The following is a 72,089-nucleotide window of genomic DNA, read 5'->3' as shown; positions in this document are numbered from 1 at the left end:
TCTACATTGCATCAAAACCCACGCAGAAATATCTAAGAATGCCACCCTAATCGTAAAGTTATAATGTGTGTGTGCCAACAAACTGACTGAATTTATTCAAACACATATTCCCTTTTTGAGGATAAAATTCTGGAAACCATGTTTTGTAAATCATGATTAAGAATGAAACCTTACATTTGCCTTTCCTGGTTGTTTGCCTTAGTAGAACTTAGGTGGGCACAAACATTTAAGAACCAGTCACTGACCAAACCTTGTGAAAACGCTCAGTCAGGGTGAAGCGGGGGTGTCCGTCCCAGAATCATGGGATTGGGCCACCATCAATATTTTTTTAAAGAAGGGAAAGCTCCCAACTGAACCTGGGTCATACAGATCCATAACACTTATGAATAGTGATGCAAAGATATTTTCAACAGCTAAGCCTTATTATTGGCAAAGTGATATCCCCTATGCAGCATGGTTTTATACCAGGCAGAGGCACTACAGATCATATACGAAGGGAGGTAACACTGTTTCATGCAGAAGAAACCTCTGGAGACCCTATGGCACTGATATTGCTTGATGCGGAGAAGGCGTTCCATAGGGTCTCCTGGGATAACCTTTGGCCCATTCTTAAGTGGTTCGGCATTGGAAAGGGTTATGCATTTTGGGTCATGTATATGGCCCTTGCCGCTCAGCTCTGCTTAAATGGCGGACATAAGGAACCACTCATGATTACGAGGGGGACAAGACTAGGCTGTCCTTGGTCCCCTCTTTTCTTTGTATACTATATAGATCCCCTGATACGGAAGATCGACACTAACAAGAATATTAAAAGAATGTGCTTTCATGGTCGTGAAAATAAAATCCTGAGTTATGCAGATGACCTGGCTGTAGCAACAACTGATCCCCAATCAGTGCTTGCGGAAAATGAGGAGGAGGCCCAGCTCTTTGGGATGATTTCAGGTTACTCACTCAATCAGCAGAAAATGCAGATAGTTATGAATAGTTTGGTAGACCTGGAAGACCCCCGGGTGGCGCAGAGAGCTACCTATTTTTACATAAATAATACATCACCGTTGGAGCAAATTGTGGAACTAAACCTAACTCCAGTCATTTATAAAGACAAGAAAGATTTTGATAGGATTACGAACCTCCAGCTATCTATTGTCGGCCAGTGTAATATAATCAAAATGATCTTTCACCCTAAAATCTGTACCTCTTTTGGGCTATGCCCTTGGAATTTGAAAAGCGTTGCTTCAGGGGGTTGGAAGACATATTTAACTGGTTTATAAGGGTTTCTGGAAAGACAAGGAGAGCACTGAGGTTTATGACACTCACAAGAGAGAGAGGGGGATGGGCTGTGCCAGATCTCAGATTGTATCACTCTACAGCAAATGCGGGGTCTTCTGGGTGGGAACTCAGTACACCGCTGGAGCGGGATGGGATCACCAGATGTCTATGAGTTATTATCAGTAGATGAGGCTCAAAACTGGTTCCTGAAATATAATTAACCTAGCTATTATAAGATTCAAAACTTTATCAGCCGCAATTCAGGTATGGAATGGCTTTTAAGAGGAAAATAGGGCTTGTTAGGATGAATTTTTACACTCCGCATTTAGGAACCCTGCACTTCCAAAGATTTTTCATGATACAACTATGTCTCGCTGGAAGGATCTGGGAATCTGGAGGATTGAGGACCAAATGGAGGTAGATGGAACTCAGTGATATAATGATGTTCAGGCTAACTATGAGGTTCATATGAAAGAATTTTTCAAGTACTTGCAAATACGTAGCTTTCTAGCGAAGTAGAAAGGGGGACCAAAGGGATTTAGCAAAGAAGCTATCATGGAGGTGGTTAGGGATGACGAGGGGTGCACCATCAGTCATATATATGAGAAGCTGACTGAAATGAAGCAGGATAATCTCAAGAAACATACAGAGAAATGAAAACAAAATCTAGACACAGATCATGGCTGCTTCTTACCTTCTTTGGAGTTAGGGAATACTATCTTGTGCTCTGCCGGATTACAAGCACAGCGCCACAAAATAACGTTTCGCTATGCTATACACCGGCTAAGATAGCTCAATGGGGGGTCAAACAGTGGTCAACTGTACCCGATGTAGTGGTACAGAAGTAGATCAAATGCATGTGTTCTTTACATCAATCTCAGAAAATAAATGCAATTTTAACTCCAGAATAAATGGTGCTAGGGGTCAGAAGGGGTGTTCTGCCTAGGGCACATCAATACTTTTTGTTTCTAGCTATGGCAGTAGTTAGAATCTGTATATCCTTGGTGTGGTTGGATCCATTTGCCCCACTTTCTGCAATGGCATGGGAGGTTGTTGTCCATTTTTTATCTTGAAAAGGGGGTGTGTGAAAGGTAGGGCCAGAGGGCTTGGAAAGTATGCAAATGTATTTGGGCCCAGGTGTACATTTGGGAAAAAAATTATCTGGCAGGTTACAGCTGATCAATTCATATGAAGTATGCTGTATGATATCAATTGTTGCTTTTTAGACTGATGGCATATGAGCTCCCAAGGTTTCACTATATATTATTGTATTGTATTTATTATTTGTATATGCTGTATAGCCTCATGAATTACATTTGTATATTCTAATTATATGATGGTGATAAATAAAAATTATTTAAAAAAAGTAAGAAACAGTAACTAAATGTCTAGTTTTTATACATTTCTGTGGATACGTCTTTGAAATTCACAAGGCATCAGCTGTTATGGTACTTTCAAGAATTTCTGGGTTCTCTGGTGACAAACTGTTCTTAAATATTTCTGAATTCTCAAGGGGTAGCGCCCTGATTTATTTTCTATATATTTGACGACCACAGCTTTTGAGGATTCTAAAACTTTCTGGGAAGGATTGCGGAAACAGATTGGGCGTGGAAGAGGTATTTATTTGCATGCATTGCTTGGGTCCTACAGAAATGTATTATTGTGGGTGCAAACTTAACAATTACACGTTACAGAGTGGTCTTTTCCAAAATTTGCATTAGAATGTGATCACATGCAAAAGAAGGATTGCATTTTCAGGTGTGCTTGCACCATATTACAGGGCAGGTGCATAGGCATAATGGTTGAAGAGGAATCACTTCGAATTATGGTATACTGTACACTGATGAAGCCATATTAAAAAATGGGCACTTTTTTGTCTGTTTTGTTCCACCAATATTCACCACTGCTTCTCATAAGAGGGCGACTTTATCAACCTCTGCTTTTTGAGATCGTGTGATACAAAAGACTGCCACATACATGCTGATGACAGTGACAGTGCGAAAGGTATATCCATATGCGGCCCCCATGTTCACTGTGCTATTATTTCTTACTGATAAGGCTTACATATAGAGGCAAGACCTCGGCTGATTTTCAAAACGCTGGTGAAACTCAAGAGTGGGATAATGGGCAAAAAAAGATGGACTGGAAGATTGCTAAGTAATTACCAGTGGCTGAGATAAGCCTCAAAATTAAACTCCTCAGCTTTTGTTTTCTTACTTCCAAAAGAGGTCACAATATATGCGCCATAATGTTACAGTGTGGCAGTAGCTGCGCTCACTATGTATATGGATGGGCACTGTATACCCTTTCCGGGAGGGTGCACATAGAAGTTAATAACAGAGGCAATGCAGACAGCACGGACACACAACCGATAGTGCCCTTTGACCGTCCGCTGAAGAGAGAGGGAGCAAGGTTTCTCACACGGTCAGTTCCGCTACTGCTGTTTGTCTTTTAACTTTCAAAAGTATTGCGTGCGTTGTAACTGCTTATCTGCATATTGCATACTTTGTGAGGGACGTGCAAACCAGGTCATGCACGTCAAATGAATAAATGGTTCTACTTACTTTCTCAGTGCAAATATCCGGACCCTTTTTCTGCAAACTGAAATACCGTTAATAGTCTTTTTAAAATCAGCAGTTAAGGGCCCTTGATTTTAGCAATTAATTTTTCTTCGGTTCTTTTTCAAAAATGTCACTGCATTTAATCATAAAAATTCAATGACGTTTTAAATGCTGCCAAACTCATTTAACTCGCGTGGAAAAACTGGTAGCTAAGCGACTGAACACCATTTTCTAAACATAAATGATCTTTAGTGACATTACATTCAAGTGTTCAAGAGGAATATTTACGTCAGCACATAGAACAAGCTCTGAAATGAGGATTAATATACCTTCAACTGCAGAGGAAAACGCTTACAAGTCACCGGCCAAATGGCCATAGGCTGCGGGGAGGTGCCTCTCTAAATTTCACTCGACTTCTTCAAATATATTTCCCTGAAAACGCACATTTGGGGGTATTTGTTCCGTATAGAACTCTGCATGTGCACGTTTCAACGTTTACCATGCTGAGAAGACAGTGGCACAACGGGAGGGGCTTTTAAATTGGCAAATGAATTGGAATAAACCATTCTTCCGATAACGAAAGGAAAAACTTTTTGCTGTCGTGCACTTGTTTTTTCACACTACATCCCCATGCTCAATCGAGAAGGAGAAACTCCAGGGCACCTCTGTTTCTTCTTTTTACTTCATTTATTATCAGGAGTCGGGCCGGGAGGGAGTGATTTTGCTCTGTACCTTGCTGAACCTTACCTGTCAAATGTATGTAATTTATGCCTAGTTTAAACCTATTTTGCATACATATCTCTGAAAGTGGCAATTTTGCTGTTCATGGCTGAAGAAAGCCACAGTGGCCATATGTATGAATTGCATAAAAGTATGCTGATTTGAAGGACGTGGAATCTCATTACATTCATAGTTCCTCAATGGTGTCTCTTCCGTTGTTATAGAAACCAATGCAGTAATATTCCCCTTCTACTCTGATAGCAAACCAAAGGCATGGCGAAAAAATGATGCCGCCATGAAGCCCTGTATGGGAAGATACTGTGTTATGTTAGTGAACGGGGACTGGGTAAAGCAATGAATCATCGCTTAAAAATATTAATTCAAATCAAAACTCTAAATGCAAAGCTCACATATATTGGTATATTCGGGATTTTTGTTCCGAAATGAAAATGTAGATGTCTCAACCAAATATTGCACAGTGCTGCAATCATAAATAGGTTTGTTAGGTGGATGTAAAATGGGAGATGTATGTACCCGGCCATCTGTTCTGGGAAGGAAATATATAGCAAGAACTATGCGTATATTAAATGTAATTATTTTTCAACCATGCAAGAGTGCGCTGCCATCACAAAGTTCAATTCTGCCGAAGGGCTTCCAGGTAGACATGTGGAACCATTTACTCATTTCAGCACTACATGGCTAAGGCAAATGCCAATCAGTGACATACCTATTGCTAGATTCTCTTAGAAGAGGCTGCTAAAGGGATTCTGTAAGTAACTTCAGGATAGTAAGTTCTAAAACCACTTTCCTGCAATAGTTGGCAAGTTGTTTTGTTCAATGAAACTAAAAATGTTATACTTTGAATGATATGACTGATCAGCTAGCTCTAATCCAAAGTTAGACTTTATTAAATGTATTCAAGTTCTCCCATGTTAGCCTATGATGCTAGAAGCACTACCATAGGAACATACCACTGTGGCGTTTTTTTCCTACCAGGGCATATAAAACAGTTTTTATCCTGTCCCTGCTTATTATACCTATGCACCCTGCCCGTGAGGCACCTACGACAAAATCGAGGGGTGGCTTATTAAAAGGTAGTTTTGGAATTTGGAAGGGCTTTTAACTACAAAGTCAAGATTGAACATATTATTATTTTAAACGCAGCCTGCAAGGCAGGCCTGGCTTCACACAGATATCAGAAACCTCAGCAGGGCACAATTAAGTGCATTAAGGCCATTGGGGTCTCCAAACGGACATCCATTGTCAAACGCTAGGGACTAACAGGTAGGTTGTCCTTATCAATTAGAATGATACAAATCAGAATATGCCTTTAAAGGATAGAGCACTGGCCATGGGCCTGGTTAGCAGAGACCAGGGCACTTTTTGAGTGAGAAATCACCAGCATCAGTTCAAAAACAGGAGGTGATCAGGGCAAAAAGGATGACTTTCCTTCAGACAGACATACAGTTTTACTGATAAAACTAAATAGCAGGAGGACGAAACATGTTTTGGCTGCAGTGTTTTGGATTTCTTTACCTGTGACTTTGATTGTGAAGTAAAAGAAGAATGTAAAGTTCAGTGGATTGGATTTATTTCTTGACAACAGCCTGAATACTCAATACAAGTTGGACTCTACAAAACTAGGACTAGAGTGTGATTGAATGATTATTTTCTCCACAGAAATCAGGTTTCACTGAATATTTAAAATTTTTCCATCAGTAAGAAAAAGTGCTGTAAGTTGCTTTGGTAGCGAAAACACGAGAAGCCATGAAGATTAGGAGATGTTAATTCTCTACATGAAAAATTCCCATCCACTCACTCCAACTGCTGTCCAGTCTGTCTCCATCACCCGCCTGCCAGCCACCAACATTCCATTACATCATGACCCACTGACATTTCCACACTGTGAGCCCATTACCATATATATTACACACCTCCCTTATTTCACCGAAGCAAAACATGAGATTAAATTAAGAAAAATCATGCTCAATGTGAACATAAAAGAAATAACCCAGTGATAGTGTTTCTTTTCTCAGATTGTAAACAACTACCTAGCAATATGTATGTTTCCCTCGAACAGTACAAAATATATATACATCTTCTTATCACATTCCAAAAACAAAAGGATAATCTTATAGAGACAGGTCACCTTGTATAATCTTTCCACTAGACTGGATCATTGGTGTCCCTGCAAGACCATACCCTACTTCCACCCTCACTCTTCAGTTATTAAACACTCAAGACTCCCTCCCAAGACACTCTTTCTTTGTACAGTACTACCAAGTTCAAATTCCATATGCAATGATTTTCTGTTTTTACTGCAATTGTGAACCTTTTTTTATGCCCTTTACAGGTTAAGAGAGTTTAACAACCCCCTCTTTACTCATTGGTTTCCTTATCATAACCTAATCGCCAACTCTCACTTCAGTTTTCGTTACAGATTTCCTCTTATTATAATTTTGCTTGTGCACTTGCACTTTCTTCTCCTCTCTTAACTTCCATTCTTCACTCTCATCCATCTTGTATGACTTTGCCTCTAAGTCATTGACCCACCTTGTTTCCATAAGTGTACTTGTCTCCCTTGAAACACTTCCAATGGAGTCTTCCTGGTTAGAGTGCAGAGTAACTCTGTATGCCTCAACTCTCTTGCTCTCTTGCACGCCTTCTCCTTCTGCACCTAACCATTATCTTTGGCCATATGCATAGTCTCCTTCAGCACTCAGTTACAGTACTCTACCATTCCATTAGTTTCAAGGTGGTGTAAAGCACGTCTCTTATGTTTTATACCATACTTCCCCAATAATATTTCCATTTCTTTAGACACCAATTGCACACCATTGTCAGTATTTAATACCTTGGGCATGCCTTTCATGCCAAACACATCTTTCACTACATGCTTGGTCTCCACACCTCTTGTGAAGACATTTTCAGGTCATCTTGAGCACATGTATATCAAAACCACTAAGAGGGTTTCACAACCTTCGCAATGTACTGGACCAAGAATATTCAATGCAACTTTTTCCCATGGGCCAATAGGAAGTGGGTTGTGCTCATGGCTTCATGGCCTTTTCACTTAAAGCACACTGCATGCATTCTCTAACCATTCTTTCCAAGTGAAGAGCCATTCCTAGCCAATTCTTTTCAGCCTCTTCATCATCAACCTCAAAGACTCTACCTTCCAACTTCTTCACTTTGCATACAGCATCAAAATGCCCTTTTTCTTTCACAGAAGTTGCAAGTTGCCGTGAAAGCCAGCCATTTTGAAGATGCCCATATAAACCACGTTCCCATATCTAAAGCAGTTCCCTAGAAACTTGTTTCTTTTCTCAACTTTCTAATGGTTTCCCTTCAACTATTTTATAACCGGAATTCCACTGTCCTTGGCTCCCTCCATCTTTATCATTTCCACACACTTATTAGAGTGCTCAATTTTTTGCCACTAATAAAACTTCATCAAGATTAGGATAATCCTTTTGCCACAGTTCCTCATGGGCTCTTTCAATGTTACATCCAAGCATAAATTGATCCCTAATTCTCTCTTCTAAAAGAGCTGCAGATGTGCAAAAGGAAGCTAATCTTCCTAAATCCGTCACATCATTTTCTACTGATCCCCTTTCCTTTTCATTCTTTTTACCAAAATTGTACCTTTCTAAAATTGTGCTCACTTTCAGTTGAATTTGCTTATCTAGCTTTGGTATACACATTTCATATTCATTTAGATCTATTGCATAATCATCTGCAACCTGCAGCAATAAAGCCATTTTCTCTCTGAACTTAAAGATGTGCCACACACCCTATCATACCATTTGAAAACTTTCCTCCATGTTTGCTATTTTATCGGTGGTTTTCCAGGTTTTATGAGAGAAGAAATGTGTTTGGAATGAGAGAAACGTAGAAATTATGGAATCATTGAAGAACTTCAAGGAACGGTTTGTTGGCATCTGTGGTAACAGTTAGGATGGCCAATGGGTGTTTGCGTTTAGGTGCTCGTGACAAGTATGGGATCGAGTGGAAAAGTCTCAACAATTTGAAATTGCACAAAGTATTTTTATACTGACAAGCTCATTGGAAAAGTTGAGTTAAATGAAACTGGACATCAGGTCCCATGAGTATAGGGGAAATGCAGTCATGTTCTCAGTCAGACAGCTACCTAATCCACACTGGGTCTCTCTCTGAACTCTTGACAAAATAATAATTAGAGCAGCAACCTTAAAAAATAAAACAGCATACTTCAAAAGAAACAGCCATTGACTTCAAAATGCTAAATGAAGCACCGCCGCACACAGGTATCATTCCAAAGCAACTTCAGTATCAACATACAGTATAAACATGCAGGGAAATAGTTCATCCAGCACCACCAGCTTCACAGCTTAATCTATTAACAACACCGTGATCTGTCTCTTTCTTTTGCAATCAGTCTAAATAAAGTTTGACAGCCAGCTGGATTACCTGCACAAAAAGTAGAAAAACAAAAATCTCCTATCATGTGTTATAATGAAGAGGACCTGGTGAGCATCCTTGGCTTAAATTGTTTCATGAAATTTCAAATTGCTGAGACGTTTCCACCTGATCCCATCCTTGTTGCCAGTGTAACAAGGTGCTTTGGCAGAGAAAAAAACAAGAAGTTGTGAAGATTAGGAGATGTTTATTCTTTACATGAAAAGGCCCCATCCAGCCATTCCAACTGCTGTCCAGCCTCTCTCCTTCAACAGGCTCCCAGCCACCAACATTCCATTACATCATGGCCCACTGACATTTCCACACTGTGAGCCCAAGTTATCATATATATTACAAGTGTCTTGATCCTATCAAAATATTTGCTTCCATGACATTCCAGAATTTGATCCTATTAAAATCTTTGTTTCCATCACATTCCAGAATTACAATAAATGTGCTTCATTTTTGATTTCCAAACTGCTGAATGAGTACATTTACAGGCACTTACATTTTATTTGGTGTTCAAAAAATGACATCCTGTTCATTCACACTCTCTGTAACCCAGCATGATTGTCACATAATTCACTTTACTATTCTTTATCTCACTGCAAAGTGAGAGAAGTTTGTAAACACTAACCCCATGTAAAAAAGGAAGTAGCAATTTGTCAGCATACTAAACCAGACATTTGACCTCTATCATTGAAGCACAGCAAATGTAACAATATAAATACAAAATGTAAAGGCATCTTTATTTATTGCTACGATTATCATGGCCCACCAAAAATCAGTGTGTGACCCAACAATGGGTCACAAATACACAGTATGGGAACCACTGCTATAGATCATTTCACAGAAAGGAGGTACATTTGGTGCACATTTGGCAAAACAGATAGCAAATCAGCACGTTTCTTTGATGGACTGTAAATCTACTGATAGAAGGGGGGTCTCTAGATGGCAGTGAAATGCACCCTGTCCAAGTAGGGAACCTTCCTGCAAGTCAAGGTAAGGGAGAAAAACCCTGCTCACCTCCTTTGTACCTTGACATGAGCAGTCAGGCCGTTCTCAGAGGCAATGTTTAAAGCATTTGTACATACAAACACAGTAACACAGTGAAAACACTACAAATGGACACCAAACCAGTTAAGAAAAATAGCCAATCTTCTTCAAAACCAAACAAGACCAAAACAAAAAAAAATAACATACATAAGACAAGATATTACTTTTTAAACGTTTAACCAAGTTTGTCCATAGAACTCCAAGGATGCATTGATTTTAGCACAAAGTACCTTTGATGCATCAAAATCCGAGATGAAAAACAGCCACAGAGGAGGTAAGTCCCAAGGAAATGGAGGCATCAGTTCTGCTTCAGGCAGGAGAAGTGATGAGTTGATTCCTTACTGCGAAGAGAAGCGATCCTTCGAAGTCTGAAAGCTGCTCCTTACTGTGGGGTGATGCAGTGGAAACTTGGCACCATGGTGCGATGTGTGAAAAATCCAGATGTGCTGGGATCGATGCAGCTGTTGCAAAACAGGTGCTGAATCGATTCCTCCAAGCGCAAGCAGGTGATGGGCTGATTGATTCAGCCGCACAGCAGGGCCTGCTTTGGATTTGGAGCAGGGGTCTCTGACGTCTGAGACACAGTGCTCTGGACTCAGGCTGTGGCGGTTCTTCCAGCCACGAACAGGTGCTGCATGAGTTTTTCAGCTGCAACATGGCGATGCATTCGTTTTTTAACTACACATCAAGCTTGAGGCGAGAAAAATGGCTCTGAGGTGTGATATGTCGATTTTCAGTTCATGAAGCAGCAAAATCACCTCCAAAGGCCTAGAACTAGAGTTGGCACTACTTGGCAGGTCAGACATCCCAGCTGAAGAATCCAGGGGAGCTGCAGATTAAGTCTTTTATGGCCATGACTCTTCCAACAGGAGGGAAGCACACACAAGCCCTTGGAGAACCTTGATAAGCAGGATAAGAGAGTACAATCCAGTCCTTCCTCTGCCTGAGACAGAAGCAACAAGCAACAGGCAAACCCAACACAGCAACAGCAGAGTAGCAGTTCTCCTTCTAAAAGTTTTTCCAGTTCTTTTACTTGGCGAAATCTCCTCTTGTTCTCTTGATCCTGAAGTGTTCTAAAATGTGGGGTCACAGGTCCAATACTTATACCCCTTTCTGTCTTTGAAGTAGGCATACCTTTATAAGATAGCCTTTCCAGTGCACAGATGCTGAACTGGCTCCAGACACACTATGGGGGGGGGGGGGGGGGGGGGTTGGAGACAGGATTGTGAGTGGACAAACACACCCTTATTCAGGTGTCAGTAGCAACTCCTCTCATCATTCTAGCTCAGAATAGCACATCAGCCTGGTGATGGGCGATCAGAATATGCAAAGCACACCTCATCTCCCTTTGATCAGCTGTCTATAGTGAATGTACAAATAGCCCAACTGTCTGTCTAAACCAGACGTGGATTCCATAGCAGGCAGAGGCACAGGATGGCAGAACAAGATCATGTCCACTTTCTAAATGTGGCATTTCCAAACACACAATTTCATAACCACCTTCACAAAAGATGTGTTTTTAAAACCTGAGTTCAAGAACCCAAATTCCAAATCTCTATCTTTTCTTAATTTAAAGGTACACTTGTAAGGTGTTACAAGGCAGCTCCGTTGATAACCTATGGGAGAGATAATCCTTATAACAGTGAAAAACAAAATTGGTAGTATTTCTCTATAAGGAAATGTAAAACATACCAGCACATATCCTACCTTTCACATATACTGCACCTTGCCCACCCATTTGATATTTGATATTTGTGAGTATTTGTAGAGCGCGAACTTTCGCTCCGGAAGGAGCATCTTGGCGCTGAGCATGCCCGTGTGAGATGAGTGATACATGGCGAAAATCTGGGTCTAAATAGCTGCCAGTACAGAAATGTCTGGTTGTTGGTACACCCAGGTCTTGAGGAGTTGTCTAAAAAGACTCTCCTTTTCAGTTAATCTAAGATTAACAGGTAGATTATTCCATGCCCTTGCTGCCAAAACGGTGAAGGATTTCCCGCCCCTGGTTTTGTACTTAAATCTTGGGATCGTGGTGAGATTGGTCCCAGAGGATCTCAGACATCGTGTGGGATTATAGTGAGTGAAGCGTTTAGCAAGATAGTGAGGACCTATATTTTTCATGGATTTAAAAACGGTAAGCAAAAGTTTAAAAAGGATTCTTTTGTGGAGTGGTAGCCAATGGAGGGAATTTAAAGCTGCTGAAGCTGATGACCTACTAGGGAGTTTCAGGACCAGTCTAGCGGCTGCATGTTGTATACTCTGTAACTTCCTGAGGGTGGACTTTTTCACTCCAGCCATTAGGCCGTTACAATAATCGAGTCGGGAGAGTATTAAGGCTACCGCGACTGATTTCCTAGCGGCGATGGGGAGGAAGTCAAAGAACTTCTTTAGGGATTTAATAAGTCCAAAACAGCGTCCGGCAGTGATCCTGACGTGGTCATCGAAAGAGAGGGATGAGTCAAATTGCACGCCCAGGTTCCGTGCGGAAGAAACAGCACTGGGTGGGGCCTCTGATCCTGTGGGCCACCAGTCTTTCGGGCAAAAGGATAGATCTTTGCCCAGTGGTATAATTTCTGTCTTCGCACTGTTGCATTTCAGATGGTTATTATTCAGCCACTGAAAGACGTCAGAGAGGCAATTGCGAAATCGCAAGTCAGCGTCCATACACTTTTTATCAATGGCGACGACAAGTTGTGTGTCGTCGGCATATGACGTGACGAGGATCCCATGGGATTCTATCACAGCGAGGAGGGGGGCCATATAGATGTTGAAAAAAAGGGGGCTTAATATGGACCCCTGGGGCACCCCTGATGTAATGGGTTTTTCGCTGGATAGATAGGGACCCAAAGACACAGTCTGGGACCTGTTTGACAGGAAAGATTTTACCCATGCCAGAACAGTGTCTGTCACGCCAATCTCCCGCATTCTATTAATCAGAATGACATGAGAGATAGTGTCGAACGCTGCTGTGAGGTCAAGCAGGATGAGGACGGCTTGCTTTCCTTCATCCTGCAAGAACTTGATGGAATCAGACAGTTCTATCAAAGCTGTTTCGGTGGAATGGCCGGAGCGAAACCCCGACTGTTGGGGGTGCAAGATGTTGTGGGTCTCTACAAATGCTTTTAGCTCCCCATGTACTAACTGTTCCGTGATCTTACCTAGGACAGGTAGTAATGAAATGGGGCGCATGTTGGTGAGATCTGTAGGAGATTTGTTCAGCTTTTTCATCAGAGGCTTCACAATAGCCTTCTTCCAGTCGTTGGGCACTATCCCCGACTCTAAAGATTTATTGATGATAATGTTGATGCAGGGGTTAACTGCCTCAATAAGGTGGTGGAGAATGGCGGGGGGGCAAGAGTCGGTAGGGGCTCCTGATTTACAGGCCAAAATTGCCTTGCTTGTTTGCTGGAGAGAAACAGGATTAAAGTGACTGAAGGAGGGATAGCTGACAGTCGCTTCATGGAGAGTAATTGAGGGGGGGGGAAAGTCTCTCTGAATGTTAGCGATTTTATCCACAAAGAAATCTGCGATCTGATTGCACAGATTTTCAGACGGGGGAATTTCGGGCGTGAGGGCTTTAGGGTGGGTAAAGGACTTGACTATAGAAAATATAGTTTTTTGTTTTTGGTGGGCTTCATTTATAGCCTTAGTAAAGTATTCCCTTTTAGCCGCTTTTATATAAGAGAGATATACTTTCCTCTGTTGGACATAAAGTGTTCTTGCGGCCTCATCATAGGTTTTTCTCCACTTCCTTTCAGATTTACGGCAAAGGAGATGGCTATCAATTAGGGCCTGGGTGAACCAGGGTGCATTTGGCTTTTTTTTGTGACATGTCGCTTGGTGGCCTTTAAGGTTGGAATTATCTGAGACAATTTGGTCCATCCAGGCATGAAAGTTGTAGGAATCCACTACAACGTCTCCGGTTAGCTTAGGGGCCTTGGCTAGGGGTTGGGAGTTTAGCTTGATGCGTTCCGTCACCTTCCTCCAATTAACTGTGAAGGAAGGGTGGGAGCGCCTGTTGTTGGGTGCGGTAGGGGCTTGTATCTCAATATCGAATGGAATGAAACAGTGATCAGTCCAGATTTGAGGAATTGGAGGGGATGTAGTCAAAGTTGTGAGGTTGGAGCATATGCCATCGAGGGTATGTCCCGCATGGTGAGTGGGAGCAGAAACAATTTGGGATAATCCGAAAATATTTAATGATTGTTGAAGTGAAATGGTGAACGGGTCGACACATGATTCAAGATGTATGTTCATATCACCTAGTAAAGTAAAATTGGGGTAATGTAGCATGAGTGCCCCGAGAACATCATCTAGAGATTCTAGGAAAGGAGTCGCGTTGCCAGGAGGGCGATATATCAGGCCCCCCGAGAAGGAAGTGGAAGCATTGATTTTAATGGAGAAGCCTATACCCTCGCTTCCTTTAAGGTGGTCAAGGTCAAATGTATGACAGAGAAAGGTTTTCTTGATGACTAGTGCTACACCACCTCCTCGCCCAAGAGGTCTGTCTCGCCTAAAGATGGTAAAGTCTAAAGGGAGAGCAGTTGTCAAATCAGGATTAGAGGATTCATTGAGCCAGGTTTCGGTGATGAAAAGAGCATCTAGATCATGTACTAGTATAAGGTCATGTATATCTTGACAGTGACAGGATAGTGATCTGGCATTGATAAGACCTCCCTTAAAGTAAATGGGACTATGCTTAAATGGGGAAAGCGGTACATATGCCTCAGCGATTATCGCAGGGGGCTTCCACTCACAATGTAGACATATAAATGTACTCGAGAGGAGGTTAGTGGGGGGCAGCCCTTGCAATGGTCGCTCATTGTGGGGCGTAGTGCATATAGATCGTTACTACCATACCTGATGGTGTGGGGTTTTAGGCCAGCATGCCCTGCGCCCGGTGCGTTCCGGTCGCGGACGGGCGCAGACGGGCTTGCCTTAGGCGCGCCTTCGGCGCGCAAACGTCGCGCCCGCTGCGCTCGTCCGCTGCGCGTCCGGTGAAAGCACATGATTTATGGGAAGTCGTAGAGAGGAAGGGGGCGTGGCCTCAGTGAGGGGGCGTGGCCTCGGCGCTCGCCAAAGTGGCGGAAAGGGTGAAAGGTGCTCGGATTACCTGCCACCACAGCGTTGACTCGGCTGTGCGGGGACCCGGGATTAAGTGTAAGTAAGTATTTTCCAATCCAAACACAATTTTAAAAGCACTAGAGTCAGTGATACAATTTTAAAAGAACAAAGTGTCCACCCCGGCTTCCGCCTCAGGGGGACTCAAATGAGCATTAAGGAGACGCTTGTATTCAGCGTCTATATAGCGCGCTGGAAGGGGGCGTGGCCTCAGTGAGGGGGCGTGGCCTCGGCGCTCGCCAAAGTGGCGGAAAGGGTGAAAGGTGCTCGGATTACCTGCCACCACAGCGTTGACTAGGCTGTGCGGGGACCCGGGATTAAGTGTAAGTAAGTATTTTCCAATCCAAACACAATTTTAAAAGCACTAGAGTCAGTGATACAATTTTAAAAGAACAAAGTGTCCACCCCGGCTTCCGCCTCAGGGGGACTCAAATGAGCATTAAGGAGACGCTTGTATTCAGCGTCTATATAGCGCGCTGGAAGGGGGCGTGGCCTCAGCGAGGGGGCGTGGCCTCGGCGCTCGCCAAAGTGGCGGAAAGGGTGAAAGGTGCTCTGATTACCTGCCACCACAGAGTTGACTCGGCTGTGCGGGGACCCGGGATTAAGTGTAAGTAAGTATTTTCCAATCCAAACACAATTTTAAAAGCACTAGAGTCAGTGATATAATTTTAAAAGAACAAAGTGTCCACCCCGGCTTCCGCCTCAGGGGGACTCAAATGAGCATGGGGTGACCTTGAGCCTACCTTACAGGTGCCTTACATGTAATACAAGTTAAGGTTTGGGTTTGCAAGTGCGTGTACTTGCCAGGTCGATATGGCAGTTTGAAACTTCCCTTGCAGACACTGCAGTGGCAGGCATGAGACAGGTTTGCAGTGCTACTGATGTTGGTGGTGCAATCAGGGCGACAGGAACTCTAGTAGCATTTGATTTACGGGCCCTGGGCACACACAATGCACATTACTAGGGACTTACTAGTAAATCAAATATGACAATCATTGATAACCAAACATAATCACAATTTACACAGGGAGCATTTGCACTTTAACACTGATCAGCAGTGTCAGAGTTAAAAAACGAAGTCCAGCATACAGTCAAAAATACAGGAGGTAGAGGCAAAAGGACAGGGCAAACCACCCCAAGCATGCCAGGTCTAATGTTCTGGTTTTCACTTCGAAAAATACTATTGATTTGTTGAATCCCGTAAGGGCAGATTTTTCAGATGATTGTATTCTCAGAACTAATCTTTTTGCAATATTATATATTAAACATGAAAGATAATACCATAGCATTATTCCATTACTATAGAAGTGGATTTAACAATAACTGCTATGGTTCAACTAGGTTGAAATACTGATAGAAATGTTGCCCTTCTTTTTCTTACTTATGCACTGATTTCTGTCACGCCGTTAAAAGGATGCAGTAAGGCATATTCTTTCCTAAAATGAACCATTTGACAACAATCCTTATGGGGCTCTGCTTTTAATGAACCTAATGCTATAAACCTATTTTAACAACAAAGAGAACACTATCAAATTGCACCAATAAAAATGAATACAAACTAGTGAAAGCAACAAATGAAGCTTTTGCATTTATATATATCCTGAGGGGCATATTAAAATATCTCATTAATCCAAACTACAGGATCAACTACCTTTCTTTCAAAAATATGGTGAAATATTGTAGAGTCATGAACGCCATCTAAAAGAAATATCGGATGGATCAGTGCTTGACATTACTTGACTACCCGGAGCAATGTGCGTTTTACATTTATAGGTCTTAGAACAATAATGGCCACAGGCTATTCTTTACTAAACAGTATTGCACATGATTTTCTTTGACCAAAGAATATTAATACATTGGAGGTGGATGTTATCAAGATTTAACTTTGACACTGTGATGCGTTTATTACAATCGGTTGTCTATCTATTCCTATGGAGCAGAATTAAAATACAACTTTCTGACGTAGAATTGTAGAATGCTTTCCACAGGAAAAATAAACATTGATGTTGGAAAATGTCTAGGACACTGATGTAAATAAATTGTCAAAGCCATTAGGCTTGGCGTTTCTAGGATGAAAGGCAGCAGAAACTCACTTGTCATAAATCCTTTTAATAGAGGTAAATCCCAGGAGTGACGAATGTTAGCAATACAGTTGTTTATGCAATATCCAATATTCTTAAGAGTAAGGACCGTAGGGAATTCCACTAAATAATTTGTAATAATAAGAAGATAGGTGCAAAATACAGTCGCCAGTTGTACCCCAAAAGTAGGAGATCCACAATAGAGTAAATGGAGTGGCATCCACTGTAATGTCTTTATGACAGGGAACCCAAAAAAGGGGCATTGTTTAATTCAGCTCCCCCTTTTCCAGTTAGCAGCCATTAAAAATAGCGGCAGGCATCAAGCAATAGTTCCTGCTGAGTAACTAATGGTCAGAGATTCGGCAGCCAGATCCTAATTCACTTGCACAAACTCCAAAGGACAGCAGTATGTTCAGTGAAGGGTCGGAGAGTTTAAAATAGTATAATTAAACAGAAATCCATTATGATGGTTCGGTATGGTGTAACTTATTGAATACAAGTGTAATTAAATTATTAAAACGATATTAACAAATAACATCATTAATAATGATATGAAACATAGTTGACATTTGGAAACTTTTTTCCACATTAAAATAATGTGCTGCATTGCTGGTAGGATGTTATGAGCAGAAGGTAGTGTAGTTGTTCTCACGTGTTTTCCTATTACTCTGTAAAAAAGCTAGCACTGTATTGTATTGTACAGTGTGGATTATATATGGCACTTTTTTGGTACACCGAAGTGCTGAAGTGCTTTGCGGACGGGTAGCCTGCTATTTATTCCTTGAGAGACCTACAAAACTAGAGATATTTGTTAGCATATTGAGAAATACTTGGTCATGATGTTTAACTTTCAGGTGTTACATCGTTTAAAATCAGTTTTCATGCAACTTCTCATCTGATGTGTAATTTAGAGAACCACAAACTCTCAAGTAGTCTGTCATGGAATGTGTTGACAAGTAGTTATGTAATTGGTCATGCATGGCGTATTAAGCTGATTCCGCCTGCGATTGTGAAACTATCTCTCGTGAAGGGGCCAAGCAAATGTCTATCATCTGGAAGATATGGTATCATTAATGTAATATATGTACTTAACCAAGGAGGGCTGGAAACCCAGCCTAATCCGATGTCCTAGGCTATCAGGAAATACTCTGTGGAGTTAACCCAGAAGTGACTGGGGAGTTGCTTATGATGGCATTGTTAAAACACCCAGGGGTCAGAAGCAACACCATTCCATTTTACGGGTCGCAAATTGTGACTCTCAAAATGGAAAATACTAATGTGTCTCAGGCACATTTAGTGATTACAAAATGGGGTCGCAATTGACCTGCCTCATCAAAATTCAATTGGCAGGTCGCAATTTGCGACCCATTCAGAATAGACTACAATCATAAGGATGGTGGCCTGTCGGGGTCTACAGCTCACCATGTCTAGGTTTGATTTTAAATAAAACAACTTTTTATTTCAAATACCGCCTATTTTTGTTAAAGAAAAACAGGATGCGTTTTAAAGAAAAAAAATGAAAAGACTATGGGATCACTTCCTGCTTTTAGAAAATATTTTTGCACACATTCACAAAGAGGAAGGGGACCCCTTCCCTTTTGTGACTGGCTTACCACCTACTTTCAGTAGGTGGTAAACTGTGATTGTTTTGCAACCACCCTTGCCATTGCAAAATAATTATACATCCCCCTGCCACTGGCTATTAGGAAGAGATGCTCTAGTATGACACTTCCTAATAGCAACTCACAAACCCTATTTTGTGAGTCAGTAATAGGTTACTGACTCGCAAAATAGAGTTTGTACATACTACAATCGTTTTTAGCAGTTGCAAACAGCCCAATTTTTCGTTTGTGACTGCTAAAAACTGTCGCACATCTGGAACCCAGGAGCCTTATGTCGAGATTTGTGAGGAGCAACAGAAGAGCCACCCATTGATTTAGAAACTCAGGTGTATTATATAGAGTCTCCAAGGAAAGTGCAATGAAGCAACAGAGGAACAATCAATTGATGGTTCTTTTAAGCTACCAAAGTGCATTATTCGGTATCTACCTATGAGAGACATATGAGAAAAACAGAAGTAATCAATTGATGGAACTGTTAAATAACCAAAGTGTATTGTATGACATCTTACAATCAGATAGAGGCCCAGACCTTGGTGGAATGGCTAAACTATTAGGGACAATCTGCGTGGAGATGGAGTAGTGAAGTGTTAAGAAAAACAAAGGATGGGGGTTGTATACAATGATGATTTAAAGGATCTCATTTATATTAGATAGATGGTGGAGGGGGTAAGGGATAAAATGTCAGACAAAATATACAAGGATGAAGTGACACACAATAAAAATGGTTAGATTGTTTGGACATAACCGTATTCTCTTTTTAAGAAATGGGTAAAACATGGGTTATTGGTTGAGGTAGGTGGAAATCCCACTAAGGCAACAACCATAGGTCCTTGTCAGGATGAAACACAAAAGTGAGATCACTAAATTAACATGTTGTTAACTCTCTGGTAGGATGGCACAAAAGCATTCAAAGTTAAATTAGAGACAATGTGTACTTTAGTAAACTTTAGGCTTGATCCAAACAATCATAATTAAAGCTTACTGAAATACAGGCCTGTAATTAGTTATAGTTAGGACCTAGTTCGAATATTTCCCTAGGAAAAGCCTTTTTTGTAATGCCAATAACTTTAGCACTGTTTGACAAGTCATTTCAAAACTAGTTTGCCACTAACTTCAGCTGCTGTCTTAAAAGTTTGGGGGTGTTCCGTCAAGTGGGGGCTGAGAATAAGAAGGGGCCCCAGAACACATTTTCCTCATGCAAGTTCCCATGGAGATTTTGAACACGACTACCGCCTCAACCATTGGACGGAATTACACCAAAGGTGTCAGAAAGCTAGCTCTTGCTCCAGAAAGTGTCCTTTTTTTAATTTGGTGTTAATCTGTTAAGTAGTTTTACAAATATAACTGAAACTAAATTTGTATCTCTAGGGATGAGGACTCTCTGCTGCTCCGACAGTACCCGGGCCACAATCTTATTGGCTGCCAACACTTCAACCAGGATGTATTGGCAGCCATTTTGGAAGTTAGCCCCAGCCAAGTTCCCAATAAAACATAAAAATAAAAAAAAGGGAGCAGGGTAGGAATACCATGAACCCCTTTCCTTAGTGCCAGGGCAAATAAAGCATCTTTTTTTGCTGCAAAAACGCAAACTCTGCAAGCCTCCATAGGCCTTTTATGGCCTGGGGACTGCCACCTCCCCAGAGCTTGATTGAAAAAATAAGAGTGGGGTCACGTGGACCCCCCCTCTTTAGTTTTAAATTACCCCAGGGACTACCACTTCACGGTGTAAAGGAAATTGAAGAGACGGGTTGGACCACCACCTCCTAGGGGCAAGGCCAAATTTAGAGGGTGAAGGAGGCCTCACAGCCCCCTTCCTTAACCATTCTCGGCCCGGGGCAGGCCCTACAAGAACCAAGGAAGGGGGCCGTCCTGGCCCCCAGCCTCGAGCCATTAATGCCACTGGGGACTGCCACCCCCCAAGGGCTGGCTCCCTAATTCCTGGTGTGGCCACCCCCAGGACATAACTGTTTGTTCTCTCTTGGTGGCATTTTTACAGCTCCCGCCAAGCAAGAACAAACAGTAAGTCGGCTTCCAGCAGGCAGTAGCAGAAAAACTACTCTGTCCACTAGGAGCAGACTTCTGTTTTTCTGCCCATTGTCAAGCAGGCAGGAAAACAGATGGAAGGATTACTCCTGCATGCATGGAGCAGCATTTTGGCTGCTCCTTACATGCAGGAGGAATGCCAGCTCAAGATGGGAGGCAGGGAGCGGGCAAGGTCCATGGGGGCATTGAAGCTCCCCTGCAGATCCAAATGTAGCTGCCCTTGTGGGCTCTAGGGGACCCAGGAGCAAGAGGCCAGGCTCTAGGGAGGGAGGTCACATGATAACTCTCCCATTCAACTAAATGGACAGGCCTTGGGGGATGGGGTCCCCGGGGTCAAGGTCAGCCCAGGGAGGGAGGCTGCATGGCCCCCCTATCAGATTAATTATTTGCCCAGCCCCAGGGGATGTGGTCTCCAGGGCCAAAATCGACCCGGGGAGGGGAGCTGCACTACTCCCTTCCCTATCTACAAAGGACTTCCTGGTTTGGAGAAGACAAAGCAAGTGTATTTTCTTTGCAATTCCACATTGAAAGATTATCTGAAATGCTTTGTGGAAGTGAATGAAGCATTAATCTATTGGAGCACAATCTGTTGAGACTGTGACAAGGGGGTTCTTTCTTGTCCATACCTGGTGCGAGCAGAGTCCATAGTTCTCCTTTTAAATTACTGTGGTCAAATATCCAAATCAGTTGGAAGCGTCACCTGTTTGGCCCTGCCCACCTTAGTAGTATGCAAAGGCCTTCATGCCTTTTGCCAGGACATCTTATAAGAGGCTATCCAGCGTGTTTCCCGCCGATTTTAGTAATGATTTCTTGATTCTGAGGAATCACAAGGTCATTGGTGACATTTCCTCATCCTCCATTACGTAGCTGTAGCGTACAATACATACTGTACATTCACACAAGGAGGTAGCACTTAGTAATTAACCAGTAGGAAATACTTCACTTGGGTAGATATTTTGTGCAAAACTGTGGACTCTTGTTGGATAAAGGGGCAGGTGGCCCAGTCACTGGCCCAGCTACTGACACACCCACGCAGATACTTTGACACACACTCACATATTCAGACACTCACACACCCACTGACGGACCCACTCAGACACTGATACACCCACTCATAGATCCATTAAGACACTCATGTACCTACTTACAGAACCACTCATACTCTCTTACACCCACGCACAGACCTAATCATAGACTCCCACACCAATTCACAGACCCAATCAGAGAATCACACGCCAACTCACAGACCCACTCAGAGACTCATGTATCCACTCACATACCCACTCAGACACTCAAGCACTTACTCACAGACTTACTGACACAATCATGAAGGTACTCACAAGCCCACCCAGACACTCTCACACCCACTCACAGACCCACTTAGACACACACTCAGGTACCCACTCAGACACTCACGCACCCACTCGTAGACCCACTCAGACACTCACTCATACAACCAGTGAGAAACTTATGGACCCATTCCCAGACCCACTAAGACACTCACTCACCCATTGAACAGCAGCAGTTCATACAGCAGTTCATACAGGTAAGAGCGGTGGGGCAGGGTGGGAGGGAATTCAACAGATTATGTGGAGTGAAAATGAATTATTTATTTATTTTCCCTTATGATCGTCTGTCGAATCCCCCAAACCAGGCCCCACTGCTCATACCTGCACATGCCGCTGCTGCCATTGAGACACTCATACACTCACAGACCCACTGAGACACTCGTATTCGTATTCAAAAACTTTATTCGATACATAAAATGAATCATAAAAGTATTGAACATACAATCATATCGCATTTCAAATAGGAACACATTTATACTAATAGTATTAAAAACTAATTTGAGGACACATTTAAACAGAAAAATTTTAAAAGAGACATAATAATAACAATGACAGAGATTCAAAAAAGATTTACAGTATAAGATTTTTACAAAAATTCTATACCTGTAGTGCTACCCATAATTCTTTCTAATCTTTAGGGAGATTCTGATAAAATTTAACATTGCACAACAGATTTCCACAGAAGATAAGGATAGCAAATATTCATAACCTTCCTTGTAAGTGCAAGGTTGCCTACCCTTCAAAATAGTTTTAATAAACCGGAGTCTTGGCTCTTTGTACAGGGAGCAAAAGAGAACCAAATGCAAGGTACTCTGCCTGTCCTTGTTATTACAGGGACAAGGGGACAGTTTCTCACCCCAGCCCCCTTGTTTAGGGAAAGCAAGTAAAAAGTGAAGGGTCTCCAGCCTGAACCGTGTTAAAAGAAATCGCCATTGCACATTAAGGGTGAATGTTAAATAAAACTGCGGCTGCGGTTTACAAGCATAAGTAGTGCCAGTATCAATTATATCCATAGGAGGCTGATTCGCTGACTTCAAATACTTTGTCTTTATCTCTATCTTATAGTTCCCCTTGATTTTCTCGGGGCTGTGGAAATAAAAACCAAGTTCGATTTTGTTCAACATATTGCAGACATAAGATAACCAGGGGATCTGTTTAGAATTTTCTAAAGCCATGCAATCAGTAATGATTTCTTTTGTTAATTGCAGGTCTTCAGATTGCCAGATTTTACCCCATAACAATAAAGGGGACATACGGATTATATCGGATACGCTGACCATACCAATTTCGTCATGACAGAAGGTGTTTGAGGTGCTTTTAGGAACTGACAAGACCCTTTTTATGAAGATATTTTCCACCACCTGTATTGCGGCAGGCATTTCAGTCCCCCACACCCCTGCCCCATAGGTGGCAACAGATAGGCACTTTGAGGTGTAAAGGGTTCTGAGATGCATGATATGCTTTTGCCCCAATTTACTACAGAAGCGGAAGATACCCTCTATCGCCCTTGTCATGTTCTGGGCTCGGACCTTCATTACCGGTGTCCAGCTTAGTTTACTGTCAAACAGATTACCAAGATAATTAAAATTATCCACTTTCCCAATTATGCGGTTGTTTACCTCGAACTTCCTAATAGACGACCCCTTTGGGCCACAGGACATTACAAAAGATTTTTCAAAATTTACCTTTAGGTCTAAGTCAAGCATAAATTTGGAGTGAAAATGAATTATTTATTTATTTTCCCTTATGATCGTCTGTCGAATCCCCCAAACCAGGCCCCACTGCTCATACCTGCACATGCCGCTGCTGCCATTGAGACACTCATACACTCACAGACCCACTGAGACACTCATATACTCACTCACAAACTCAGTCGCAAAAGTTGCGGATTATAGTTAGGAAATTCGCTAAAGCACCAAAGGTTACAGAGACATTATAATTAGGAAATAACATTGAAAAAAACTTTGAAATTCACCAAACAAAACAAAATGTCCTGCGGACGTTAAAGTTAGTGAATAACATTCAAAATAACCTTAGAAATAAGCTGAAACATACTAAAGGTTACAGGGACATTATAGTTTGGAAATTTGAATTTTAAAAACCTTTGAAATTCACAGAAAAAACAAAGGTTATGGGGATGTAATAGTTAGGCTCAGATGTCACTCATACAAAACCAGTGAAATTCAGCAGTTATAGTTACCTGAGCTAACTATGAATAACTCCCCTGCAAAGCACTGCTTATGACCTCACAGGGTACATCACTCATGACATGGTCAGTGACATCACTGATGACATCCCTGAGGAAATCTCAAATGACATGTTGCGCAATGGGATACTGTTTATGAAGGTTTTTTATATCCTGCACTAGTTCCTGCACCCGCTTCTTCACGGGGTCGATGGCATTACCCACATGAAATTTTTTGCCTGGGCAAATTAGGGCATACACACACAAATCTGAATGGCAGTTTTGGGGAATTTGTCAATAGATTTTGTGGTGATAATGGGACAAAGGACAATTCTGGCTGTACTTATGACCCTTTGCGATTTTCCGCAAGAACAACAATATGATAGATTTGATAGATATACTATTTCTCTTGCCATTTATGCAACAGTAGGGCAAGCGTAGGACTTCGGAGGGGTAAGATTTACCATTCCTACTCCAGTCTGTGCAACAGTACGGAAAGCATTGGACTTCGGAATGGTAAGATTTACAATTCTCACTCCAATCTGTGCAACTCTAGGGAAAGCGTTGTTCTTCGTAGGGGTAAGATTAATTATTTTCACTGTAATCCGTGCAACAGTAGGGGAAGCATAGGACTTCGGAGGAGTTACATTTATTATTCCCACACAAGTCTAAGCAACAGTAGAGAAAGCACTTCAAACACATTACATATTTGAATAACTCTATTAATTTAAAACACATATAAAACTATTAATATAAACATTATTAACACAAAAAATATAAAAAATAAAAACTGTAAAAAATGTACATGTATATTAAGCAACTTAATACAAATCTTATTTATTTATTACTTAATTAACTTCCCACAAAATATCTCTAAAAACCTTACAACACACACCTAAAATATAACAGCAATAATTAAGTATAACACAGTTTATGCAAATGACAATCAATAAACTAATTAGGTACCAATTAATATGTATTTATTAATTAATTCACGTCCCACTATATACCCCTAAAAACTAGTAAACAAACTCAGTATTACATAATGTACAAAAAAATTTAAATAAAATAATGAATAATACTAAATAAATGATAGTTATTACTTTATTAGCTTCCCACCCTATATCCCTACAGAACCAATAGCCCACTCCTAAAATATAACCCATATTACTTAACTATCAATTAAATGATTAACAATAAGTTAAGAATTAATTGTTGAATAATTACTACCTAATTAACTTCCAACCTATTACTCATACAAACCCAGCAGTCCACACATACAATGTAACAAAAAATATAATCTTTACACAATTTACATAATTATTTATCAATTACATTATTAATATTACATTAATTATTAAGTAATTATTACTTAATCAACTTCCTTCCACTGTGAGAGTGGAGGCGGGCCTTACCTCTGGGCCCCAACCGCTCCAGCTGGGTTCTCGTCCTGGGTGAATCTGAGCCTGAGTAGTGCTGGCTCTACCTCCTCTGCTCTGCACCTGTGTTATCATCAGAGGCAGGGGCAGCCGAGAGTGAGGATGGCAGCTTTACTGACGGAGGGGCCTGAGGGGGGAATCCCCGACGGCCGTCACTTGAGGTCTTCACACCGGGTTATGGCACTTTTCTCCCCCATGCACGTCAGAGTCCTCTGGTAGGTGGGACCACCCAGAGGGATTACACTGGCTGGTGGCAATGCGAGGGGTGTGCTCCAGGGATCCAAAAGTTGGTGCTCACCATGCACCAGTCTTGCACCGAGAGAGGCAGGAGGGAGCTCTTATTCCCACTTGTACAGCAGACTGAGCCCACTACTCTTGCTCAAGTAACCCCCACACAGCACTCCACAAGTGCTTACACTTGATGCAAGGAAAATTGCCACATATAGTGCTTGGTAGGCACACTTACTGGATACCAACATGAACAGAATTGTACTGGTTGGCCAGAATAAATGAAGGGGAAGCTCTCCCCCACTGGCTGTACTGAAAGATACAGTGTTCCTCTCAAATGTTTCTTTAAAATTAAAGGATGTAGAACAGTCCAGTCCTTCTCTTGCTCCAGACAGGAACGGCAGCAGCAGACGGTCCCAACCTACACTCATCAGGGGCAGTGCTCCTCACACAGGTTTTCCACTCTATTTCCAGGCCGGTTCCTTTTACAACCAGCTAGGATCTTTGCTGAAGTCTTTGATTTCTCTGAGACTGCCACTAGGAGGCAAGCACACACAAGCCCTTTGAGATTCTTCGCAAGTAGGATAATACCACAGCATGGCAAAAAGAGGCAGTCCTTTTTTTTCACTACAGACAGAAGTAGTAAATGCAGGCCAACCCACCCCTCATGCGGAAAAGCACTCCTCACAATGTCATTCCACTCATCTCCTGGCAGGGTCTTCTTGTTTCTTGAAGTAATCTGAAGCCCTGGGGTTTAAGGTTCAATACTCATACCCCATTTTGTCATTGTTCTCTTTGTGGCAAGGATCTCTGAGCTCAGTCCAAACCAATTCTGTCCTCCCTGGTCCAGCATGCCCACGGTGGGGGAGACAGCATTGTGAAAATGTGATACAACCTATTCAGATGCTAGCAAAACTCCTCCCACAGCTCTAAATGCAGACCAGGTCTAGACAGCCCAGGGATGAGTCACCCAGGCAAGGCAGGACACACCTCAACCCCCTTTGTGACTGTATAGAGCGAATGCACATCCCAAGCTCCTGTGACTCCAAAATCAGAGGCTGAATACACAAACAGTCAGAGGCACACAGGATGATAAAGCAAGAAAATGCCTACTTTCTAAAAGTGGCATATTCAAACATACAGTTTAAAAACCACCTTTGCTAAAAGGTGTGTTAATAAATTCTGAGTTCAGAGAGCCTAAAATGTATTTTTCAATCTTGTCCCAATTGAAAGTTACACATGTAAAATGTTACAGTGCAGCTCCAGTGATAGCCTATGGGACAGACAGCCCTTCAACAGTAAAACACGAAATACACAGCATTTCACAATCAGGACATGTTACACACACCAGTACATGTCCTACCTTCCACATACACTGCACACTGCCCATGGAGTACCTTGGGCCTACTTTAGGAGTGCCTTACACGTAAGGAAAGGGAAGGTTAGGGCCTAGTAAGTGGTTGTACTTGCTAGATCAATATGGCAGGTTAAAATTGTGTGCACAGACACTACAGTGGTAGGTCTGAGACACATTTACAGGGCTACTCATGTGGGTAGCACAACCAGTGCTGCAAGCTCACTAGTAGCATTTGATTTACCAGCCCTGGCACACACTGTGCGCTTTACAATGGACAAAAACAGGGTGAGAAAAATAGGAGGCAAAAGGTTTGGGGATAAACCTGCAGAAAGGGCCAGGTCCAACCTATGGTAAAGTCAGATTTTAATTTGCAATTTTCAAACTTCAATTTTGAAACAGTTAGCATTTTCCTGCCTTAGCCATTTGGTGCCCTTTGGTCTCTAAGTCACATTTTTTATTGTATTTTATTTTACAGAGTTCTATATAGCACAAACCTAACCTGAATTGGGTATCAGAGCACTTTACAAAGCACCAGTTGCATTACATGAGGACACATTCATTTATTTTTTGTTAGGCACAGGGAGAGTAAGTGATTTGCCCAGAATCCCAGGATGTTCAACGTCATTGCCGTGACTCGAACCCAGTTTCCCAGATTCGAGGTCGATCGCCGTAGCCCTTAGGCCAACTCCTCTCCCACGTGACTGGGTGTAGTTGACAGTTGACCTTTGCATATTCCTCCTAGACAGCCACATCACAAACAAGAGCTTAGGTTTGACTGGATGGGCCAACACTGACAGGATGGGAGGGAGGAACTGGGACAGCCCACGTACACTTGTATAGGCTGTGCTCTGCTTGCACACAAAGGGTTGCATATCTCCTGTAGTTAGTATGGAGCCAGGGCAAGGAAGTTAGGGCCACTGTGCTCTTCGAAGGCATGCCTCTAGAATCTTCTCCCCACTTCAAAGGCACAACTGTGTATAAAAATTGGACCTCAGACACCAACTCTTCAGTAAATTCCTGGACCTGTGGATACTCTGCCAGGAAGAAAGAGTGATGTGCTGCTGAAAGGTCTGCCACTCTGCTAGACTGCTGCTCTGAAGGACTGTTGCACTGCTGTACTGACCTGCTACCTGCTGCCCTCTTGCCAGGGGGAGAAGGACTGGATCTGCATCTGTTGAACCCAGAAGCCCAAACTGACTTCAAGGGTTAGTTGGCTGGCCTCTTGACATGAGCCTCAGGGACATAACCTTGAACACAGCACCTGAACTCTGCCATTAGTGAGTATACCTTGCCAAGTCGTACCTCCCCATTCCTGGACCCTTTGAAGAGGGCCAAAGGTGCTTTCCGAACTTCTGTGTATCCAGCGGAGCTGATGCATCTCCTAAGCTGTGTGATGCATCCTCGAGTAGGACTGACACATTGCTGCTGCTGTGAGGGCCGGACTTTTCACAAAGACCAGCAACCCCTCCTCAGCTTCTTACGAACTGCCATTACAAAATGCATCCTCTGCACTGGCCCTTGGATCTCTCATTGATGGCAGCCTCAATGACTATGCTTGAGTCTGTATCACAACCTTGCAGATCTTCAGAACTGACACATTGTCCAGACTGTGCATCATATCCTTTTATTATTAATTATTATTATCATCATTTGTTAGGCACTACGAATCATCCCCAAGGGGATCCTTGACACTAGACTTCACATTGTGAGCTCTCACCGACGGGATCCTCGAGGCCAATGCAGGACCTCGCTTTGTAGGATCGCAGCACCTTGGAACTGACTCCTCACTTTTGTTGTGTGACACATCTTCAACATGGATCCTTGCATCAATCCAATCCACAAACCAGGAATGAAGGGATTTTTTTCAGTGGATCTACCTGGGTCTCGGTAGCCAACCCATGCTCCATCGCAGTCAAACTGAACTTGTGAGTTTATCCCGGTGCAGCACGACCAGATATCCTCAGTTGGAGCTTTGTGCTTTTTTGGTGCTATTTTCACTATAATGTTTAAAATTGCACATCTTCAGTTCTTCTGATTGGAATTTTGTCATTCTGGTCTTGTTTTATTTAGTACAAAATAACTCTATTTTTCTAACTTGGTGTGAGGTTCTTTTTGTGTTATATTTTCACTTTATTACTGTTTTGAAGTGTTGCAAAAATACTTTATACATTCCCGCTAGGTTAATCCAGACTGCTCTAGGCCAAGCTACCAGATGGTTGAGAACAAGTTAATTTAGGGTTGGCTTGTTGTTCACTCTGACAAAAATTGAATTTATGTTAAAAGAGTTCATATCATCAGAACACTTGCCTCTTAGAAATTATGCACATTAAATACATGTAGGTAAAGACAGTCCTGGAAAAGAATCCTGGACATCATTTTAAAACAGGTTGTTTTAGAAAAAATCAAAAAAGTAGTAGGTCAGATACAAAATACATAGGGCCAGATGTAGGTAATCTCAATTTACCTATTCTTAAATACCGAATTTTACCGATTCGGTATTTAAGAATAGGTAAATGAGATGTAGGTAAATTTTCGTTAAAAATTACCGAATCGGTATTTACCGATTCGGTAATTGCCATTCATTCCTATGGGCCTGGAGAGAACAGCCGGGAGGCTGCAACTTGAGAAGGAACAGCCAGGATACTGCAACGTCGGTTTTGGTTTAGTGTCTGGTGGGAAAAATAGGGCGAAATCAAAGGAGCGCCCCCCCCCCCATAGAGAATTAAATTTAAAAATTAAAAAAATACATATATCAAAAATTCAGCAAAGTGGGCATTTGGCCGGGTAAAGGCAAAAAGGAAGTGCTCAGTCACTGGTACCGCTGAAGGGGGAAAGGAAAGAGCCAGCATGAAGGGGGCTGGAGGTTTATGAGCCGAGAACAGAGACAAGTATGACAAAGTAAGGAATAATTCCTGAAAAATTGGTATCCCGGCATGCCTGGCTGACTCATTACAGCAGAGGTAAGTGATTTTGGACTCAAATGAAAACCTTACTAACTTGATTCTATGAATACAGAGCAAATTACCGATGAACAGTTCTGGATTATGATATCGTGGAGGGTTTGATTTGCCCTCATAATTATTGGAGGAACTAAGGATTTACAGTGGGCAAAGTGGTGGAGTACTAGTAGCGCAGACCTAATTTCAGTTATACTTATACTTATATATTTACCGCGCTCGCTATCATCGTTGGATCCACTTATTTACACCGGTTCCTCCTCCCTTGACCTGTATATCATTGAATTAGTAAAAGGAATCACTAGATGGCTCCAAAGAAATCAAAACCAAGTAAATTAAGAAAAGACATCCACATTCCGAATAACGAATTAATGGAGCAAAACATGTCGCTTGTAAGAAGTATGGACTGTCGGGATGAGAATGTTAAGAAAGTGCAAAGTAAGACCACTAAGAAAAAATCAACACTCGACAAGTCGCAAGGTAGTGGAAAAGGGGGAGGTTTTGTGACAAAATCAATCAAAGACTTTGTAGGTAAACATTTTAAGAAGATACCAACACCCCAAAAAATCCAAGCCCAGGATAAGGATCAACCTATGACGCAAGAAGTTAGTATTCACTATGTTTCAAGTTTAGAAAATTCTCGGGTTGAACAAAGCATTAGTAGCCAAATTGACATTAATCTGGAACCAAGGCTTTCCTTGTCACCAAGGATATTTTCTAGTACCGGTACAATCGAAGAAGAGTATGAGGACAATGTCTCAAGAGTCCGGCAAATTCAAGAAGATATAATGGACTTGGAAATAAGGTCTAGACTAGAGGAAACCTTAGTCCAAGGTCCTAAGGGTATAGAATAATTCGAGCGTAACAGTACGCTGGCCTGGACATTTCACCGACTTCTTCAGCTTCAATGATGGATATAATGTTATTGATGCAAAAAACCCTGCAAGGTCTGCTCGAAGTGACATTGTTTAATAATAAAACACTAAATTTCCATGAAATGTACTTAAAACAAACTGTAAGAGAATTACAAGACAGCAGAGGTTTAATACAATCGGTGGTTAGACCTGTACTTGACAGTCCTTCTCAAGAGGGAGATGTGGGCAAATGAATAACTGTCACGATGTCTATATCTCCAGATGTCCAATGTTAATCAGGAAATGGGGGAATACCTTTGGTATAGGGGAAGTAGCTCAAGGATTCATCCAAAAAGACAAATCTACCAAAAGGGGAAACAAAATGGCCTAAAGAAAGGTGAGGAGAAGGCAACGAATCCCTGTGAATTAGATCATTAATGAGGGACTCCCAGTCAGAATAAGAGGTCAATTAGGGTGACAGAGAGTCCCCAAACCAATAGACAAGTGGCAACCCGGGGGAAAAGAGCCCATCAAAAATTCCCTCCTAAAGTGGAATGCAAAGTGAAAAAGGTGGCAAATTGGGTAAAATTGTAGGAGGAGAAGAAATGCCCGAGAGTTCATGGTGAGATAGAAAAAACCTAGAACACCCTTTAAATCCTACCTTAAAGAAAGGTATAAGAGGAAAGGGAAATGTGGGTCCAAGAGTATTAGATTCAGGTGATAAGAAATGGATATACTTTGAACCCTCTGAAGTAGAGAAGGGGAGGAAAAAGTTAAGAAAGATTATCCCACTTAATCGTTCAAAACTCCTTTTAGCTTTCTCAAAATGCACTAGCCTGAAGGAAATTGAGACAAAAGACTTGAGACAGGTAGGATTCAGCTTGAACAATAAAGGCACGGAAGTTACAAAAGTTGAAGTTTACTCAGGGTTGGTAAAAACAGCGATTCTTAAAGCCGAAAAAGAAATGTTGAAGGAAGGAATAAGATTAATAACAGAAATTGAAGTGGATTTAGCAAACCAACCAGATAGTGCCTTTCTGAATTGTCATGCGGGCCTGGGGAGAAGGCAGGCAAGAATGATAGCAGGGGCACGTGGGGAAAGAGCTAATATTAATATAGTTGTAGAGAACCCCGAGCCAAGAAAATAACTGGGGAAATCGGAGTTTAGTAGAAAACCTCACAAGTACACCCGTATGGGTTACGAACGAGTCTGGTAGCCTTAGTGGGAATGGTTAGGGAGGCGGGTTGTCGCATAGCACAAAAGTCATTTCATGGAATATAAATGGGCTGATAGGGCAAGTAAAGATTGAGAGCATAAAATCAGCCTTCTAGCAAGCAGATATTATCTGTCTGCAGGAAACCTGGCTATGCGACAACACCCAGACAATTGAAGGATTTGTGCAACATCATAAACCCGCTAGTAAAAAAAGATGTGGTCGTCCTTCCTGGGGGATTGTGACACTTATGTCTACTAAAATGGTAAAAAAGGTGAAGTCTATATCTACAACTTGTAAATGGGTGTTGGTCAGTGATCTAACTCTGCATGTCTCCGAAAGGCCAAATGAACGACTGATTTTGGTGAATACATACATACAATGGGGCTCTCAAGAGGAGTATGAAAAGGAAATGGCTCTGTTTAAGGAGGAAATGAACTCGGTATGTGATAAATAAGGGTGAGCGCAAAATCCGTTCCGCTCGCGGATTTTCGGTAAATCCGCGAACTCCCACGAATTTACCGAAAATCCACGAGATCCGTGAGCGGCGGATTTGGGGGGCACAAGATCAAGCCTGTTGAACTAGTAACTATTTTAGAATGGCGTTGGCAAGCTGCCAGCGCCATCCTAAAATAGTTACTAAGTTAGCTTCAACAGGAAGCACTAATAGATAAAATAAAGCAGGTGCTTTATTTTATCTATTAGTGCTTCCTGATGAAGCTAATTTAGTAACTATTTTAGGATGGCGTTGGCAGCTTGCCGGCGCCATCCTAAAATAGTTACAGGATGATGGGCACTGGCAGGCAGCTCACTCAAGGGACCCCTGCGCTCTTCGGTGTGATGTCAAAGTTAATCAGCCCCCCCAAAAATGTGAGTTTTGTCGAGGCTGGGCAGGTGTGCGTTCTCCCCATATTTATCGTCGAAAATTAGCTTTGATGCTTGATGGAGGCCTTTGCATTATTGACTTTCACAAGCTCAATCCCTGTGCAGTTCCTGTGACCACGAGCTTCTCTGATCCGTGCCTGTCCTTTTATGCACACAAGAGACATGTGAACTCGCATATAAGCCCCGTCTGTTTGGCCCCTCCCCACACACTAGTGGTGTGCACCGTCTTTGCACCCTTTACCCACTTGATGGACAGCTCACTCGAGGAACCCCAGCGCTCCTTGGTGTGATGCCAAAGTTAATCAGCCCCCCCCCAAAAATGTGTGTTTTATCGAGGCTGGGTAGGTGTGCGTTCTCCCCATATCTATCGTCGAAAATTAGCTTTGATGCTTGATGGAGGTCTTTGCATTATTGACTTTCACAAGCTCAATCCCTGTGCAGTTCCTGTGACCACAAGCTTCTCTGATCCGTGCCTGTCTTTTTATGCACACAAGAGGCATGTGAACTCGCATATAAGCCCCGTCCGTTTGGCCCCTCCCCACACACTAGTGGTGTGCACCGTCTTCGCGCCCTTTTCCCACTTGATGGACAGCTCACTCGAGGGACCCCGGCGCTCTTTGGTGTGATGCCTAAGTTAATCAGCCCCCCAAAAAATGTGTGCTTTGTCGAGGCTGGATAGGTGTCCGTTCTCCCCATATCTATCGTCGAAAATTAGCTTTGATGCTTGATGGAGGCCTTTACATTATGGACTTTCACGAGCTCAATCCCTGTGCAGTTCCTGTGACCACGAGCTTCTCTGATCCGTGCCTGTCCTTTTATGCACACAAGAGGCATGCGAACTCGCATATAAGGCTTGCCCGTTTGGCCCTGCCCCTCACACTAGCGATGTGCACCGTTTTCCCACCCTTTACCCACTGTGAAGGACAGCTCACTCGAGGGACCCCGGTGCTCTTCGGTGTGATGGCAAAGTTAATCAGCCCCCCAAAAATGTGAGTTTTGTCGAGGCTGGGCAGGTGTGCGTTCTCCCCATATCAATCCCTGTGCAGTTCCTGTGACCATGAGCTTTTCTGATCCGTGCCTGTCCTTTTATGCACACAAGAGGCATGTGAACTCGCATATAAGCCTCGCCCGTTTGGCCCTGCCCCATACACTAGTGATGTGCACCGTTTTCCCACCCTTTACCCACTATGATCCGCAAAATCCGCAAATCCGCAAATTCGCGGATTTTGCGGATCCGCGAATCTGCAAATCCGCAAATTCGCGGATCGTGGATCCGCGAAATCCGCCCATGCTTAGTGATAAAAATGGGAATGATCTGCTAATTATTACAGGGGATTTCAACCATAAATTAAACCCTAAAAAACTAGATCCATGGTTAAAAGAATTTGTGAAAGCATTTGAGTTAATGCCAGCACTATTCCCCACTTGTACTATGACTAAACAAGATGAAGCCTTAGGGAAATTATTGGGTTCAAAGGGGTTAATTAGTTTAAATGGCAGAGCAGACTCTGATCGGCCGGCAAAGCAGACATTTAGAAAAGGTAACCAACACTGCCCCATAGACTATGTGTTTGTGAATGCATGGAACTTTGATAGGGTACAAAAATTTGTAGTAACCCAGCGAGAGGAAAGTGACCATAATGCCCTATATTACAAATTGAGGAGGGGGCCCTTAAAATGCAGCGAAAGAGTACTTCCACAGAGTATGTCATACACAAAACGTCTGACTACAAAATTAACAGATGAATGTCTTGCTACATTAGCAAGCTTCCAACAGAATGTAACATTGAAGGAAGTTACTGATCGGAAGGTCTCATGGTTTGAGGATAAAATTAAGCAGATTGTACAATGTCTTAGAGTTGACCTGAAAAAGAAGGAAACTGAAGTTAAAAACAAAAGATCACCTCTTAGAAAGCAAGTTAGTGGGTTCGATCCTGTGTGCAGGAAAAAAAAAGGATAATTGGGAGATTAGAAAGGCACCTTCGGTTAAGGTATGATCAGGAGAGTCTAACTAAACTAAATAAATTAAGGAAAGAATATAAAATGTTGGTAAGGACTAAAAAGAGAATTATTAAAGAAAAATGCTGGGAGAACTTACTGGAACCAATAGAAACAAAAAATGTGAAAGGGTTCTGGAAGTTGATACTGGATGCCTCAGGTCGGACTCCAGTAACCATGAGCTGTGTAGTTGATGAGGATGCATGGGAGGAGCATTTAGGTCAATTATGTGTGGCGAGTAAAGTGCCAGCAAAAAGCAAGGGTAGGGTCCGTAAAGGAACGTAGGTAAAAGAGTTAATTCCATCCTTCTCTTTAGAAAAAGTGAAGGAAATAATTAGGAAGCTAAATCTAACTCGAGCAGCTGGGCCAGATAATTTGCCGTCTGTGATCATTAAAACTCAGCTAGACTGGTGGGCACAATTTCTTTCCACGATGTTCTTAGCTGTTTTGGATTCAGGGATTATCCCAAAATCCTGGAGAGGGGCTGTTATTAGGCCTCTGCACACGAAAGGTGATAGGAATGATCCATTAAATTATAGATTAATTAATCTGCTAGATATTGGAGTGAAAGTATTTTTGAAAATAATTTTGGGCAGATTAAAAGACTGGGTGGATGCACATTCGATTGTATTGGTCAAACAAGGAGGCTTCAAAGAGGGGCACTCAACTATACATCGTTGCTTTGCCCTATGGGCATTAGCACATAAATCTATGGAACAGCAGGCCAGTTTATACTGCTGCTTTGTTTATTTCCGTGCAGCATTTGACCTTGTGGATAGGGAGTGCCTTTGGGAAAAATTAAGAAGGTATAATATTCCGAAGGAGCTCCTAGCAATAATTCAAGTGTTGCATGAACAGAATTGGGCACAGGTCATTAAAGATTTAAGAGGGGTTTGACCCCGGAAATATCTATAAAAAATGGCCTTAGCCAGGGTTGCGTTCTAGCCCCACTTTTATTTTCGATATTTCTCGCAGACCTACCATCTTCCTTGATGACCGATAGAAGTGCAAGCCCAAAGGTTAGTGGGAAGCATATATCCTGTTTGCTGTACGCAGACGACTTAGTAATTTTAGACCAAACGGAGCTGGGTCGGCAAAGAAAGTTAAATGCGTTCAATATATGTTGTGCTTCTAAGCGCCTTACAGTGAATATGGATAAAACAAAAATCGTGTGCTTCGGTAAGAGAAATCAAAAATGTAATTGGACTTTGGAGCAAACGAAATTAGAAATTGTTAACCATTATAAAAATCTTGGAATATGGTTTGACAAGTCTCTAAAATGGACTAAGCACCTGGAGGCCCAGAAAGTTAAAGCCCTAGCTTTAGTTTGCGGGCTGAAAAACTTCAACAGTAGCTATGGTGATATGTCCCACAGACCACTGTTGAAGGCATTCAATGCAATGACCCCCCCCCACAAATGCAATATGATGCAGAAATATTATGCTTAGGAGGGAAAAGTACCTGGAACAGAGAAGAGTGGAAATGTTTAAAAGCACTATTATTACCTAGCTCATCAATGTTACAGTCAATCAGATTAGAGCTAGATGTGACTTCATGGGATGTTCAGGTACAAGTAGGTTTGCTAAGGTTCTGGAAACAGCTGGGAACAGGAGAAGGGATGAGAGTGTCATGATGGTGTATGGAGGAGATTCAGAAGAGTGAACCTAGGTTGGCGAATGAAACAAGAAAGAAACTGTACTCCATCTGCGATAATTTAAAAGTGGAAATGGATTTGCTGTCCCTGTATATTGCAAAGTAAAAGAGTGAGCTTAAACTCCTATGGAAGGAACTGTCCAAATCAAACAATATAGAGTATCTGTTAAAAAAAAGAGTCCGTGCAACCCCTGAGAAATAGCTGGAGGAAAGAAAATTGGTATCCCTATTCAGACACCGTTCCAAATCAGGAGTTTAGGATGGAACTTTTAAGGGTGAGAATTGGGATTAACCCAGCTCGGTTAAATGACAAAATAAAAACGGAATTGTTGGGTCCAGATGGTAGATGCACATGCAGGATTGGTACGAAATGTAATTGCTTGCATATATTAATATACTGTAAAAAATTAGTAGTCCAGCAAAAACAGTTTTTACGACCGATATTTATAAAATATAGCATTAGGTCCCGTCTGCAAGCAATTGAGCTCCTCACAGATATGTCTTACCTTGATATTGCCATTGCGGCGGTGAAGTTTATCCAGGCTGTTAAAAAGTTGTTCATGGAATAGGAAATGGAAAATTAGATCAAGTAATGAAGAATGGAGAATTAAGTTTTATTTTTTTGATATTTTAAAACAGGTTTTAATGAAGTCGATCTACCCTTAGGATCTTGGAATTTATTTTATTGCTGTATGAAATTGGTTTTAACTATGATGGAGGATATGGAACATCATAAGTACATATGGAAATGAAATGTGGTTTTAGTAATTATTTTAAGAATTTTAAAATAAATGTGTATTCCTTGTGGTTTAGAGATCAATGAACTAAATAAACTTAACATTTTGTCTTGACTATGGGCTTGGAGCCCCATAGGAATGAATGGCAATTACGAATCAGTAAATACCAATTCGGGAAAAGGGGGACAACATTGAACACTTTGACACCCTGTTGCACCCCTCAATTGTGTATGGGAATGTATGTCTGCCACATGGAACCTTTGAAAATGCACAGATTTGCATTAAAAAGTATTTGTTATTTACCACCAACTTATAGTTGGTGGTAAATAACGAATCCTAAAATGGGAAAAGCACTAATTTGAGTGCTCCCTACATTTCAGATTCGGTAATTTACAGATTCAGTATTTTTAAAAATCAGGAATTTACCGAATTCTTAAATACCGATTCGGTAAATTACCGAAACTGAAATGTAGCCACCTACATATGAAAAGTCTAATTCTTGTCGGTAACGGCCAAAATTCGGTAATTTCGTCCGTTACCGACCGGAATTAAGCTTCCTACATCTGGCCCGTAGTCTATTTTTGAATGAAAGCACAAGAACATCCATACCTTGATATTTCCTTCATCTCCTTCAATGTGGATGAAGTTTGGATTCACAAAATAGGTGTTCTGCATTTAGACACCCCTAGAGATTTGCTTTTTGGGAATCTATTGAGGAAACTGACAAGGAGTAAGGTGGACCAGGCTCATCATAGAGTTAATGTGTGTACACATGTTAGTTAATTGTAATTGTGCATGTTAGAAGTTATATGGTGCACCAATCACTAAAGCTAGGGTAGGAAGTAGTGCTCAAAGTTAAACTAGTTAAAGGCTGAGCACACCTGGTATGGGATGTACAGTTATGCTTGAAAGTGGGTTGTGTCTCAAAGATTGCTTCAAAAAATAGTGAAAAAGGATAGAGCTGCTGTATTTAGCCACATGCCCATATTAAATAGATACAATACACAAAACCTCCATGTATTGAGAACATTTATATGGCATGAATGTTTATTTCCATACATTTGTTGAAGATTTTGATGCATTGCAGATTGCAGTCTGGTGTTTTAAGCATGGCTCTAAGGTTGTCATTGCGCCCATCTCAGGAATGTGTAATGTGTATTTTACAAAATTATAGAGGGTTGCCTATAGAGCCTTGCAAAAAGGTCCCTATTAAGGGGCAAATGTATTCTTTTTAGCCTAAAATTGCAGGTTAAGTGTAGTCTTTAAGTGGGCAATCCCACTAAGGTGGATAGAAAATGTCCATCGATGTAGAATGTTAAATTATCTCAAGGCCACAAACCCTACAGGACAGTGGTACAATGATTGTATGATGTCATTGGTGATGCCATCAATAATATTATTTGAAATGAAATCAGTGATATCTTCAATGATATCATTTAGCATTTCATTATAGATGTAGTATGTGAGGACATAAGCAGCGTGTGACAGGGAGCGTTTTAGTATATTTTTGTTTTCTAAACATTAGTTTTGTTAGTGGTATTTCAACACCTAACTATAACTTCACATTAACATGAGGTTTTCTAACATAGAATAAAGGGGCATATTACCAAGCAATAGCGATAATTATCACTATTGCTTGGTTAGAGACAAAAATTTACCGCTGAGCTGCGGGGATTTTTATCGCAGATAATCCTTGGTATTACCAAGGTTTATCGAAAATGCGATAAAAATCGGCCGCAATGCATGAATATCACTGAAAAGTCAGCGATATTCATGCATTACCGAGCTAATGCTCTTAGCCATGTTATCCACCTCCCATTGGATAACATGGCTAAGAACTGCTCAGGGCACGCGTTAGCTTTTGGAGATATTTGCGCTTAGCGCGAATATCTCCATAAGTTGGTAATAGGAGATAGCGATGTTAGCGACTGTTTCCAGTCGCTAACATCTTGGCACGCCCACTTTGCATGTCATTAGTGATAAATATCACTGACATGCAAAGTGGGGCCCAAGATGGTCGCTATCTCCTACTAGCTGTCACTAACTGGTGTTAGCGACAGCTAGGTAATAGGGAGATCATTTTATCTCCGCTTTCTTGGCTTTTAAAGCCAAAAAAGCGGAGATAAACCCCATTGATAATATGCCCCAAGATCTTTCTACCATACCTAACTATAAAGTCACTTTACATTTTTGGTTTTTCCAGTGTATTTCATGAGATTCAATTAACTTTCCAGGTGAGCACAGCTTCTAGCCTAGTCCTGCTCCAAACCCCCTGAAGACGGCAATCCTCCTAATGACCCCCACAACACATACATATTTTGAGTTTTTGAAATTTGTTTTGTGAAACTGTCAGCATTTTTTACCAGTAGAAGGGCTAATGCGATGGATCAGCCGCATGAGTCACTAAGGTTGGGCCCTTGGAATTGAATTACAAGAAATCCCATAGTACCTACATAGGATAATCCACACAAGAGAATCCACATAAGACAAGATTGAAGGACAAACCATGAAGGTTTATTTAATAATTCAATTGATTACAGAAGGCAAAAGGAAAATGATTATTCAATTTGTTTCAAAATACTCAAAATGCAAACAAATCAGTAAAAGCTTAGGCAATGGAAGTTGAACACTATCTTAGTTAATATAGAAATAAAATGACACATCAATGGCTTTTCTGTGCTGAGCCAATCCAAAACTACATTTTAAATAATTTTCTCGCTAATTGTAAAAAGAGTTAACCACAAACAGACTTGCGCTTAAGTCAAAAATAAAAGAGACATTTTGTTTTAGATTTCCAGTTAAATTATAAGGCCTATACAGGCCATAAGATTCATTCCTAAAACTTTTAACCTAAAAGGCCATTAAGTTGCTACGTCTATACCTTTTGATTCAAGGTATTCAAGTTAAAATGACCATGAGGTTAAAGGCTCTTCATGTCATATTTTAATCCAATAGATCCATGTAGCAATGTACCCTGTGTTGTTAGCTCGTCCACTTATTACCTCAATTAGTTTAGCTTATTTTAAATGTATTGTTCATCAACTTATTCCTATTGCAATAATTGTAAAATTATTCCGCAGATAAAAATAATACCGTAGGCAAGTGATTCAGCCCTACAGAAACAGAATCTAAAAGAAAAATTAATCACGAGCTCAGTGCAATCATTATGAACAGTGGCGCAAATTCCTAAAGCTAAATTAAACTATTTAAATTGCCAATTGTTTTGCACAAAGGAGCGAGTTCATTTAATACAGAAACTGTCTCATCCTAGAATTTTTCAAAGCAGCTCACTAATTGTGGATTATCAAACTCTAAACAGCATAAAATAGTTTCGCTACATTGCATTTTCTTAAACACAAACATGTTAAGTGGGTTTTTAGCATACACCTGCCGATAATGTATGTTGCTCAGTATATGCCAAATAAATGGGCATATTTATTAGAGCCTTACATCATGTCTGGACTACACAAAGTGGTACATGTATGACACAAGCTCTGAGTCAGATTTACGAAGCCACGCAAAGCCACATTGTGTGTCTTTAAGTGAACTCATAACTCTTGAGTGAGGCAATGCAGCACAAATCACTGTGTCACCTTAGTATACACAAGGGAAGCGTCCCTTGGGCATTGTGGTGGATGCTCCCATGCAAAACCCATGGTTTCCGATGCTTTCTCAGTTTTACAAGAACATGTAAAACTGGGGATGCACCAAAAACAAATCCCTCCAGAGTAGAGGCATAATGAGGAGAAATACCTTTATTTCTCCTAATATTGTTCCTCTTTCCCTATGTGCTGTATTCTGTAGCACATAAAAGACGAGGAAAGCGCCTCTCAGGATTGTTTTTGTGCATGAAGGTCCCTCTTTCTGCACAAAAATATCTTGTCAAACACAGGCACCCTTGCAGGGGGAAAGGACAGGAATGCACCATATTGAATAAATACGGTGCATTCCTACCCTTTCACTTTAACGTACGGCAGGGCAGCAGGGTGAGTTGCTGCGCTGCCATATGCCAAAACCCTATAAACGAGGCTCTAAGTGGTCTAGCATTTCCAAACGAAATTAACACAACTTCCAATTTTTTTTTTAAAATCAATAGAACTGTCCTAATCCACCTTTGTAGAAAGCAAATTGAATCAATATCTAATATTCTTGGTTTTAAAACACAAATGTAGTAGTAAGGTTAGATAATACTGCTCTAGATTCATTGAATAAGTGTTCAAAGACATTCAAGTGGGCTTATTTCTTTTAACAGGTCAAACTCCTCCCACAAGATATCCTCCTGTTTGTATTTTTTAATTCCATTAATTATATTAGTTATTTTGAGACATAGTTTACATTTGTGAATGTTCTTAAACTCCATTGAGGATACTGCTAAATTCCATCCATCTGCCATCTCAAGATCTTGCAAAGAGTTTTCTAAATTTGATTTCCAATGTGTCATATAATTTGAATCTGTAAACAGAGCTATCAGGAGTTATTCAAATCTTGAAACAATAATTGACAACATTTTATTCCAATGCTTGCTCCTGTGCAAATAATACGAAAGAAAGGCACACTTTGGCCTGTTATGTGGCATTGAAAATACCAAAAGTAACTGACAGCATCTACATTGAGCAACATCAGCCCATATTTTCAGTTTATATATAAACATATCAAGTCATGTATTAAAGTGTGTATCAGCTTGGGTCTCAATACTTGGAGAATTGGATAAAGTGAGAGACAAGATAGATTTTTATTCAGATTTTAAAAAGCCATACTTAATGATACGGCCTTCAATGTCACAGAATCCAGATAATGAAAATGCTCCCCCTTACTCTAAAAAAAGTCCCTATGCTTTTATATGGTTTTACCTAATCCACTGGTAAGTTGTTTATATAATACCTCTAAATTGTTTTTGCTTCTGCCCCAATTTTTTTTTTAAATCAATAGTGATTGTAAGTTTATGAGTCTCGCCCTGCTGGATCAAACCTAAAAAATACCAGTTTTAGGCCAACTCACATTTTGTTCAACTTGGCTGTAGCGTCCACATATTGACGCATGGTTAGTAGTTACTGCTGGAGGATTTATATCCATTTTCTCTAGGGCTGGTGCTAAATCAACTATATATAAATAGTGTGTATATATACAAACCGGTAATCATATGAATCCAACGATTTCAAAGTCTAGTAACACGCTCTCAGAGTCCCGAAAAACACCACACAAATCAGCAGAGTCCAAGGGTGTTTATTAACACCTACTACATGTTTCGGCTTCCACGAAGCCTTGATCACGTAAATCGTGGAAGCCGAAACATGTAGTAGGTGTTAATAAACACCCTTGGACTCTGCTGATTTGTGTGGTGTTTTTCGGGACTCTGAGAGCGTGTTACTAGACTTTCAAATCGTTGGATTCATATATATATATATATATATATATATATATATATATATATATATATATATATATATATATATATATATATATATATATATATATATATATATATATATATATATATATATATATATATTTATATTTATGTATATAAAGGTAGTATTGTAATATAACACAGTTATGTCTCTCAGTATTTTATGTGAATTACCACATTTGACCCATTTTCTCCTTATTATATTGGCATTGCTAATACCAATGAAGGTGGCATATAGCAATGAACCTCTTCATGTCACATTACGATTGATTATTATTGACAAGGTGGTCATATTGGCTTCAAAGCTTCAATGGGCTTAAAATTCTCTTTGGAACCATGAAAGTAAACTTAGGTTGTTCACTAAAGTTTCACCATGTAATACCGCCTTGACAAAACATTTTCCTTCAACGTCTAATGGTGATATTTATCAGTCATTTAAGAGATGGGTAAGAAATTTTCTTGTGAACACGAAATAAAATAGAGCCCCTCCAAGTATCTGGTATGTGACAAGACAAAAGTCAGTAGGTATAAAGACTGGTAAGACATGTGTCCCGTACATTTAGGTTCTCATAACAAATTTATACTTGATGCCATTTGGGCCTGCGAAACAATGGTATCTGAGCCTCAAGATTATGTGAAAGGTTAGTCCATTCCATTACCAAAGCATTTGGCAGTGACAGCTATACCCATGACATTTGCTACACTGGATCACTGTAATTTTCAGTTACAGATGATTGAACAAAAGCACTAACAGGCTATTTAACAAAGCTCTCAAAAGGATACCCGTATGACTGCCCTTTGCCATTGAAACAGCTTACAAATAATTCCTACAGGAAATTGGGTAACAGGTTGAGCACAAGTTAAACCCTTCTCAAGCAGCAACCAAAATCCTTGTCCGGGTGAAGGTACGAGCAAACCCCAAATTAACCTGTCCTCAACCCTCTGGAAGCTTGGCACAAGAGCAGTCAGGCTTAATTTAGAGGCAATATGTACAGTATTTACACATGATAAATCCACAAAAAAGTGTCATCTGTGTATATCTGGGTGAGCCTGGCTGGAACAAAGTAAAAAGTTAAGGCTGACTGCGATTGAGCGTGGGCCGGCTACAGGGACCCATTGAGGTATTCTGAACAAAAGTATCTTACATCCAGGTTGTGGTGTGATGCAGAGTCCCGTGTCGAGGATGTGTTGTGAAACAGTGATTCCTAGGGGCTGCAAAGCTGCAATGGGAGGGTCTGCATTGTCGTCCAGGATGCTGCAAAAGGGCGGTTTGTGATGTGAAGTTCTGCATTAAGATGCATTACCCTTATTCTGGTAGGCTGAGGACAGGAATGAAAAGCCCTATCCTGGGAATGGTTCATGCATCATTCGAGATGTTGAGTTTGAATAGCTAATGTGTTGCTCACTGGTTCCAATGTGTCAGATCTGCTGTGAACACAGTTGGGCTGGCAGAGTGCCTTCAGGCCCACTTGTCAGGGTCCAGGACTGGGATGGCCCCACCTACAAGGACAGGACATATAGCTGGCAGAGTCCAGGTGCAGGGATCAGAATGGAGGAAAACTGGTATATATCTGCGGCTTCTGATCAGGAGGCCAGCCAAATAGCCCTTGGAGTCACTCCTGGGTACAAGATGAAGGTCAAGTCCTTCTCACTACAGAAGCAGAGCAGCAGGTCAGCACAGTAGGGGAACAGTCCTTCAGGTAAACAGTTCAGCAGAGTGGCAGTCCTCTCAGCAGCACAGTAGTTCTTCTTCCTGGCAGAGTTATGTTATGTTATAAGCTCTCATTGAGCGCATTGCTACCCATAGGCATCCCAGCGCTGATAGTATTGACCATAATACTTATCAGGGGGATCCTATCACTGGCATAAGTTTTGAAAAAGTCAGGTCTTGAGCCTCTTCCTCAAGGGAAGTAGTCGGTTTTCAAAGTGGGGAGAGAAGTGGGGAGGGCATTCCACAGTGACACCACTCTATATGAGGAGGATTGTCCACCCTCTCTCTCCCTCCTAATGCAAGGGATGATTGCTGGATGGGCACTGGAGGAATGCAGTGTTCTACAAGAGAGATAAAAAAGAAAGCAAGGGGTGAGAGATTGCAGGGCCATCACCCCATAAGGCCTTGTGGGCAATGAGAAAACTTCAACCTGATTTTCCTGTCCACTGCCAGCCAATGAAGGGAGTTCAAGGGCTTCCATAGGTCCAGAAATGTATCGAAGAGAGGGTGAGGGCCCTATGTTTATACATGGTACCATCTTTGATGTTAGTGAAGTTTCTAGAGGCTTCTCTTTGAAGAGCTTGGAATATTGCAACTTTCCTGCCCTGTATCCAAGCTGGCTGCAGAGATAATGCAGTGGTGACAAACCTGCTTATTCTTTTGCAAGTGGGGCTGTATCCAGCACCATCCCCAGCAAAATACTCTATAGAGGAGCCTCTCCAACCCTCCCCCATCAGGTGCGCGGAGAAGACTGCTGGCTTGAATTCAAACACAAGGCTCTATACTTTCAGTTCAAACCATAGAATCACTGTAAAAGGAAAAACACCAGTTGAACCTCGGGCCCCAAGGAAGGACCATATATGGCACACATGATTAGTTTCCAAGCTTTACTGTTTATTACTGAGAAGGTCAGGAGGGGTGACTCCCTTTTGTCTTGGTGCCCTGGAGTGTAGGCACAGCGCCTCCTGGAATGTGCTTATCGCACCCAAAGCCAGATGCGACCTTGAGTTCCCAGGACAGAGAGAAAACAGTTTACCTTCAACTGCTTTCAATAACTCAAATGAATTGGGGCTTGACAACTACTGGAGAGTGACAAGTGATCACAGCTCATGTCCGAATCAAGAAGAAGAAAATTGTGTCTGTATGGTTCTTGGCCTACTCTGTTAGCACTAGAAACACAGGAAAAGAATACACATTTTCCTTCCAGTTAACACATATATGAGTTATGTTATATGTATACCAAACAATGAGGATTTATAGATACATCATGCTAACATAATATATGTCCGATACTCCTCATGCAGGGGAAATCTAATTTTTATCCCTCAACCAAAAATAAAAAGCCTATCTTCCCCCAATCAAAAGTTAGCGCTTATTAAATGTAGTAAGGCAACTCAATGTTATCCTATAGGACAGGTAGTCTCCACAGTAGTGAAAAATACATTTTGGATTTTTGTCACTACCAGGCCATTTAAAACTTAAAAATGCATGCCAATCTATTAATTACAATGCACCATGCTCTTTGAGATAGGTAGGGCCTACCTTAGGGGTGACCTATATGCAATGAAAGGGGGGTTTATGGCTTGGCAAGGGGGGTGAGAGTGCCAAGTCGAATTGGTAGTTTAAAAATGCATGCAGGCTGCAATGGCTAACCAGATCCATGATTTAAGGGGCTACTTAAGTAGATGGTACAAAAAGTACTGCAGGCCCACTAGTAGCACTTCGTTTACAGGCCTTAGTTACATGGTATACTACTCTACAAGGGGCTTATAAGTAAACTAAATATGCCAATTTAATATGTCAATCTGGTGTAAACCAATCTTACAATGTTTAAAGGAGAGAGCACAGCACTTAAGCACTGGTTAGCAGTGGCAAAGAGTCATGAGGCCAACAAAAAAGAATTCATAAAAAAATAAGGGTAAAGGTAAAATGTTTCTGGGTAGCCTTACCGAGAGAGCCATGTCTAACAATTCCAAATGGCATCAAAGCATTAAAGCTACTCAATCTTTGGAGTTCAATTGCTTCTAATATCCAAGTTTAAGGGTTTTTAGCTGTTCTTAAAGTGAACATCAGAGAAGGCACACAGCCAATGGGGCAAACAGTTTATCATGACTGCTAACTAAAACAGCAAATTGAGTACCTTTCAGTGCGAATATACAGCCTGATTAATGAACGGGCCGTTTTGCGAGGCTCAAATAGCGAATCATAAGGAATCGCTATTTGAGACTCGCAAAACGGTATTCATGTAGGAATCGCAATATTAATTGCGATTCCCACTGATTCCTTATTTGCGATTAGCTAATTGCTAATCGCAAATAAGGAATAACTCCCCATGCATTCCTATGGGCCAAAAGGCCCATAGGAATGCATGGGGAGTCATTCCTCATTTGCGATTAGCAATTAGCTAATCGCAAATGAGATTGCGAGTACAAGGGTGCCAGGGGTGTCCAAAGGACACCCTGTAGCACCCCTGCAATGGAAATTAACACAGGTGTTGCACAGACACATGTCCAAAGGACATGTGTGTGTGTAACATGCAACTCAGAAAAATGCATTTAAATGCATTTTTCTGAGTTTTCGCAATTTACCACGAGGTTTGACCTCGCGGTAAATTGCGGGCCGAAATTGCGATTTTGCAATTGGAAAATGGATGATGAATTACATTTAAGGAATCTCAAATAGAGATTCCTTAAATGTAATTCCTCGCAAATATGCGAATTAGCAAATAGCGATTTTTGCATTTGGGATGTTGAATCCCAAATGCAAAAATCGCACTCGCAAAGGGCCAGATTCTCAGAATCTGGCCCTTTGCGAGCCGATTTAGGTTTCATGAATTAGGCTGATAATTTTTTTTTCCAAGACATTCCTGCAATGTATGTTTTCTATGTTCAACTTCTTCTTAGAACTAGGGGAGTGTCAAGTAGGGTATTTAACATTTTATAAATGTGAGAAAGTTACTATTTTATGTTATTACCAGCATTTTCATTTGTTGTTAACTCATGCTGCTGGAGCTTCCATGCTCTTGACACGAATGTTTGCCTAAATTTACTTCGTCTATACTGGTTGCAAATCTAAGTCTATCTAGATTATCCTCCAGTTTAACTCTGTAAGGTGTTTCCTATGATAACCAACAACAGCACAATTCTTCCTTACATTCTCTTGCACAAGTAATTAGATATTTTGGCAATAATCTATACTTACATAGGCATGTTTTGTCCAGTAAACCACCAACATGACTGCAACATTTCGGCATTCAGGTTTTACGTGTATTATTACACTATAAATGAAATTGAGGTACTTAATATATTCTGGGAAGGAAAAGACATATTATATATACATTCTTAATTTTTTACTCCATTATATAAAAAGATATATATATTCCATTATAACCTTTGAAGTATGTAATCTGGAAATAGTTGTAAATCTGAAATGTTTTTGGGTCCCCAATTTGAACATGTTTTTGACAATGTAATTGCACGCCAATGACTTCTTAATTCTCAAAATTAAAATGAATTGAAACTATAATTAAAGTGCCAAAGGTCAGTGGAGCGGAAACTGCAATATTATTTCAAATATGTAACATGTTTTTAAAGACAATAACAGCAAATACCTCTTTTTAAGAATGAAAAACTAAGGAAAACCTTGATTCCACCATTGCTGAGCAAAGGACCAGGATGGAGTGGTGTAATTGGTGTCGTGTGAGAAAGAGTAGGTAGACTTAAAAGTAATTGGTTTAAGCAAGTAGAGAGATTCGGTTCACAGGAGATATTGAAACCTGAATATTACTTTTCAGAATTCTGGAAAAATGCATAATTTACCTGCATACCTGCCAAGCATACCGAGTCTCTGTATGCAGGTGAAGAATATGCATTAAAGGTTTCCCACCAATGTATTAAACTAATATTTTACGTTTATATCAATTGCACATATTTGCTTTCAACTTAATGGCTTGCACTCCACATGTGGTGCGGTGGGCAATGTTCAGGTTAGCAAAGGCTAATGAGGAGGTTTATGTCTATATTTTGCAGTAATCTAGCAGAAATGTATCATACATGTGCCCGTTGGATAAATTAAAAAGTAATATGTAACCTCAACTTTCACCTACGGTAACTTTGCACATGGTAATGTCCAGTGTCAATTTAATCATTTGGTTCTAGATTCTAAATTGCTCTGTAATTTGTAAACCAGATTACTGTTGAAAAAAGCCCTCATTTTGAGTGGTTCATTATTTAATTTAGAAATACTGTGCCCGGTAAATGGCAATAGTTTGTGATGCAGTTTTTAAGACGTGTGAACATTCCTCTCCAAACAGCCATCTAGGCATGAGGAATGATGTCAAACTGCCCGATTCTTTCTACACAGCACTGTAAAACTCGGAATATTTGAGCTTTTCTCATCTCCATTTCCATCAGGATTTACCTATTGACACTTGGTGGCAGAACAAGTGCAGAATCTTCGCACCGCTTGTAACCTCAGTTGGGATGCAAAGCAAACAAGAGTTTGCACCCGAGTTGGCTCCCTCTATGAAGGCCACAGATGCAAGTATTCTGTATGGCTGAGATACCCGCCACCCCCTCTCAACACAATCCCCAAGAATTGGGAAACCGGAATCAGTTCTTGAACTTTTGGAAGGCGGGAAGGGAGTTACCCTTCCCGGCCGTATTTATTAAAATATGAAACAAAATCAAAACATTAAATTAACAGTTTCATATCATGTACAATTTCATATCCACATTACGATGTTTGGCTAACCTTAACATATATCTAATACAAAGGTTCTCCTAGCCGATACTACCATCCTTACAAAAAATGCATTTCAAATTGAAATTGTACATCCTAACGTTAAGGGCCAACGGCAAGGTCGTAACCGGTGTCAGATCCCTAAACCAGAACTCCCCCCTCACTTGTGAGGGGCGGACGCACAGAGGACTGCACCTCGTGTGCCATACCAATTTCCCTTGTCTTGACGGGGGCCCCTGTTAACTCGACGCCATGTACGTGGTCGTTCGAGGACTCGTGTGAGGTGTCTAGAAGGTAGCGTAGACCCCCCTCCCCACCCCACACAACTTACCACATCTGCCGTCGCAGATGTCCTGGCCCCGGGAAATTCCCAGGAGGGGCCTATAGCCCCTCCTATCCAGGGAGGGGCCTTGACCGCCTTCCCTTTCCTCTAGGCGTCCCGTCCTTTAGAAGGGACCGCCTCCCCGTTGAGGGGCCAATGGCCACCTCCCCCCGGGCGCTCCCATCCGTAATGGGTGACGCCCCCCCCTAGGGATCTTCCAATGACTGCTCACCGATCATGACCTTACCGCCCGACCAAACAATAAATACGACAAGATCAATGACTAAAAGCAAGAGACATACCTACTTAAAACAGATCACGTCTCAACCTAAAACATCTAAAAACATTACTAATCACTCTGATGAAAGTCTTTAATAAAGTATACCGCACAGAGTTATCCACTTTATTGCAACCGAATCATAAACTTTATTCAGAGACAACCTGCAAGAAAAATTACTACATAAAAACGAACTTTATCCCATAACAACTTGCTGTCTTCAGGGGATGGTGGGTGGGTCCAAAATTGGCTCTTCGTTCCGTCTCGAGCTCACGTGCAGCGAGGAGGTGCAGCTTCAGAGCACAGGAACAAGAGGATGCTTGCTTGGCTTGTGGCTCCTTTTATTCTTCTTTTGGGTGGGCGTGAACCCGCCTCGTCCCGCCTCCCAGGGCGTGGCGGACGGCTTCGGTGTCTAGGACAACCCACTCTTGGGCGGGAAAAAGCGCGCCCCGGCTGCGCCGCTTCGGGCATACCAGCCGAGACGCGCCTCCCGCCCAAAATGGCTTCCCGGGGGGATCGGGGTACTCCACCATACGTTCGGGGGGACCGATTGGTCGCCCCTTTCCATATGGCTGAGATACCCGCCACCCCCTCTTAACACAATCCCCAAGAATTGGGAAACCGGAATCAGTTCTTGAACTTTTGGAAGGCGGGAAGGGAGTTACCCTTCCCGGCCGTATTTATTAAAATATGAAACAAAATCAAAACATTAAATTAACAGTTTCATATCATGTACAATTTCATATCCACATTACGATGTTTGGCTAACCTTAACATATATCTAATACAAAGGTTCTCCTAGCCGATACTACCATCCTTACAAAAAATGCATTTCAAATTGAAATTGTACATCCTAACGTTAAGGGCCAACGGCAAGGTCATAACCGGTGTCAGATCCCTAAACCAGAACTCCCCCCTCACTTGTGAGGGGCGGCCGCACAGAGGACTGCACCTCGTGTGCCATACCAATTTCCCTTGTCTTGACGGGGGCCCCTGTTAACTCAACGCCATGTACGTGGTCGTTCTAGGACTCGTGTGAGGTGTCTAGAAGGCCACCTCCCCCCGGGCGCTCCCATCCGTAATGGGTGACGCCCCCCCCTAGGGATCTTCCAATGACTGCTCACCGATCATGACCTTACCGCCACAGGCCGGATAGTTGACCGGCTATCCGGACCCCCCACAAAACTCCTACCTAAAGGTCATGTTGCAAACTCCTTAACCAGGCTACGAGGTCTCCTATGAGTAAAGAATTCCCCACCTGGGACAAATGGACCCCATCCTCTAGATACATATTGTCCCCCCTGATACAACCATGAGGAACCGAATGCAAAGTACTGGTACGGAACAGTCTACCATGCTTGTTATTAATCTTTTTCACAGAATGATTTATAGCAGACACTGAATTAGCCCCCCGCCACACCTTTCGTGGGATCATATGGGACCATGCAATTGTGCACCCTGGAACCCTCCTCGCCAACCAACTTACTGTGGATAGTATCGCCTCGAGAAGTAGTCGTCTACCAGTGGTCACCAAATCATTGCCCCCAAGATGTACTATGATTATAGCTGGCGGTGACCTTGTCCGCCCTAACAAACCCTCAAAAAAAGGTTGAAACTGGTCAATACAGAGCCCGCCCCTTCCGTAGAAGGTCACCCTGTACCTGTATTCCCCAGCTGTGTGAATCATGTCACCTGCTTTGAATACGTCCCCGGCACGCCTCACGTATGAGTGGCCCACGACCCACACCACTCTTTCCTCAGCCGGTGATCTCTGACCGCTGGTTCCCAGGTGTCGGGTCGACTGCACAGTCCGCCCCGCCTCGTAGGTTTGCGAAACTGTAACCAAACAAAACAAGAAGCGTGAGTACATGATATCAGCTTCACAACATGTGCAACCGCACATACCTTTTGTAACAATTGGAGGACCAACGTCCCAACTGTTTCACTTTTTCAACACTCAGACCCCTGGCTGTAGCCTCAGTAGCAGCCCCTATCCGGAAGGAATGAGTCCCAAACTCGCCCGGGTTCAGGCCCGCGGCCGAGATTGCCATTGCAAGCACCCGCTGGAACTGAAACTTCGTCAGTGGGGTGGCATCTGCATGCCTCAGCAAGGTCCCTCCCCATGATGCCGCCCTCTGCGCTATATACTCCTCAACGCATGCAACCGGGCACATGGGAGATCCGGGAATCCGCTGGATTACTACACTGTCCCCGATCGCCCCCTGATCGGTCTTGGACCTGACAAATGAGACAATCATCGTCTCCCCCTTTACTTGAATGTGCTCTCGGCACAGTCCACCCCCTGTATCCTGCTTATTTTTTGCCACCAGTTCGCTTACCCGCATAGCCCCATGAAATGCTAATGCAAAAGCGGCCCGGAATAACACTGTTTCCGCCTGGGATGAACAAGTAGCAGGGAGTACGGACAGTAACAGGGCCAACCTATCCAGACCTATCGGGTGCCTTTCATCTACTCTGCGACCCTCAAGGCGTTGCCACCCACGCAGCGCTTTCTGTACCACGAAGGACGCTGTAGGGTCCTGGATACCATGAGCCCGCGCCATGAAGGAAATGGCGGCCCGATGCCTCCGGGCTGTGGCCACCGATTTGCCTGCCCTGCGTAGAGACAGTAAAAATTTTATGACAAATTCTTCCTGACCCCAGAGCTCTCCCCTAGCAGAACCCAAAAAGGACCAATAGGAACGGAACGCCCCTTCATATGCCTTCCTTGTCCTGGGTGCTAAACTCTCTCCCACGAGGTTTTGTAGTTCGGGGCACCGAGAGACCAGAGAGCTTCGGGAAATGGTGCCGCCACCGGGTCTGCTGTGGGCAGAAAACCCCAGAAGGCCTGCATACGGAAACGAGAAAGCGCATCAGCCGCTTGATTCAGTACCCCTGGCACATGCCTCGCTCTAAAGAGCACGTTCAATTGCATACATAGTAAAACAATTTCCTTGAGCAACCTCAGGATCCACTTGCATCGTGCTGCCTGACTATTGATACACTCGACGACGGTCATGTTATCAGACCAGAACACCACAGAGTGATCCCTAAACCCCTCCAGCCATGTTTTCAAAGCCACCAAAATAGGGAACAATTCAAGAAAAGCAATGTTACTTGTCAGTCCACACTCGTGCCACCATGACGGCCATGTTTGAGCCGACCAGTGATTGCCAAAGATGGCGCCAAAACCTATACTCCCCGCCGAATCTGTCCACAGCCCCAATTCATCGGAGGACACCGCCGGCTTCATCCAGACAACCCGACCATTGAAGTCCGCCAGAAATGCCAACCAAATGCGCATGTCCTGGCAAATCTCGGCCGAGAGCCTTGTGCGGTGATGCCCTTCTTTCAGACCGACCATGGCTTGTGCAATCGAGCGGGGAAAGGGGCGGGCCATTGGTATCACTCTAAGGGCGAAATTCAACTGCCCCACAGTCTGCTGTAATTGATGCAAGTTCACCTTAGTTTCTCTAATACATGCTTCAAGCGAAGCCATGAATTTCCGCACTTTTTCGTCTGGCAAGCGGAAGCAACCTTCTTCGGAATCGAGCTCTATTCCAAGAAACTCGAGCGAAGTTGAGGGCCCCACTGTCTTACCTGGCGCCAATGGCACACCAAACTGTCTCATCAAATCACAAAATTCATTTAGAGCGTGAGCACATTCTGTGTCCCCGGCTGCCCCCAGAAACAGAAAATCGTCTAGATAATGCATGACATGCTGAAAACCCGTAATCCTTGTGAATGCCCATTGCAGAAAACAACTGAATTTTTCAAAATAAGCACATGATATGGAACAGCCCATTGGCATACATTTATCCATGTAATAGCGCCCCTGAAACATGAAGCCCAGGAGACGCTGATCGTCCGGGTGTACCGGGAGCAACCGGAAAGCGGACTCGATGTCGGCTTTAGCCATCAGCGCTCCGGGCCCCAGGCGATTCAACATGGCGACTGCATCATCGAAGGATGCGTACTTCACCGAACAAAGCCCTGGGTCTATTGCATCATTAACTGACCAATCCCTCGGGGCTGACAAATTATGTATCAGTCTAAACTCACCCGGGTCCTTCTTGGGGACTACTCCCAAAGGTGAACAAACGAAATTAGGAACTGGTGGCGTGTTGAATGGTCCCGCCACCCGACCCCGGGCTACCTCTTTCCCAATCTTCGCTTGCACCACTGCCGTATTATGTAGGACCGATAGTTGGTTCCTACACTGTGCTTTACCCTGAAAATTCCCCACCGGGATGCGGAAACCATAAGAAAAACCGTCTCGCAACACCCCAGCGGAGACACGATCAGGGTATTCATTGAGCCAAGGAATCATTGCCATGGTATCAACCGGTGTAGGTAAAGCCGCCCCTCGGACTATGTCAGACCTGGTTGGCGCTTCCCCTACTTCCGTTATCACCCGTTTTGGCTCTGCACATGGTCTCGGGATGCGAAGACTGTCCACACCCCCCACATTCATGTCTAAACTTGCATGACCCGTGGGGCCTCGTACACTTTCCCCTGTTAAAGTTCCAGCATACCCCTTTTTTACCTGTATTGCCGTTCGGCTTTGGGTGATGCTCATTACTTGCTCCTGTCCGAAAGGGCGCCCCGGATGGTTGGCGGGAAAGTTCACCCCTGCCCCCCCCCAACAATGACGCCTTTAACATGCCTGATTGTTCCATCTTTTGCCAAGAAATGGAGTCATAACAATCCCACGTCAGGGACACATCGAACTCTTTAGCCTTACGAAAAATATTATCATAACAAAACCACTCATTGCCACTATATGTCTGCGAATATTTCATAATACGTGACTGGTACACAGGTAACTCGGTCAACAAATCGGGTCTCCGTTCCCCCATAATTGAAGTGAATATGCCAAATGCTCTACCCCAGTTACCTATCGTCTCATCGACTCTAAATGCGGCCATTTTTGCGCGCCAAACACTCGGATGCATAAGTTCCTTCTGAACTTTCACATGCTCGATCTCATAATGGTCGGTTAGTAAAGAGAACATGTTTACGTATTTCTCAGCCCATATCCGTTCTTTGACCTCCATCGGGACATGCTGAGCCAATTTCTCCCTTCTCGAGGGTACAGACCCCTTCCCCGCAATCGGCATTAGCTGCTTACCTGAGCTAGAAGCTGTAACTGCCGTTGCTGTCGAACTCGTGCCCGCTGCGGGTTGCTCCACTGGAGCCTGCGGGGAAACAAACGGACAAGGAGGTTTCGCGGCCTCTCGAGACTGCCGCAACTGCCTCATTAATTGTTTGGCCTCCTCAGCCGTGTCCCCCGGAGCCACGGAACGCCCGCTGCTAGTACCCAGCCATGCCGCCAACTGGGCGGCCAACTCCGGGGGCATGTCCCCTTCGTATACTGGGGTAACCACAACGGGGATCCGTTGGCCTTCAGCAGGAGCCGGCGCGGGAATCTCCGCTGGTCTAGGAGGGCTCATCGGGGGAGCCTCCGGAACTGGGACCTCGTCCTCGATAGACCCATTCCTGGCCCTCTTCCTTCTGCCGACCGGGGCTTCCGTCGGGTTGGGTCTTTTTGGCCTTCCCGCACCGTCCCTGGCCGCAATTTTTCTCTTCATCTCTGCCATGTCCTTCACCAACATCCGGAGCATCTGGTCGGTGCTGACCTTCTTTGCGACTCTCTTGCCCGGCATGATTTGTAGTGCTAGAAGAGAAACGAGAGAAATTACAAATTTCCAAAATTGGCTCTTCGTTCCGTCTCGAGCTCACGTGCAGCGAGGAGGTGCAGCTTCAGAGCACAGGAACAAGAGGATGCTTGCTTGGCTTATGGCTCCTTTTATTCTTCTTTTGGGCGGGCGTGAACCCGCCTCGTCCCGCCTCCCAGGGCGTGGCGGACGGCTTCGGTGTCTAGGACAACCCACTCTTGGGCGGGAAAAAGCGCGCCCCGGCTACGCCGCTTCGGGCATACCAGCCGAGACGCGCCTCCCGCCCAAAATGGCTTCCCGGGGGGATCGGGGTACTCCACCATACGTTCAAGGGGACCGATTGGTCGCCCCTTTCCATTCTCAGCGATTTTAGGGTGGGTTTGCAACCATACGTGTGTCATGAGAACGAAGGTGAATTTACTTTAATCTCTATTAGAGGATGTTCCTCTATTTCACTGGTTACTTTTTTTTTCTTTCTAGTTTTTAGTCTTTCAGAGTATAGGGCATCAATCATTGATCATGCGCTGAAGAGCGTTTTATATGTTTTTGGAAAGACAATAATAAATCTGTCATCAAAATCTTATACAACATTTGTCATACTCCTCAGTAGAATGAACAACATATTATATAAGATATATATATTTTTAAACCATTTTTTAATTAGCGTTTGATACAAAAGACATTTACGCATATACATATATAGCATATCTCCAATGTGTCTTCCTGGTGAGGGCAGCGATCGCATGGTACATATCGGTTCACTGTAATGTTTGTACATAAGTGGTACATGGTTAACGTATATGGTCTATGGTACATGCATACATACAATACAACAAACATGTTAACATAGATAGTCATGTTCTTAAACAACCAGGTTTTTGTCCACGGGTGCTTAATTTGTAAACATAGCTATACTTCAGTCATAGTGAGTTAATTCATGGTTCTTTGGCCTATTTCTTTATATGTAAGCAAATCAATACAGAACTGTCTGCAGCACTTAGCGGTTGCGGCACATTTCAGCGTCATTACATTTTTTACCCTATTTGGTAAAACCTCAAGACATTAAGAAATTGACAGAGGCCCAAGCATGTGTTAGTAGCCATCCCTTCCGGTCCCCTCCCACAGGTGTGGCCCTGCTGTTTTTTTTTTTGGGGGGGGGGCAATGATGTGAGGGTCTACATGGAAAGGTCAGTGCCAGGCCGCAGGGAGTCAATTCAACCAGCACATTTTAATTGTATTGCAATTGAATTTGTATAGCGCTTGACACCCCTACGAGGCATTGAAGTGCTTTTTTGGCGAGTAGCGCGCTACTCTGGGACCCATAGAGGATTAGTGTTGAATTAGTATTGTGAAATATGAAAGTAATTTGTGTGGTGGATAGGTTAGTCAGTTATTCGGATTCGGAAGGATAGCAGAAGGATCGCCAAATATCCTGGCCAAAATGAGACATCCTTGGTACTAAGCAGAGAAAAATGAACAGGAAATCTAGCCTCTCCCACCTGATGTGATTTTAAGTGGTGGATCACCCCTAAAAGCAAAAAGAAAGAGACTGCTCGCTGCGGGCTCTGAACCTGGACAAGATGAGGATACTAGAGCGGACCCTGTGGTGAAAGAGGGGCCTAGCGACTGATGCTGTCTGCTGCTGTGCCGAGCGCTGAGTAAGGAACACAGCGGAGCACCTGGTGTATGCTGCGGGTTGGCTAGCCTGGAGACATAACCCCGCTGAAGACATCGAGGCTGAGGCGCGGTGCTGCTGCCCGGGTTGCGGAACTGCGCAGGATAGCAAACTGTGAGGGCACTGCTTCGCGTCAACGGAAGGCGGGCAACCTAAGAAGCGACATCAACGCTGGGTTCAATGTGATCTGGAGAACATCCTCACCTGCTTGAGACACCCTGACCAAGGGAACAAAGGGCATACTGAGATGACGGCTCACAGGCCGTAGAAGACTCCAGAGACATATGTGGGTGAGCAACTCCTCTTGCCTTCTTTATGGTATTGGCGAGCGGACTGCTTGTACCGGCTGCTGCTGCTGGATTGCACTTCAGAGCCATGCGGCTGTGATAGCGATTTCTGAGAGGCCCTCTGTGCGAGCCCGGGGCACATACAAGAAGGAGCGGTAGTCAGGGCCTCCTGCTGGGTGGAATGTAGGATCCCTGTACCGCTGTTCCTGGAAGAGGGCGCGACTGGGAAGTGCCCGTGAGTCATGGCTGCCCTGAGAGGCAACCGGTGACCAGTAATGTGAACCGGAACCCTGAGGCATTGGGTACAGTGACATAAGCAACCTCAAGAACTGAATAGTATGTGCGTGGAGAAGCCCCTGGGGCAGTGAACATAAGCTGAGCGCGGATAAAGTGACATAAGTAGACACAACAACAGAATAGTGTGTGCGTGATGAAGCCCTGACTGCAAATAGCACCGGTGACTCAAATCTTATCCCATTTTAATCAGACATATGGCCGTCTGTTTTTGCTGTAATGTTGATATCGGGTCATCTTTTATCTTTTACCCCAAGTTGGGTGACTTTCCACTTCCAGTTTCCAACCAGTTCAGGGCGGCCGATGCCCGGTGGTGATGTCTGGATGGCTGTTGTACCGGGGAGGACTCTGTTTCAGGTCAGCAGGAGAGATAAACAGCTGTGGGTGATGGCCATACCGCACCGAGGGTATGAATACGTCAACACCTTTAGGGGACTTCGACCAGACCTTACTCATTTCCTCCACCCTCCGCCTCCATCCGACTCAGCCATCATGACATCGCACCTGTGAATCTTGCCTCTGGCCGTGGAGACTTAGCTTTTTGGCCAATGCCCGGTGGATCTACAATGATAGCTATAGAGGAGATGAGCTGTGGACTTCCCCCTCGGCTGTCACCTACCCAGCCGGACATTGGGCAGACTTTTCCTTTGTCTCTCCACTGTATCTCCCTCTTCATTACCCTTGTACATTACCCCCCTTTACCCTTCCACACTCCCTAACCAACTCTAGTAACTTGTAATTGATGTATCTTTTGTAACAATGTGAAACTTGTAACTGATGTAACTGTCCTCATGTAAAGCGCTCTGATACCTCCAGGTCTAGCCAGCGCTATATAAAATTAAAAACTCAAATACATAAATAAATAAAAGGTTTGTATTAATATAGAGCTTGTTACCCCTGATGGGGTGTTGAAGCACGCTACTCCAGAAACCCATAAAGGATTAGTGGTGAATTAGAATTGTGAAATATGAAAGTAATTTGAGTGGTGGATATTAGTCAACTATTTGGAGTGAGAAGGATAGTGGAGGGATAGAAGGGGGAGAAAGGTTTGCATTCTTATAGCACCTATTACCCCTGGTGTGTGTTGAAGCACTTTTCTGGTGAGTAGCACGCTACTCCGGAACCCATAAAGGATTAGTGTTGAAATTTAGTATAGTGAAATATGAAGTAATTTGAGTGTCAGCTATGTTATTCAGTTATTTGGATAGAGAAGGGTGGTGGCGGCATAGAAAAGGGAAAGAGGTTTGTATTTATGTAGCACTTGCTACCCCGATGGTGTTTTGACATGCTTTTTTGGTGAGTAGCACACTACTCTGGCACCCATAAGGATTAGTGTTGAATTAGTATGATGAAACATGAAATGAATTTGAATGGTGGATATGTTAATCAGTTAATTGGAGTGAGACGGGTTGGGGAGGGGTCGAAAAAGGGAAAAAGGTTTGCATTTATATGGCGCTTGTAAACCTGATGGGGTGTTGAAACACTTTATTGGCGAGTAGCACAAAGAATTAGTGGTGAATTAAGTAAAGTGCAATATGAAACTGAACAGGTTAGTTTGTTATTTTTATTGAAAGGGATAGTGGAGGGATAGAAGAGTGAAGAATGAGTTTTTTTTAAATCTTTTAGGTCATAGCAGTAGGAGGAGGCTTTTTGATGAGTAAAAAGGATTTTTGGAGGGGAAGAGTTTAGAAAGGTTTGTTTTGGGGGATCGGTATAGTAAAAGAGGCGTTAGATGATGCAAGGAGGGCTAGAGTAGGAGAGAGTCTAGACAGGGTTATTCTGGGGATCATAGTAGTGGTATGGGGTTTGGGATAAATGAGAGAGTGGATGTAGATGATAGATGTATAGGGTGAGAGATAGGGTAGTGCATTGGGAAGTGTAGTAGAAAGAAGTTTGAGATGAGTCAGAAAGTTTAGGCAAGAAGATATATTGAGAGAAGTATAGGCTCGGAAATAGGGTAGTGCATTTGAAATGCTAAATATATAGATCCATAAGTACATTGAATGTATATAGATGAGTATATGTAGATTAAATATATTGATAGAGGTACAGGATGAGAAATAGGGTAGTGCATTGGATATGCTTTTTCAGGAGAAAAGTATAAGACACACTGGAGCATATTAGCAAGATCCTCGTTAAAATGATCGCCGTTTTAGCGGCAGGAAATGTGCTTGCTGATATGCGTTATAGAATTCCAATAGAAGCTCAGGTTAGATGTGCAGGTCCGCTAACCTGGGCTTCTATTGAAATTCTATAACGCATATTAGCAAGCAGGACACTGCCGCTAAAACAGCGAAAGTTTTAACGAGGTTCTTGCTAATATCCCCCACAGATTCAAGTACATGGAGATACATAGATGCACAATGGAAGCAAGTACATGAAGATCAAGGATTATATTTTTTTTAACAACGTAATTATTCTAGATATTCATACAAAGCAATACACAAAGATAGATACATATCTATAGTGAAATAAATTCTTATATACAGAGGGATATGCTGTAAATTTCTGTTTGCGTATGGTGCTTATGGGGGAAGAGAAAATTCTTTAGTAGTTTTCTGAAGATAAAGTGTTTTACGGTGGATCTAATGTTGGGGGTAAAGAGTTCCATAGTTTGGCTGCTTGAACACAGAAGTATGTACCACCCATGTTTTTTATCTTGTATCTTGGAATTATGAGGCAAGATGCCCCTTTAGAGCGGAGGTTCCTTTGTTGGATGTGTATGCTGATTTTATTCCTGATGAAGAGCAGTCCCATTTCATGTATTGCTTTGTGGGTGATACAAAGTAGCTTGAACGTGGATATTCTGGCAACCGGTAACAAATGCAGGGCTTTTGAGGCAGGTGATATGTGGTCTCGCGGTTTGATATGCAAGAGTAGTCTGGAAGTCGAGTTCTGAATCTGTTGTTGTCTTTTCATAGTCATTAAAGGTGATCTGTGGTAAAGGCTATTGGCGTAATCGAGTTTGGACAGAACAATGGAGATGGTAGCTTGGACTTTGTGTGGAAATTCCAAATGAAGGAAAATTTGTCACAGCGTTTTTATAGTGATAAAGCTTGATCTTGCTAGTTTGTCCACTTGGGCATTCATCGACAGCTTGGAGGCCATGGTCATTCTAAGGTTTCTTACTTCCTTTGATACTTTAGGCAGTGATCCCAGTTCATCAGGCCAGGCAGCAAGCGGGTTATAATGTTTCCAATCACCAAACGCGTGTATTTCTATTTTGGAAGCATTCAAATTGAAGTGGCTCCAAGTCATCCACTAATAAACGGCTCTGAGACAACTAAAATTGGTGATTTTCCAATGTCTTTGGGGCTTTCCAGTTGAAGGAGTATTTGCATGTCATCTGCATAGTTCTAGCATGTAAGGTGCCGGATATAAGCTGGCAAGGGATCCACAGTTGTCTCTGTTGGGCCCCACTGGGGATCCGTCTAGGTAAAATGCGAGTGAGGTATGTGGCTCTGTTTCAAGGCTTCCCACCCCCTTCCTGCTGATCCATCTGTTCATCTATATATTCTAAGATAATTTAACAGAGATCACAGATATTTCAGAAAACTATGCTTATTTCCATCTAGGCACCACACTGTGAAACCACTACTCTGACACAGTGTGTTATAAAAGTTTGTTATGTGCTTCACTTCATTTGGGACGCATGCACCGAAATGAACAATGGAAAAAATGGTTTTATACCTCAAATATGCTATGGCTAGGGAGACAGCCATTGATAATCTAATTTCAAGTTAAAAGATCAGAAGCCGAAGTTTGCACTGTTGACATGAAAAAATGAGGAAGATTTCCAAGTGTTTATTCTTTTACTGATCACTGAGTTAAAATGTCGGCCCATAATAGTCTGGACAAGAGTACATATTTGTTCAGTGGTTGGTGTGATGCTTTTAATGGGTATCCAGTTTCTGACACTTGAGTGAGTAAAAATTCTGGTTTCTAGATAAAGTGCAAATTCTTCAAGTCAGCCCATGGAACACATTTTGAATGGCGTTTGCGGGCTTTGGTAGGATGTTTTATAAAATAGTTTTTTTTAAAGATGTATGGCTTCCTTTAATGCCAACTGTGAAGGTGGTCTATTGTTTGTTGCAACCCCATCCCTTTGTGTGTAGTCAATCACAAGGGTTAACAAATAGTGATCTGCCTAATTAACATTCATTAGGTAGGTTCCACCATGACCAGGAAACGAACGACTAGTACATAAGTTGCATTGCAAAATTAAAGACTGGTTGGAAAAATTCACAATTTTAGCGACCATTTTTTTTAACACCTTGGCTGCTAGCAGTTTACCCGTACTGTGCTGGTCATTCATATTTTACATTATTCATGACGAGCTCAGCTCGTCATCAGCACAGCTCAACCGTGCATCATGACGAGCTGAGCTGGTCATCAGCATCGAAAGGGTTAATTCATCTTGCTCTACGTTTCAAGAAACATGCTCAGCTGTGAGGTTCACATGTCCAAATGTTAACCTTTTTCCTGTATTCAAGTTTGATAGGGAAGTGTTATGTTTTTCTGCAGTGCATTCTTTTTTAATTAATGCGGAACAAAATGTTGCCAAAAAAACAGACACCATTAAAACACTTCAAGCATCAAAGTAATGCAGCGTCTGATTTCAAATTCATGGGGGCATATTTATGAAATTAGTGGAGCAGGACAGTTCAGCATGTCACCTTGCTGTGGTGCGTATACCTGGAAAAGGGCAAGAATACACTGTATTTATCCAACACGTACATTCCTGTCCTATTTCACTGGTGCCATTCTGGCAGCCTAGGCCCAATGCAGGCACCCTTGCACCATGGTGAAAGGGTGCCTGTTTTGTAGGCAGGATTGTTTTTCTGCAGAAAGGTGCACCAAAACAATCCTGAGAGGCTTTTTCCTCTTTCTATGAGTGTTGCAGAATGTGGAGAAATAAACATATGTCTCCTCTTTATGCCTCTCTTCTGGAGGTGTATCTTTTTGGTGCTTTGCCAGGTTTCCAAGTTCTTGTAAATCTGGGAATGTGTCAAAAACCATTGGGGTTGTGTAGGAACACCCACCGCAATGCCAATAGAATGCGCAGAGTAAGGCAACACAGCAATTTATGCTGCACTGCTTTACACCTGATTTTTGAAGCCATTCAAAGCCATGCAAAGAGACTTTGAGTGACTTGAAAATCTGACTTAGAGGCTTCATGCAAACGTGACTCAATTCTCTCATAAATATGCCTCATGGTCTGTGTTGTACCTGTACAATACTCATGTTCTCTACTGCTTAATTTTCTTCTGTTAAAAAAATTGAGACACTCATGAGCATGTCTCAAATTAGTTATGTTCAATTTGTACCTGTTTTACAGACAAAAAGCAGGCTCGGGAAAATGTGATTTGAGAAGACTATGTGAGCAATTTGCACAGAATAATATTTATCATGCCAAGCACGAAATTAACTCCCATGGAGTATATTAGCATCTTATTAATGCTAGATACGTACACAATTAAATACAGGCATGGTTTAAGTGATGGACAACAGTCGTTTGCTAATTTTGACCAACCAAATTCTAGAAACCTATGTTAATGTCCCCTCCCAGAAAGTGCAGTAATGCAGTGAATATCGAAAACAGAGAAAACTAGACTGCATTGTAGCAATTTGAATTTCAGCTTTCAGCTTTTTTTCTACTGGAAGCAAGTGCTGTATATGTTGTTGCGGGTCCACTGCTGCACATGCTTAACAAAATCAAGCACTGGCAAAGCCAGTAAATAGTTCCATGGTTTCAGAACTATTAGGTATGCTAACGTTTGTTTGCATTGGCAAAAAGAAACAAATAATCCAGAGTATTTAACAGTGGGATACAATGCACATGCATAAATGGACGGCTATCTTTGATTGTTTTTTTCTAAAAAAATCTTAGATGGTTGCCGATGTGTGAAATGCACAAGCAAAAGTCATATTCCACCAGCAGCTCTGTTGATTTTTGTAAACCTAAATTTACTATTCCATGATGTCTGACTGACATTTTCGAACAGTACATGAAGAAAAAGTATACCCTCATACTGTGTAAGGGAAAATAAGCCTGGCTGCGGTGTGCAGCTATTGGATAGTACCAAAAACAGTTAAAACACATTTAAAAGGTGTATGTGGTAAGCAGAGTTGTGGGAAGTAGTGGACGAGAGGGAACACGTGTGGTGCAGCTACAGTGTGCAGCTGCTGGGTCCTCAAATATTTAATATTAAAACATGTGTATTTATATTAAAGAATAAAACCATTACTTGGTGTGGATGAACAGGGAAGCGACAAGCGAGGGGGGCAGGGGTTTGTGGTGTGAGTAGGGAATGAGAGAACCCCTTGTGCTTCGATAGAATCCTAAAACATAAAATAACAAGCGTTTTCAATGCAATAGGTCTCGCATTTACCATAGCTTAAGCTATTGGCATTGCAATTGACAATGCCTTTTATTTATATGTATTGATAATTAATACATAAATAAAAGTCAATGTCCTGTACAATACCATTAGCTCAAACTCTTGTAAATGCGCGACCTATGCAAAGATGCGGTCGCCATTGTCCAGGGCTGCTTAGAAAGTGAAAGCAGGCTGAATATTGCAGGAAAGTATATTGTGCCTGCAGTAGGAGAAACTACTTTAAGAAAAAAGTCTTTACAGACTAAAAAAAGACTCACCGTGTAACAACTGAAGTAAAAGGGCCAGTCCTCATGGGAGGTTACGAATGAAGACAAGACGGTAGTACGGGGGGACTAACAAGCCTATTAACGAATCAGAAGCCAGCAATTACAAAGGATGGTGACACAAGACAATGACAAATATGGGCGGAAAGTGGGTGGGGTTGCTATTCCATACCTTAATACAGCATGGCTCACAGGGCAGCGCTTGCACTGCCCAGGTTCAACATAAAAATGTTGTTCCTTTGGTTCAACAATGTAAGGACAAAATGTATCCAATTAAAAGGATGGTAAAGAAGGTTTGTTACGGTTGTGGTACGAAAACAAGAAGAAAGGAGACATAGAAGTCATCCAAACATGTGCAACATGCTGTGTGTGCTGTCTTGTTCACAATAGGTCTTCGACAATTGACTGCTAAAGCTGTCTGTTGTTGAAGATGGTGATTTAAAAAATATTGTTCAGGGAAGGCAAGAGAGAGACATTGGAAAAATGACCCTTAGGTCTCGAGGGATAGACAGCCCATTCAAGCAGTTGCAAAATAGTAACATAAAATCCAATAGCTGAAAGGAGTAGACATAAGCCCGTCCCTCTTTATACTTCTTCTGGTACTTTTTAAAATATTCAAGATATGATATCCCCCAGCCAACCAAAGCTGCCTACAGTGAGAGGCTCATCTTACAATAGACTATCAGGTGAACAGTGTTTCAAATAGCAGTAACTTCTATTTGATTCTAGCAAAGGAACTGCAAAAAGATGCTTTCTCAAGTACACAGTGCAGCCATAAACAGGTTGAACTCAGGAATTACGCTAGATTATTGTAATGTTTTGTTTATATATATTTAAAAGAAATTGCCAACATATTGAAAAAAGTTCAAAATGCTATTTATACAAAACTTGCTAGAATAAAGGGAAGGCAACACATCGCTTTCTGTTTTATGCAACCTCTATTGGTTTCCAGGTACCACCAAATATAGTTCATAAAAAGTCTTCTTTGCTTCATTCCAAATAAGACATTGATATGAACACAACAGGACACTAAACACAAGTCTATTTTTTTTAAATGTCGCCAAAAATCGCTGAATAGCAACTAGTAATGAAGCCAAGATTTTGAAATTCTACCCTTGGTATTAGGAAATAAGGAATTTCTGTTAACTTGACGAAAACTATTTAAACCCTATTCATTTCTTAAAGGAGAATTGCACCCAACGCTGTGCCCCATATTGTGACTCTTCACCATTTTCCACAAGAAGGCTTATATCAATTGGTTTTAGCTCTATGCAAGTGATAACTATAAAGAGAAATGGAAAGTTCCTACTGTCTATTTGACACAATTAGCATAGAAAACCCCAAACTGAAATGTTGGATATTTGGCTTAAAATAACATCTTACAACAGTGCTACTGACTATGCAAACTAGGGTAATTGATATTTCACGTACTCTCCACTGTATTTGAAATGTAACACTAGAAATCACGGATATTAAAACGGGAAATATGACACTCATGGCTTTACCACACATGCCTTACCACATGGATACTTTTACCACACATGCCTTACCCCGAATGGTAAGTAAGGTTTCCCTTACCACCTTTTACCACTTCTTACCTCAAAAACCCTTAAATTACCTCTACCACCCTATACTATTAGCCATACCTATAACCTAAAATGACCTTTACCACCCTTTACCACTGCAACTACCCACCTTTAAGTCCTAAAATTAACCATACCACCCTTTACCTCTACTCACCCCTAAACCCTAAAATTACCAGTACACACACTAGAATTACCAGTACTCACCATTAAACCCTATGATGCTTGAACACGAAATATTTTGAAAAAAAAACAGATACAAGAGGCATTTGGCAAAACAGGAACAGTTCATGTAAATAAACAATGTGGCCAGGGGATCAGCCACAGGCATTGGGTCTGAGGACTGTCTCTTATGTGATTTCATACAGTTCATTGAATGCAATAAAATAGTTCAGGCAATCCTTTTTTTTTGTTAAGGAATGTGGACCTCTGTGTTTGGAGTCATAAATTAATGTAATAAATGAGGAATCCAGTTGTGCTTTCACCTTGCGTGGACACAATGCGGGCCAGTGGGCAAAGTGTCTAGATGTACGGCATGGGACACGTGTGATCACAGCATGTACTGTGTGTGCTGAGTCCTGATTGGCTATGTGTTCCTAACTTCATGTAGCGCCTGACTTTATGATGTTTTGGGAATGCGCGCTCCCCTCCAGCATGTGTGCTTCATTGGGGCCAATCTCCCTGACCTCTGTGGTGTCGCTGCACCTATCTGTGAGATTGATCTGGGATTTCCTGTTTGCACATTTGTGTGCCAGCTACATGCCAACCAACCTGTGACCTGTCAATCAGTAACCTTGGGGCTGGATCTCAGAGCCTTTCTGACTATGTATTTCTGAGTCCGGGTTGATGTGGAGTTCAGAACGGTTGAATTTGTCAATAAAGATGCAATTTCATTTTAATACATGATTGTATCATTATTTATACTGACATTTATTTTTCAATATTAAAAGCTACATTTAGCCTTACTATGAAAATGTGTGTGTGTGTGTTGGTGTGCGTATATATAAAATCCAGTAGTTTTAGTTAGGATCATGTTTCCATAGGAAATTCCTTTTTTGTGCTTCAAATAACTTTGGTGCCATTTGACAAATCTCCATGAAACAATCCAAAATAGTTCAAGTTTTGGGATGATCTGTCAAATAGGGGCCTAGAAAAAGGAGGGTCCCAAAATGTGTTACCTCTATTCATTTTTCCATAGGAACTTTAGACACAGCAGCAGCCCAAACTGCTGAACAGATTTCCACCAAATTTGGCAGACAGCTAGATCTCAGTTCAGAAAGAGTGCTTTTTGAGTTTTGGTGTAAATCGGTACAGGAGTTTTTAAGCAAGTAAGGCTAAAAAAAGATAAATCTATCTACATGGAGATCCAAAAGATCTCCTGTTGAGATCTGATTGGCTGCCATCACCACAACAAGGAAGTGATGGCAGCCATTTTAGGACTCGGGACTCAGTCCTGAAGCCAAAGAAAATGCAGAAAAAAGACATAGGGGACAGGTTAGGGATACCTTGACACACAGGCCTGATGGTGAGGTCCCAGAGCCACCCCGCATAGGAGGACCAACAGTTGTTGTATTTTTATTTTGCTTTGAATTTGGAGAGGGTCCAAAAAATCCTGTGCAAAATATTTTTTAAAACACGGGATCCCACAAATTAAAAAATACCCTATCCCTGTATGGACATGGGTCGGGGAAAGGAGCATCATTAATTTAGGGGGAGTTTGACCCTCCTTTCTAAGCCTGGTGACCCCATCCCCCAGTACTGACATTTCATTGAAGGGGAGAGCAGAAAGGGCAGGGAAATGCTTTTATTGCTCCTATTTCTTAGGAGCAAAAGAAAACTGCTCCAGAGGGTTGGAGCAATGCCGGTTCCCACTGCACCAGTGATGGGTGGAAGCAGATGGGCTACAGGGGCTCTGGGCCTCCCCCGCAATCCTCAGTGAGGGACACACAGTGGGGTGCCTGGGTGCCCTTATAAAAAACAGTTGGTGACCTCGGTGGGACCAGGACACCCAGAAATAAAATAAGCCTTAAGTGAATAATAAATGAGCACTCACAGCTTAATATTGTGGGGTGGCTATAGGGAGATCTGCAGCCCACCAGCAAAACTAGAAACAATGACCCTAGGAGAACGTCCCATTTATTTATAAAGCATTTCTCATGTTGGAGCTTTGGCTTCACAGCTAGGATTGCAGTGCCTCCTAGGGGCCTGTTGAATTTTATTGGTTAAAGATATATTACATTAAATACAAGCCCTTTTTGTGGTATATTTACCATTGTATTTTGTGTGGTGTAGAACAGAGATATATTTGTTTTCTGTTTTTTCATAAAGAAAAAATAATCTATTTCCAATAATTTATTTTCACATTTAAAATAAAAACAATGTGAAAAGAGCTTTGAACGTGTAGTTCAATATAATGTTTTTGAGTCATTATTGAAACATAGAATTGCCGAAAATGATTGGTAATTTTTTGTAGCAATAAGATTGATCTGCTTTATTTATAGTGTGAGTGTTTGTTGTGGCAGTGGAGGTGGAAGTGGAGGCGTAAGGAAGAGTGCGAGGTTTAGCTGCCTGTTGGGATTGGCTGTGGGGGCTGGCCACAGGGACTGACCAGGCCCTGTGGCCAATCCCCATCACGCATGGCCAAAGGCTGTGCACAGCATGGATTTGGCAGTCTGCAAGAGGTTGTCTGTAGGGCCTGGCTGCAGGCCAGGCCCTGTGCCAAACCCCCTCCACACACCACAGAAGTTCATGCATAGCGGGAGGTTGCTTACCTATTTACTTACTAATGTCTACTACCCCTCCTGGGATATAGGTCATCAACTGGGACTTTCAAGCCATCACTAGCCTAGGATTTTCTTAAATCTGACTCTAAGTGTAACTAATCTCCTTACAGTCAACCTCAAGGCCTCAACGCCAGATGTTTCTTGGTCTTCCTCATTTTCTTTTGCCTTGAGGGTTCCAGGTGAGAGCTTGTCTGGTGATATTTGATGTGGACTTGCAGATGGTGTGATTTATCCAGCCCCAGTGTCTTTTCATTATTTCCTCATGAGCAGTGAGTTGGAAGGTCTGCTGGCATAGGCCCTTGTTGCTGATGGTGTTTGGCAAGGGGACTTGGAGGATTTTCCTCAAACAGGTATTAAAGAAGGTCTGGACTTTGTTGGTGGTAGTCACTGCTGTCCTCCAAGTGACTGCTCCATACAGAAGGACTGATTTTAAATTGGTGTTAAAAAGCCTGATCAAGATCCTTGGAGCTCCAGATCTTGTGTAGCTGAATGAAGGCAGCCCTTGCTTGACCGATTATTGAATTGACTTCAGCATCTGTGCTGCCCTGCTTGTCTGTGACACTGCCCAGGTAGGTGAAGGATTCAGCCTCTTCCAGTGCATCACCTACAAGAGTGACTGCAGTTTTGCTCGCTGTGTTAACCTTCAGGATCTTGTTTTTTTCCTTGTAGATGTTGAGGTCAAGTTGTGCTGATTTTGCTGCCATTTTGTCAGTCTTCTATTGCATTTGCAGTTGAGTTTGGGAGAGTAGGGCCAGGTTGTATGCAAAATCTGTGTCATCGAACTTCATCCAAGCTGTCCCATTTCTTTTCCTTAGTGTGGATGTCTTCATGGTCCTGTCTATGGCTAGCAGGAAGAGAAAAAGTGAGAGGAATCAACTCGGTTAGACTTCGGTCCTCACTTCAAAGGCTTCCATGAGTTGTCCATTCACTAGTAGAAAAACTCCCTTTTCTTGACCCTCATTGACTGACACGTACCATCCATTCAATATAGCTTCTATTGTGAAGGTTAGCCGGTCTTTGCCAATTAGCATGTATATATTATCACTAAACACTGACCACTGTATCCTGTCAAAAAGTCTGATTTATTACACATTTATTATATGTAAAATCACAATTTGATATATACAATATTGAATTGTACTGGATTAAAAAAAAATGTTTTTGTTTTAAAATCACAAGAGAATATTTAATTATCAGAATACATCAATTCTGTTTCCATCTGATTTATTTCTTCTAGTTATTCTGAGCAACAATAACAGTAAATACTTCACATTCACAGATAATTAAAGCCAACAAAAAAGATGTCTCAAATATTCAATATCAAATCACACCCAAAAACACCGATGGACTATCCTGCAGGTCATTCCCTTCTAAGAGTTTCTAATGATTCTTTGGAGTTTATCTGGCACACTGTAGTGGTGGAGGAGTTTCCAAAAGGCCTCTCTGTCCGCACTGTTGAATGTCTTCTTACAGTCGATGAAGTTGACAGAGGGGGAGTTCCTAACCACTGACTGCTCAATAATGATGTGCAGTATTGCAATCTGATCTGTGCAGGATCACTCTTTGCAGAAACCAGTTTGCTTGTCTCACAACTGAGCATTGACTTGTTCCCTTATTCTTTACAGGATGAATCTGTTGAACACTTTGCCTGGGGCTTATAGAAGAGGTATCCCTCTGGCACATTTTCCTCTTCCCATATCCTTACAAACATGGAGCAGAGGATGTCTACTGATGTTTCAATGTCTGCCATCAGTTCCTCCATAGGAATGTTGTCAGGTCTTGCTACTTTCCCATTTCTCAGATGTTTCAAGGCTTGCCGTAGTTTTTCCTTGTTTGGTCTGCTGCAGTTGTTTGACAAGTCCTTGTCAGTTGAATGAATGTCTGGTGGAGACTGCACCATTTTAGCAGTTCTTTGAAGTGCTCCACCGATCTTTATCGTTGGCCTTCATTATCTATGATTGTTTTCCCAGGTTTGCCTTTAACAGGTCTTTCTGGCTTGCTCGTGGGAGGTTGGCTAATAAAGACCCTTTAAATTCACAGAACAAATAAAACATAATATTTTAAACACACAGAAATTCACCAGTTATAGTTAACTTAAGTAACTGTAATTCATGGCTCAAGGTAACTATAACTCGCACCCTTGAAATGCACTACTAATTACTGCACATATTACATCACTCCTGACATGTTTTATATCATCATTGATAATATCACTGCAACACTTACAATGAAATTATTGATCAGAAAACTGTGCATGACGGGGGCACAAGTTATAGTTACCTTAGGGTATAAGCTATAGTTACTTAGGTCTACTCTAACTGGTGAACGTTGGTGGTTTTTAGAGCTGAAACATTATGTTGTCCCCGCACTTCCCAGCAGACGAACAGAGACGACGCGAATCCCAAAGTTCAGGCACAGTTCTTTATTTGTTACAGAGCTCACAATTCTGACGCATTTCGGGTGGATGCCCTTGCTCACAGACAACCAGATCTCGGCCCACCATTTTTTAAATATGCTTAGGTGTACACCACGTGATACAATGAGCATAAACAAGATACTATGCAAGGGCTGACTGTGTTGGTTGTTAGTTAGTCTTTTTTCTAACTAGTCATTGATTGTTTGTAAATGCTATATAGCAAGAAAAAACATGATAAACATCCAAGAATGACCATCATTAAAATGCATGCATGCAAAACTTCTTATGATACATAATCTCAAGCATAGGGAAGTAAAAAAAGAGACACATAAAATATATGATCATCTTCTAATTCATGTATGAATACCCGGAATGTGGAAAATGCACAAATGTATGACCAGCAACCATTAGTTTTTCCTATATTATGTATTCATGTGCCAATATACTGCATTTTGCTGTGCAAAAACTGCAAATAAATGTAAACGA

Source organism: Lissotriton vulgaris, chromosome 6 (assembly GCF_964263255.1).
Source record: "Lissotriton vulgaris chromosome 6, aLisVul1.2, whole genome shotgun sequence".
Lineage (NCBI taxonomy): Eukaryota > Metazoa > Chordata > Amphibia > Caudata > Salamandridae > Lissotriton > Lissotriton vulgaris.
Note: the sequence above shows the minus strand (reverse complement) of the source record.